Source organism: Schistocerca gregaria, chromosome 5, assembly GCF_023897955.1.
Source record: "Schistocerca gregaria isolate iqSchGreg1 chromosome 5, iqSchGreg1.2, whole genome shotgun sequence".
Taxonomy (NCBI): domain Eukaryota; kingdom Metazoa; phylum Arthropoda; class Insecta; order Orthoptera; family Acrididae; genus Schistocerca; species Schistocerca gregaria.
Window position 1 is genome coordinate 159,521,042 of NC_064924.1, and position 72,089 is coordinate 159,593,130.

Below are 72,089 nucleotides of genomic sequence, written 5' to 3' on the forward strand. Positions count from 1 at the left end.
AGAGGGCTATTCATAAATGCCTCTGGGATTTCTGAAGAACTTTAAAACGTGTACACACAGAAAATGAGTGGATAAAACAATTCTAAAATCTTTTATATCGCATTACATGTGCTTAACATGGGCACTATTTGAGATGTGGTAAACGCGAAAACGCGCGTGTAATTTATTGAAGTTGCTGACACGAAATGCCTAGGAGGACGCAGCATTAGTTAGCATGGTCCTTAGTGCAATGACGTCACAGCGCGTATTAAGAATCGAAACTTGGAGAGATGCTCCACCCACTGCAATGTGTCTTTTTCTGTATCTTGTAGTTTTCACGCAGACATCTTTTGAAACCCCAGAGGTACTAACAAATAACCCTATAGCAATAAGAAAAGCAGATTTTAGAAGAGGTTGGTCCTTGCAGAAAAAGTGAGCACTGGAACGTAATGATGCAGAATTTCCGACGGCACCATCACTCCAATGAAATTTCATCACATGGGGAGATAAAAAATGAAAACAAAAGTCAACTAACAATAACGTATCTTAACTGTGTTCGGGCACGCGAATGGTCGACATCGGTATATTGGGAGAATTTTAGGATAGAGTGGTTCAATTGTAAAGGAGACCGCATATAGGTCGCTCGTGCAATCTATTGCTGAGTACTGCTCGAGTCTTTGGGATCCGTAACCAGTCGGATGGAAGGAAGACACTGAAGCAATTCAGAGACAGGCTGCTAGATTTGTTACCGATAGGTTCGAACAACACGTAAGTGTTATGGAGATGCTTCGAGAACTCAAATGAGAATCCCTGGGGGAAGATGACGCTCTTTTCGAGAAACCTATTGACAAAATTTAGAGAATCGGCATTTTAAGCTGACTTCCATGCGATTCGACTGCCGCCAACATACACTGCCCATGAGGACCACAAAAATGAGATACGAGAAATTAAGGCTCAACGAAGAATATAGACAGTCGTTTTTCCCTCACTCGATTTGCGAGTGTAACAGGAGGGGAAATGACTAACAGTGGTACAGGGTACTCTCCGCCACGCACCGTGCGGTGGCTTGTGGAGTATCTATGTAGATGTAGATGTAAATGTAGATGAACGTGTACGAGCTGTCTAATGATGAAAATGTTGGTTGGAAACCGGAAACGGCACTATTTATACAAATAAATAGCGTAACGAAAAGGGGCTGGCTGCTGTTATTTTTCCTGCAAGTATCATCCAGTATTTTTTACTCAGTCACGGTCTCAAAATGTCAGTTTTCGACAAAACAGCAGATATCGATTTTCCAGAATACTACTAAGGAAGTTATATTCACTCAAGATTCAAACGATTCTTGAATATTGCCTGACACCCTTGCTAGCATTGTCTAATAGAGCAGACAGGCAAGATTTAAAGGAGAGTAACACACGTTTTGACGGGTCCCTTAGCGGCGAGAGAATTACGGAAGTGTTCATCAAATTCAGGTAGCAAATGCTGCGGGCAATCCTCCTTCCGGAACACCAATCACGAATGGAGCACGAAAGGACGATATGATGAACTGATAGTACACGAAGTTCTCTGCACCAAACGCCGTAAATTGGCGCCGTAAATTGGCTTGCAGGTTATATATGTAGAAATGGTTCAGTGAAACCACAGAAAAATCAGTGCTAGATGACTGGAGTAAGAGCGAAACTCGATCCTCATCCTCCACTCCCCCTCCTCCACCACTCCAAACCAACCAGTATTGTTTTAAAAACAAGGCCACCTTGCTGGATTCTCCATGGAAATGCGAAGATCCCCAGTAGTTGCACCAAGGACCTGATCTAAGTCTGAAACGTCTCTCTATGGAAAGTATGTCTCTCTTTGAATCTCTGATCGCTGTGGTGCACTCCCACAATAAATTAATCGACCTATGCTCATTGTCTCGTTTAATGATGCCACATGGGACAGCCGATGATGATCCGTCCGTTTGATGAGGCATACGACACTGTTGATCCGTCTGTTCGATGAAGAAAGTGGTACTGGTGATGGTGATCCATTCATTCGATGAGACATATGACACTGCTGATAGTGATCCATTTGTTAGATGTGGCATGTCAGTGTTAATGATGATCCATTCGTCTGCTGACGACACTAGTATTTTATTTCGTAAGATATTCATTTTCGGCAACTATAGCTTTCATTGACACAGTTCTTCCCAATTGACATATCCCGGTCCGTCTTCGAAGCCTTAACTCTGACAGTAGTTCTTTCCTAGTTTCCAAAGAATATATCAATGCGCTAAATGCTCTGCGAAGACACTTTTAAAAATGTATCGTTTCATCCTAGAAAAAATATTGTTAGTAACATACAAAGGAGGACCAAAAAGTTGCTGCCTGAGAGCTTTACTGCAACATATGTGTCACGCAGCACGACTCCGATGCATATCTACACGGATCAATCAGAACAATATGACCACCGACCTACTATCCATGTAAGCCCGTCCAGGCGATAGCAGCGTTACCTGGCGAGGAATTACAGCTAGTCAGACACACAGTCTGTTCATGTAGGATGAGTGAGCGGCTGTCCGTGTGTAGAATCGGGAAGCGGCGAGATCTATCTGAGTCTGACCGAGGGCAGCTTGTGTTGGCCCGGAGGCTCGGCACGAGCATTTTCTAATCTCCACTACTTGTCTGATGTTCAAGGAATACTGACATCGTGGGTTTGGATGGCCATCCTCATTACAGTCGGGCGTCGTAGGCTGAGCAGGCGCCGAACTATGGCGTAACTAACATCTGGCTTTGATGCTGCGCAGAGTACAAGTGTGTCTGAACACACAGTGGACCGGACACTCCTAACGATGGGCCTCCGCAGCCGACGATCGATGCATGTCCCAATGTTCACACCAAGAGACTGCGGCAGAAATGGGCACGTCATCATCTCCACTGGACGTTGGCGCAGTGACAGAGCGTAGCATGGCCTCATGCAATCCGACACCTTCTTCGTTATGCCGATGGGAAGGCGCGAACCTGTCGTCTTTCAGAGTACCAGCTCCTTGACCCCTGTAGTGCAGGACTGAGACCAACTGGCGGCGGCTCCATTTTTGGGGAATATTCACATGGACATGCCTGGGCCCAATGAAGCTCGTGCATGGCACCATGACGGCCAAGGAGTATCACACATTGGTTGCAGACCACGTACACCCATTCACAACGATCATGTTTCCCGACGGCATTGGTATTTTTCAGCAAAATAATGCTCCATGCAACAAAGTCAGGAGGGCAATGGGGTGGTTCGAGCAGCACAATAGCGATATCCAGTTGATGTGTTGCCCCCCCCAAATCACCAGATCTGAACCCGATCGAAAACATCTGGGATGTTATTGAATGTGCGTCAGAGCTCATCGCCCTCTTCCCGGAATCTATGGAAATTAGGTAAGTTGAGTGTGTCGATGCTGTTCCAACTGCCTGCAGCGACCCACCGAGGTCTCACTGCTTCAATGCCACGACTCGTCGCCGCTGTTATTCGTGCCAAAGTGGACGTACCGGCTATTACGAATGCTCTGGCTGATCAGCGTACAGTGAGGTGACGAGTCATGAAATAGCGATATGCACATATACAGATGCGGTGGTATCACGCAATATATTTAAGGGCAGTGCATTGGTGAAGTAGTCATTTATACTCAGATGATTAGTGTCAAAAGGTTTCCGACGTGATTATGGCCACACGAGACGAATTAACAGACTTTTAACGCTGAATAATAGTTGGAGTTAGACACATGGGACATTCGAAAATTGTTAGAGAATTGAATATTCCGAGATTCACAGTATTAAGCGTATGCCAAAAATACCTCATTTCAGACATTACCTCTCACCATGGACAACGCAGTGGCCGACGGCCACCACTTAATGATCGAGAGCAGCGGCGTTTGCTTAGAGTTGTCAGTGCTAAGTCAAGCAACACTTCGTGAAATAACTGCAGAAATCAATGTGCAGCATATGACCGACGTGAGTGCCTTTGCTAACAGCACGACGTCACCTGCAGTGCCTCTCCTGGGCTCTTGACCATATTCGGACCCTAGACGTGACCGCAGCCTGATCAGATAAAGTCCGTTTTCGACTGGTAAGAGGTGATGGTAAAGTTCGAGTGTGACGCAGACCCCTCGGAGCCATGAACCTAAGGTGCCAACAAGGCACTGTGCAAACTAGTGTTGTCTCTACTATGGTGTGGGCTGAGTATACATTGAGTAGACTCGGTCCTATGGTCCAACTCAAGCGATCATTGACTGTAAATGGTTACGTTCGGCTACTTAGAAACCATTTGCAGCCATTCATGAATTTCATGTTCCCAGACAACGACAGAATCTTTATGGATGACAATGCACCATATTACTACAAAAGTTCACGATTGGTTTGAAGAACATTATGGACAGTTCGAGCGAATGATTTGGCCTCCGAGATCACTCGACATGAAACCTATGAAACATCTATGGGACATAATCGAGAGGCAACACTTTTGCAATTATGGGCGGCTATAGAGGCAGCATGGCTCAGTATTTCTGCAGGGGCTTCTAACAAGTTTTTGAGTCCATTCCAAATCGAGATGCTGCACTGTGCGGGAAAAAGGCGGTTCGTTGCGATAATGAGAGGTATCTCACAACTTTTGTCATCTCAGTGCATAACCATCGCCACCTAGGCAAGGAGTTAGTATGGCCTTCGAACGTAAATAGACTTCTTGATCGATCTTTACATATATAGAAGCTAAAATTTTTTTTCGCCCTACAGTCGAACATAGATCACTGACTTGAGCATGATACCATTTTGAATGCAGTTAACGTAAATGTCATGAGAGTTTATGCTTCAACCTGTTTGCCTGCGTGGCTCCACGTTATATCATATTTTTCATTTCTACCTGGTCAGTAGAGGTGCATTCACATATTTGTGTCGGCAGCTACTTTCTGCTGTTCTAGAGGGATAGACTATAGAACGGCGGTTCACCCTAGACTCGGTAGTCACCGTTACTTTCACTAAACAGTTACACTTAAGAGGGTTGGGTAGTTTTGGGAAGAGATCAAACAGCAAGGTCATTGGTCTCATTAGATTAGGAAAGAATGGGGAAGGAAGTAGGCCGTGCCTTTTCAAAGGCACCATCCCGGCATTTGCCTGAAGTGATGTAGGGAAATCACGGAAAACCTAAAGCAGGATGGCCGGAAGCGGGATTGAACCGTCGTCCTCCCGCATGCGAGTCCAGTGTGCTAACCACTGCGCCACTTCGCTCGGTACACTTAAGAGGCCACATTACAAAAATGCTAGAGGGTACGATAAAAGAAAATCTGACAGTTTTGTGGTAGTCTGCCACACTAAATCTGTCAGTCATTACCAGTACTAACTCTTTATCTGACTATACCAGATAGGCAGATTTTATTGTAACTTAGAGAGGATGACAACAAAGGATAACGCTGGGAGAATGTGATGCTAGTAAGGTAGAACTGATCCTTTAGAAGTTCTCGTTAACCTGCGAACTGCAGCTCCCCGTAGATTGCCTCTATGTAGACGTGGCCCAGCCGTCAACAGCAGGTATGGGCGCAAGCTGCTAATCGTAGCTTTTGTACGAAAAAATAAGAAATGAATATTCAAGGGCTCTTGTATACGACCTAGTTAAGGTTCCTGCGATAATCGTATTTTACGTGATACCGTCGTCACACTCTTTAATATTCATCAGCAAAGAGGGCCAGGTCGAACGCAGTCCAGAAACTCCGCAGAGATAATTTGGGAAAGAAAAAAGTGACGTTCCTATGGGACTGCTCTGTTCCCTACAGCTTAGCGGGCAGGATTTCGCATGTTCCTCTGCGCTGCGGAAAAGATATTTTCTTTACAAAAATTATCACTAAGTTATACGTCTCTTTTTTTTCTCGCGTCCCCAGCCGTTCCATGAGTTCACCGTTACCTTTGTACTCTAGTGACCATTCTGCATGTTTAGAGGTGAGAAGATTTTAAACAATCATCCGGCAGAGATAGACTAGTACAAGAATGCAAAGGCAACACACTGTGCAGGCACACCAATCAAGGAACAAACTTTCAAATTAATTCTCAATCGTGCTGTAGTACCCTCATTTCAGTAATCCTACGGCAATACAGCAAAATACGTTGGTTAACAACTCTGCTTTAAAATGGGCTGTTGAGATTAATAAGTAACTGTGTGTACACAAAACATCTGAAAATGACAAAAATTAACTTGAAGTACGTTTCATAAATATAAAAATATAGTATCGATAGGGTACTGGAAACGGTAAAGACAATAAATAAATTGCTTTATACAAAGTAATTCAAAACGAATACAGCGATGGCAGACGCTATAGCTATTTAAAGCATAACGATTCATAGATGAGAATGACAGAAAATGTAGAAGAAAGTTCCTTTTTTACATAATTTATAAGCGTTCTGTGTGACTGCTCTTGGTCACACGGACAATATTTAAGCGATAATACGAGTACATTTCACGCCATACATTCTCAAGCATATGTAAAGTTCCCTACTCAAGCGCATTAGAAATACCCATTTTGACTCCTCGAACACAAGGCGTTTCACACGTACCAATACAAAAAAAATCCGAGGGTGCCAATTCCGGTAATCAGTGTGATTAAGAGCACAACATAGCTTCGGCAAGTCCAGTACGACGGTGTGAAAGACTTGACTTTAAAATGTGTGAACCTCAGTATCCCCAAGGTGAACGCTCCACCTTCCTGAAAGATGTCATCCGTAGAGATCCCTGCACTCTGATGATAGAACTACAGTAGTTACATTCTAAAACGCATAATGCCTTCTGTTCGGAATCCACTATTTCATTAATGGCGCAGAAATTTTCACTGATACATTATTGCGCAAGCGCCGACTTCTGATTCACTATGCTTGCGCAATGACGACACAATACACTTTCTCATATATTTTCTGTCATTCTTATCGAAGTATTGCTATGTACTGAATAGTAATAGCAGTTTTTCTTCACTGTACGCATTTTTATTTGTCTTATATATTACAGTAACCTCTGTCAGTATTCCAAGTCAACGTTTAGTTAGTCGTCTTCTTTTATGAAATACAGGACGTTGGCAAAAAACGCGACAAACAGTAAAGACTACCCGAAACGCGTCAATCTCGAGCGATGTGAATCCTGGAACATAAGTGTATCAGCAGTAAGTGAAAATGTTGCAGACAGATGCTGTAACCATAAAAATCACTAATGAGCCGTTAAACGAGGTGGAAACATGAAAGCCGACCGGTGTGGCCGAGCGGTTCTACGCGCTACAGTCTGGAACCGCGCGAGCGCTACGGTAGCAGGTTCGAATCCTGCCTCGGGCATGGATGTGAGTAATGTCCTTAGGTTAGTGAGGTTGAAGTAGTTCTGAGGTCTAGGGGACTAATGACCTCATAAGTTAAGTCCAATAGTGCTCAGAGCCATTTGAACCATTTGGAAACATCAAAGAACGTGCATCTCTCGTTGTTGAGCGCCGTAGGTAACAATAGCAGGAATTATGGCTAAGGGCAACACTGGATGAAACTTCCCAAGTATACAAGCTTTGATCAGAAAAGCATTCGCATATGAGCTTCACAGTAGAGCCAGATTATTGACCGTTTCAGTTGTAAATAGTTTAATTGATTAAATTTTGATCCGACAAAACTATTTACAACTGAGGCGGTTAATCATCTGACTCTAATTTCGTAGGTATAAAGACCAGGAACTGGTATTTCAGGAAGATTATATAGCCAGAGATATTGCCCCTCATTCAGTTAACCAGGAAAGAAGGCGCTGCTGTATCCCTGGTCTATAGGTTCGTTCCGCATATCTGTGATACGTTTGGTTGACAACTTGTTCGTTCGAGTTCTCCTGCTGGTACTTTTGTTTCTTTGTGGAGCCGGATGCAAATCGCGTCACTTTACTGGCCTCTGTAGGACACAAGTTGCATCTTGTAATCACAGAGGATAGTGGATACAGACTTGGTTAGTGTCCTTCTTTAGGCCATATGCCCACATGGGTCATTCGGTCCACTATAGTGGATGACGGAGCTATCTAAATATTTAGTGTTTGAAGTTTTGGAAACAAACTGTCACGAGAAACCTCCAGTGATGCATGCGAAAATCACTTAATGCTTAGGAATGTTTCTTGCACTGCCGTCTCTTACACTGATATGCACTTTACTGGATGTAACTTGCAACTTCACTTGCTGAATTATATCTAGATGTGACATTTGGTCAACTGGTGGTGGCAGAAACTGTGTCGGAGTCGGTGGTGATCTCCTTCCACTGCATTGTCAGCCAGAAGACCGCCGTTTCTTTGTCAAGCCGACATGATGGCGAGAGAACTGTAGGCTACAATCACCATATACTCATACCTTGGTAGTTTGCAATCCATACTTTCACGGGTTTCTGGTCGCAAAAAATCAAAGTGTCAGCGCAGTGCCTAGGAAAGGATTCTCTCAGCCTGCATCTTCTGGCGATGTGCGGATGTGTTATAGATAAGCAATTATCTGTACCACACCAGCACATTGCCAGAAGATGCAGGCAGAGAGAATCCTCTACGAAGCATTGCGCTTACACTGTAATGTCAGAGAAAATCGTCGGATAACAAGGACGCAGTTGTCAGGTAAGTTTTGGAAATTTGTGGTAAGTTCTATGGGACCAAACTGCTGAAGTCATTGGTCCCCAGGCTTACACATTACTTAATCTAACTTAAACTAACTAACGCTAAGGACAACACACACACTCATGTCCAAGAGAGAATCGAACCTCGAACCTTGGATGCAGGGAACCGAGCGAACCGTGGCAAGGCGCCTAAGACCTCACGGCTACCCCGCGCAGTGGTCAGGTAAGTGTGGCATATGATGAGAGCGTGTACGGGCCATCATTGCAGAACTGCGGTACAGAAAAGTGTAAGGACGGTGGTTGCCTCAATTTTCCCTGATGTGTTCATTAACCCGATTCCGATGAGTCTCGTCGGATGCAGTACGCTACCATTCACCCTGAGTTCTGTCACACTCGTTGAAGATCGCACTACCGATTCCTTCATTACGAGCACAAATAAGCTAACGTCGCACTTTACTGATTCGATACAATCATCACGGAACACAGCTTTCATTGTTATATGGATTTCAATTGGAGGCGCATTTTCTGCGGTCATAAAATCTATTACAGCATGTTGTTTCTCAGGCACCGACATAGTTACGTAACCCAACGCCATGTTACACGCTACATTTCGGAGCCCTCTAGCGGCAGAGGATTGCAACGTGCGTCAGCGAAGCGGGCAAGTCGATCGAGTAGCGTTTATGACATGTAATACCTCAACCGGTATTGAGTATAGAACAAAAATTCGGAGGCCCTACTTTTCAGCGCGCCCTTGTACATACTCTACAAACCACCACACGATGAATGGCTGAGGGTATCTTGTACGACGACTTGTCTTTCCCTTTCCTTTTCCACTCGCACCTTGGAGTGAGGCAAAAGTAATTCTATATGCTTCCGTACGAGCCGTAATTTGACTTATTGTTTCTTTGCGTTCCTTACACGAAATGTAGGCTGCGGGTAGCAAAGTCGTTTTTCTGTCAGTCACAAATGCTGATTCTATAAATGTTTTCAAAAGAGTTTCGTGAAAAGAACGTCTTCCATTAATGGTGGTGGTGGTTTAGTGTTTAACGTCCCGTCGACAACGAGGTCATTAGAGACGGAGCGCAAGCTCGGGTTACGGAAGGATTGGAAAGGAAATCGGCCGTGCCCTTTCAAAGGATCCATCCCGGCATTTGCCTGAAGTGACTTAGGGAAATCACGGAAAACCTAAATCAGGATGGCCGGAGACGAGAGTGAACCGTCATCCTCCCGAATGCGAGTACAGTGTGGTAACCACTGCGCCACCTCGCTCGGTTTCCCATTAATGGATTTCCATTCAAGTTCACGGAGCATTTCCGTAATACTCGCCTGCTGATCGAACTTACTAGCACCAAATCTAGCGCCATTTCTCTGATTTGCTACAGTGTGTCCCCTTAGTCTGCCCTGGTGTAAATCCCAAACTCTCAAGCAATACTCGAGAATCGGTCGCACTGGGGTTCTGTATGCGGTCTCCTTCTTAGATGAGCTACACTTTCCTAGAATTCTACCAATAAACCGTAGTCGACCATTCACCATCACTGCTACCGATCTTAAGCCTAGATTACAAAACCCTCGTAAAATTCTCTATTGCAAATGGTTCCTGCCATCTGGTATTGTCAGTATAGGTAGTAAAACAAGACTTTTGTGTTTATTTTGTATGTGACACATACCACTGGAGACGTTACAATTGTAATTAACTTGTGCAAAACTACACTCCTGGAAATTGAAATAAGAACACCGTGAATTCATTGTCCCAGGAAGGGGAAACTTTATTGACACATTCCTGGGGTCAGATACATCACATGATCACACTGACAGAACCACAGGCACATAGACGCAGGCAACAGAGCATGCACAATGTCGGCACTAGTAAAGTGTATATCCACCTTTCGCAGCAATGCAGGCTGCTATTCTCCCATGGAGACGATCGTAGAGATGCTGGATGTAGTCCTGTGGAACGGCTTGCCATGCCATTTCCACCTGGCGCCTCAGTTGGACCAGCGTTCGTGCTGGACGTGCTGACCGCGTGAGACGACGCTTCATCCAGTCCCAAACATGCTCAATGGGGGACAGATCCGGAGATCTTGCTGGCCAGGGTAGTTGACTTACACCTTCTAGAGCACGTTGGGTGGCACGGGATACATGCGGACGTGCATTGTCCTGTTGGAACAGCAAGTTCCCTTGCCGGTCTAGGAATGGTAGAACGATGGGTTCGATGACGGTTTGGATGTACCGTGCACTATTCAGTATCCCCTCAACGATCACCAGAGGTGTACGGCCAGTGTAGGAGATCGCTCCCCACACCATGATGCCGGGTGTTTTCCCTGTGTGCCTCGGTCGTATGCAGTCCTGATTGTGGCGCTCACCTGCACGGCGCCAAACACGCATACGACCATCATTGGCACCAAGGCAGAAGCGACTCTCATCGCTGAAGACGACACGTCTCCATTCGTCCCTCCATTCACGCCTGTCGCGGCACCACTGGAGGCGGGCTGCACGATGTTGGGGCGTGAGCGGAAGACGGCCTAACGGTGTGCGGGACCGTAGCCCAGCCTCATGGAGACGGTTGCGAATGGTCCTCGCCGATACCACAGGAGCAACAGTGTCCCTAATTTGCTGGGAAGTGGCGGTGCGGTCCCCTACGGCACTGCGTAGGATCCTGCGGTCTTGGCGTGCATCCGTGCGTCGCTGCGGTCCGGTCCCAGGTCGACGGGCACGTGTACCTTCCACCGACCACTGGCGACAACATCGATGTACTGTGGAGACCTCACGCCCCACGTGTTGAGCAATTCGGCGGTACGTCCACCCGGCCTCCCGCATGCCCACTATACGCCCTCGCTCAAAGTCCGTCAACTGCACATACGGTTCACGTCCACGCTGTCGCGGCATGCTACCAGTGTTAAAGACTGCGATGGAGCTCCGTATGCCACGGCAAACTGGCTGACACTGACGGCGGCGGTGCACAAATGCCGCGCCGCTAGCGCCATTCGACGGCCAACACCGCGGTTCCTGGTGTGTCCGCTGTGCGGTGCGTGTGATCATTGCTTGTACAGCCCTCTCGCAGTGTCCGGAGCAAGTATGGTGGGTCTGACACACCGGTGTCAATGTGTTCTTTTTTCCATTTCCAGGAGTGTATAAATGATGACTTCCTTCGAATAAAACATGGAATAATAAAAGTTAGGATGATTACTAACAATGTATTCCCTCCCCCTTTACTGTTGTAGGGTTACCGTTTTGAAACGTCATGCTTAATTTAATTCGACGTGGCTGTGCCAAGCCGCCGATCGGGGCGCCAAGCGTAGGGGGTCGCCTACACGCAACATTTGTATATAGTGCGTATCACAATTAGGAGCGAGAACTGAAATCAGGAAAGTGTACGACGGATTACTGTGGGAAGGCGGCGCCAGATTTTGTGTGGAAAAATAGTTTCGAACCGGTTCTGCTGACAGCACACCACTAGTACTGTATTCGTATGTAAAGAGACGGACTGGGATACACCTGAGCATCGCCAGATGTGGACAGAGAGTAGCCTAAAAGAGATTTTCACTCTGCAGCGGAGTGTGCGCTGATATGAAACTTCCTCGCAGATTAAAACTGTGTGCCGGACCGAGACTTGAATTCGGGACTTCTGCCTCTGACGGGCAAGTACTCTACCAACTGAGCTATCCAAGCACGACTCATGCCCCGTCCTCACAGCTTTACTTCTGCCAGTATCTCGTCTCCTACCTTCCAAACTTTACAGAGCTCTCCTGTGAACCTTGCAGAACTAGCACTCCTGAAAAAAAGCATATTGCGGAGACATGGCTTAGCCACAGCCTGGGGGATGTTTCCAGAATGGTAGAGAGAGAATTGGTAGAGCACTAGCCCGCAAGAGGCAAATGTCCCGATCTCGAATCTCTGTCCGGCACACAGTTTGATCTACCAGGAAGTTTCAGAGAGTAGCCTTTTCTAAACGTCGCGATTACACTGCGATCTTAGCGGCTAGAAAGTCCTGACGATTTATTTGCGTTGACACGCTGCGAAAACTTTCGTAGACCCTCCTTGGGAGACTGTCAGGGGAAATCTGTCATACACTTTAGGCATATATTGTTATTTGCTAATTAGCGTCAAGCATGAAATTAGCTGTACGATAAAAAAATAGTGGTGCGATACATAGCAGCCGAGATGACATTTTTGGCAAGATGTTTCCTGTTTCACCATTAAACAGGTGAGGTCCGAAACACAAACAAACTTGTAGTATTAGAAATATGGGCGAAGCGCCATTGTGGGAAAGGGAATTTACTTTGAAGCTAAAAAAGGATATTTGGTTTGAGCGTCCGTTACCTTTGTCTAACGATAGCATTTCCTAACACTTTTAGGCGAGTCTGTAATTGCCTATAGACGCGTCACTGACGGAATAGCATTTTGTTCATAAATAAACAGCAACAAAATTCTTCGCCATACACTAAAACCTAGTCATCGCTAGTTAAGAGTCGTCCATCTCTTTGTGTCAGTGCTTACAGCACAGATAAAGCAGAACGCAAGGACACCCTACGACTTTGGCTACCAAGTCTTTCGTGGCCGAGTGCGCGACAAAAACCTCTCGGTTAACTTTCCGCATCAAAGTCGGATAAATTCCCGAGCTTTCAATCTGTGCGTCCCTCATCGTCGTCAGGGGATAAGTCCGACTTAGTCAAGAAATTCATCCAAGGTTTGGGATTTTAAGCGAATGCGACGAGACTAGTTAACCGCGAACTTTACAACCCTAGTGTTGTAATTGGAATTAGGTTAGTGGAGCTTGCATATTTTACAAGAGAAGCACACAGTCAACATGTCACAGCTGCTGCAGTACAATACTCTTCTCAAACATTTGGTAGAACTAGAAGTTTTTTGAGCCTTTTCAATATTACACTCGTAGTAGCGCTCTAGCCGTCGTGCAGCAGCGTTAATGGCAACCGGCTAAGCCGCTAAGGAGGCATCCATTAATTACGTGAACTCAAAGTGGAAGGGGAGGGCTCTGGGAAAATCTTACCATAACTCATTTACGGGAATAGTGGAAAACAAGAAACGCCGTCCAAACAGTCCCGCACGTTCTAACAGTTTCCTTTGATGTGCCAACACTGCTCGGAACTTCATTGTTGTGTAAGGCAGCTGCAGCCACAGCCAATGAAACATGTCAAACATTTGAGAAAAAGGCCTCGTTGTGTGAAGCTGGATTAGAGTGAGTGTGTGACAATGCCGTATTTGTTACCCCAGTGTGTTGCCATTGTTGAAGAGTTCATTCGCACTGCATCTTTGTGAAAACAAAGACTTTTGTTTCAGGAAAAATTTCCAGGACGTTCTGCGCCAGCAAAAAGCGCCTTACAGGAACAGACTGAAAAATGGCGACCTACGGGATCGGTTCAAAGTGCTCACAGGATCTGCACACGTGAACTGAAGAGGCAGGTGCAGAAGAAAATGACAAGAAATCCTCGTAAGTCAAGCCAGGAGAGTGAGTCAACAGGTTTATGCGAGTGAGGGAAGTGGCAGACGTGTTTTAAGGGAACTGAAGTTAAGACCGTACCAGATAAGTGTTGTTCAAGAACTGGAGTCTGACCTGCAGAAGAGGGTGCATTTCTGTTCATGGCTGTTGAGAAATGTTGCCAGTGGTGTCTTGGACCCACTAAGGCTCATCATGAGTGACGAGACGTGGTTCCACCTGCCTGGGTACGAAAATTCCCAAAACAACTGGTATTGGTCGACAGAAAATCCACACGCGGTCTGCCAGGTAGCCTTTCACAACGAGGAGATTGGTGTTCGTTGCGCCATTTCCGCAACGCGCGTTATGCAGCCCATATTCTTTGAGATGACAGTGAACAGTGACGAGTATTTGGGAATCCTCGAGGAGTTTTATTCAAACTTGACAGAAGAGGAGCGTCAGTTTTGTACTTTCGGTAACATGCCATAACGTCAGCTGCATCATTGTCCCGTGTGCACGACATGTTTACACCAGAGAGGACAATCAGCAAAGACTTGTGGCCACCTCGGTCACCAGACTTGTCCAGTCGTGACTTTTACTTGTGGGGAATCTGACATGTACATTTGATTTTTGATAGCTGTACAGAAAAAATAGCTCAAGAACATGTAATAAGGATGGTTCTTCTGAATAATTTTATACGCATACAAGCTAGGAATACAGTACCAATCAAGTGATGCAGCAACTGGGTATGAAGAATACTGAAATCTTTATGAGATGGTGTTTCTCTCTGAACCTGCAACAATGTAATAGCGTCGTGCAATCAGTTCAGGTAATTTAATTTTTCACCAGTTGAGGTAACGCCACTGCAGAACCGTTGGGCGTCCGGTATGGTAATCAACCATTGTGTTCCAAGCAAGAGGTACGCAACAAATACCGCCAGATTGCGTCACCATACATTCAAAGCCACTCGCGTGGCGTGTCTCAGCCTCCACACTGCAAAGACGAACCTCCTCCTCCTGCGCCCCTCCCTTCAGTGTGTCGTACATATCCACCGATAGTGTGGACAGACGCCGTAGAAAGTGCTGTCAACTGCAGACTACGTTGCTTCGTCCTTATACTGACGGAAATGGGATTCCTTCAGCAGACGTGCCTCAAAGACCAGCAGACAGACATTTCAGTTGGGTGCCGGCACACAGCTCAGTACAATACTGTGAACACTATGTTCTGATTCCACAGTCCGTATTTACGGAGAGCTATGACTGGTCACAGTGTGTCTGGAAACTTTACAGCAGTTATACTGACAATACCATAGGCTTCCAAGAGGTAGCAAATTAACGTAGATATTATTGTGATAGGTTTAGGACATAGAACTATACCAAAGATTTTTCTCACCTATATATCGACATCGAAACAGCAATATCAAGTGCCGATATGTTTATTTTACATTATATTTTTTCGCAATTTTTGATGAATGTATGAAATTGTTCTTTTGATATAGTGTCAGAATATAATTTAATGTTCGCTGTGTGAAGGAGTCTTACTACTTTTTGAGCTCCAGTCTTTCTCTTTGACTGTATCAAGCAAGTTTAGGCGGCACAAATAAGAAGTCTTATTGCACTGGGGGGGGGGGATGCGCTAGGAATGGAATAACAAGATTTCCAGTGTAGAGAAACAGTACTCCAGTTGAATTAAAAAACAGTTTTTAACGCAGCTAGTGTGCTATTTCTTCACATCGGCATTATTCAAAAACAAAGCAAAGTAGTTATCGCCAAGCAAGAGCGTGCATCGTTTACCTTTCAGTTCTTGCTCTGAAGAGGATAAGCAGGCAGCTAACTTGTTGATGTACAGAATATCTAATAATAAATCAATGCTTAAATATTGTTGTTGTTGTTGTTGTGGTCATCAGTCCTGAGACTGGTTTGATACAGCTCTCCATGCTACTCTATCCTGTGAAAGCTTCTTCATCTCCCAGTACCTACTGCAACCTACATCCTTCTGAATCTGCTTAATGTATTCATGTCTTGGTCTTCCTCTACGATTTTTACCCTCCACGCTACCCTCCAATACTAAATTGGTGATCCCTTGATGCCACAGAACATGTCCTACCAACCTATCTCTTCTTCTAGTCAGGTTGTGCCACAAATTTCTCTTCTCCCCAACTCTATTCAATACCTCCTCATTAGTTATGTGATATACCCATCTAATCTTCAGCATTCTTCAGTAGTACCACATGTCTAAACTATTTATCGTGCAAGTTTCACTTCCATACATGGCTGCACTCCATACAAATACTTTCAGAAACGACTTCCTGGCACTTAAATCTATTCTCGATGTTAACAACTTTCTCTTCTTCAGAAACGCTTTCCTTGCCATCGCCAGTCTACATTTTATATCCTCTCTACTTCAACCAACATCAGTTATTTTGCTCCCCAAATAGCAAAACTCATTTACTACTTTAAGCGTCTCATTTCCTAATCTAATGTCCCCAGCATCGACCAATTTAATTCGACTATATTCCATTATCCTCGTTTTGCTTTTGCTGATGTTCATCTTATATCCTCCTTTCAAGACACTGTCCATACCATTCAGCTGCTCTTCCAGGTCCTTTGCTGTCTCTAACAGAATTACAATATGATCGGCGAAACTCAAAGTTTTAATTTCTTCTCCATGCATTTTAATTCCTACTCCGAATTTTTCTTTTGTTTCCTTTACTGCTTGCCCAATATATAGATTCAATATAAGCGGAGATAGGCTACAACTCTGTCTCACTCCCTTCCCAACCACTGCATCCCTTTCATGACCCTCGACTCTGTAACTGCCGTCTGGTTTCTGTACAAGTTGTAAATAGCCTTTCGCTCCCTGGATTTTACCCGTGCCACCTTCAGAATTTGGGCTCCAAATATAATTTGGAAAAACAAACTACGTGTCTAGGAACGTCCCAGCACCAAAGTTCTAAAAAGTAAACGCGGGAAAATTGAGAGAGTTTCTCATTCAAATATTTAGGCAAAACCAATCAAGCGCGTGGCCTGGAAAAGTTTCGTTGCAACATTCGTTGGCACTGAACATAACTGACTTCAGGCTTTCAAAAAGACAGCTTTAACAAAGAAAGCATATCAAAATACACCAAACCGTGACACTACAACGCAGTCATCAAACCAGAGTATCATTATCGTACTGAAAAGCACATTTTAAAGCGAAAGAGGGACACTGAAGAAACCCAAAATAGAGAACTAAATGCTATCAGGAATATTTTAGATCCTAACTGCTCTGAAGGAGAAACATATCGACTAAGACCAAAAAGATTGAAGCCGACTAGGTTAACTAGACGCGTTGTGGAAGTCTATAAAACCTGGAATTAAAGCAAAAATTTAAATTATGTTATTGGACGATGCATTAAAATAACACCTGAAGCAAGTAGGAGTAACATAACTAGATATACCAGAAGGAGAAAATTTTAGGCAGAAAATTCATGACAGGAGGGATGAGAGATGGTGCGCGGTGGAGAAGCCGGAAAACGTGTGCAGTGCCTGGCGTCGTTGACGGGGCCCTCCTGTGCGGCCCTCTTGCCCGCGGCGATCGACATCAGACGACTGAGCGGACCGTGGCACAACACCGAAATGGCGGGAAATACGGAAGCAGACCGTAGAGGAAAACAAGTTCACACCATCACCATTGATATATAAATCGCCCTATGTTTTTTAGATCGTATAAAATGATAATTTTACTGTTTTTTTGTTATTAATGCTGACAAGTACAGGTTTTAACCTTGACATCTACATATTTTAACTAAGTATTAATAATTAATAAAAAATATAAAAAAAGATCTACTGAATATAGTATGTGCAAATGGAATGTAACAAATGTACCAGACGCCACCTGTCGGTAATAGTGTTATAATTAATATAAATGTGCACTCTGCCAACCAATTTTATGTGACGTAGCATGTGAAAACTGCTGGATTTTGACGGGTTACTCCTGTAACTGAAATATCAGGTACGCTCTGGTACATTTGATGTTGATTAGATAGGATGAAAAAGATCTGCTTCCGTGAAATAGTAAATTAGTACCATTATTTTTACAGATCTGAAGATGGTTCTGAATGAACTGAAACCGGTCATATGAATAAAAAAAATTGCAATCAAGACGGTTTTTAAGTAAAATTAATGTAAATAAAGTTGCGAATTTGATAAATTTACTCAACTTCTGTAGTATCGATACAGTCATATTCTTTGTAAGACTCTTTTTGAGACCAGAGATGTTGGTCAGCATAAGGCAGAGAAGAAATGAAATGAAATGTCGTGTGACTATGGCCTCCCGTCGGGTAGACCGTTCGCCAGGTGCAAGTCTTTCGATTTGACGCCACTTCGGCGACCTGCGCGTCGATGGGGAGGAAATGATGATGATTAGAACAACACAACACCCAGTCCCTGAGCGGAGAAAACCTCCGACCCAGCTGGGATTGACATTCTGTCACGCTGACCACTCAGCTAGCGGGGGCGGACGGCAGAGAAGAGCAGTGTGTGTTGGACAGTCTGACAATGTGCTTAGTTTGAAAACTAACACAGCTAAAACAGCTGACTTGCCGTGTAGTGGAGGCACTTTTAAGATAATACAGTTTTTTAATATTTGTAACTATTTACCTTCTTATTGTTACACCATTGCGCATTGTTGAAGTTTTCTGCAGAAATTTTATAATGCAACATGTACTTTTTTTTCCTTATAGCTGAAACAAGTGTCAAGGAAGACAATGGAAAACTTACCACAGAGTTTTACCGAAGCACATTTTATGAAATACGCAAATTAAGAAATATTTTGCTAATCCGCCTACATGTGAGAACTTTATGAAATGTTGTGTTGTTGTCATAGCTTAATGAAGCATAGTTAAACTTGGTGTCTTTGTTCTTGTTGTGGGCGAATGGTTCTAGGCGCTTCAGTCCGGAACCGCGCTGCTGCTACGGTCGCAGGTTAGAATCCTGCCTCGGGGATGGATGTGTGTGATGTCCTTAGGTTAGTTAGGTTTAATTAGTTCTAAGTCTACTGATGACCTCAGATGTTAAGTCCCATAGTGCTTAGAGCGATTTGAGCCATTTGTTCTCGTTCATCAGTCGTTAAAAGTATTTCCTCATTTTCATTTTTACCTTTAGGAATGTTTGCACACTCGCATTGCACATCGCGAGTTGTGTAGTGAGATGCATTTTTTTTTTAAAATTGGTAAGATACCGGCTTGCATTGCACATCGCAAGTACGATACATGATATATGATTTTTGACAATCACATCACATCAATATTCCTATTAGCAACAAATTACAGCGTAGGCGACCGTTCCGTGCGCACTGGTACACCAATAAATATAATTACCACTGAATATTCATGTCCACTGTAAAGCACAGTGATCGTCAAAGTGTTTATGTGAAAATAATATAGTATCAGTTCTGAGGCTTAATACCAGTAAAAGGTTTCATTAAGTGCTGTCTTAAAAATTTTCAAATTCTTTTAGCAGAAAGTCAGATACGTTAATTTTTATGTTCATTTGCTGTGTAATTAAATAACGGTTCTAGTACAGTGATTGTTTGCATGACTAAAGATAAAGATTGGCGGTATTTAGAGCCAACATTTTAATCTGAGTCATTTGTTTTGCAGTCCTTTTTCGCAGACGAATTGTTTGATGTTCCGGCTAGTCTGGATTTCGTATCGTGTAGGACAAGCTGCACATATCTTCCGTTCTGAATCATAAGTTTTACGTAGTTCTGTTGTCCTGACTGAGATTTACGTATTTAGATATCAAAATAAGTTTTACAAGTTTCTCAGATACTTTATTTTCACTTACGAATACTAATTTAAATATATAGAACACTTCCACACTCTACAGACAAAAAGAAAACGAAGAAAAACGACGTGCCAACCAAAAACTGTCGGAATGTGACGGAAATCAGTATATGTGTACAGACAGAAAACCGATTATAATTGTAGAAAAATTGCATGATGTATTCAGGAGAAACAGCTTCACAAATTAGGCTAGTCGGTACCGTATTGGTCCACATCCGGCTCTTACACAACAGTTTTTCGGCTTGGTATGGATTGGTGGAGTTGTTGGCTGTCCTCCTGAGTGATACCTAACCAGTTTCTATCCAAATGGGGCATTAGATCGTCAAAATCCCAAGCTGGTAGGAGGGTCTCGCCCGTAATGCTCCAGACGTTCTCAACTGGGGAGACATCCGGCGACCTCGCTGGCCAAGGCAGGATTTGCCAACCACGAAGAAAGAGGTAGAAACTCACGCCGCACGCGGGTGATCATTGTCTTGCTGAAATGTAAGCCCATGGCTTTCCATGAAGGGAAACAAAGTGGGGCGTAGAATATCGCTGACATACCGCGATCCTGTACTGGTTGCGCCGATGACGACTAGAGGGTTCCTGCTATGAAATGAAGTGACACCCCACAACATAATACCTGGCTGTTGGCCCGTATGTCATGCAACAGTCAGGTTGGTATCCCAACTCTGTCTTCAGGCACGTCTTCGGCCTGGAGTCTCACTGGCTGGAGTAGAATTGTCTTCATTGATGAGTCGTCCTTCGAACTGTTCACGGACACCCATGAAAGACCTGTCTGTAGGCGTCCCATACAGCGGTGGGATACCAACCTGTCACCCCCTATACGGCCCGACAACCAGAAGTGATTGTCGGGGCTGCCATTTGTTTTCATAGCAGTATCCTTTTGGTTACCATCCGCGACACCGTTAAGCACAGCGGTACGTCAACGATATTCTATGCCCTGTTTTGTTGTCCTTCATGGCAATCCATCCTGGGCTTATATTTCAGTGAGATAATACCTGCCCGTTCACGGCGAGACTTTGTGCTGTTCGTCTTAGTGTTTGCCAAACCCTGCCCATTTGAGAACTTTTGAAGTTTTATGGACAGGGCCGTCTAATCAGCACGGAATTTTAACGATCTATTGCTCCAGTTGGGCGGAATCCGGCACGATATCCTTCAGGAGGACATCAATCAATTCTGTCAATTAATTTCAAGCCGAATAACTGCTTGGATAAGGTTCAGGGATGGACCAAAGCATTATTGACTTGCTCAACTTGTCGAGCGTTTCTTTTGAATAAATTAGCCAATTTTTCTGAAGGTTTGATCATTTGTTTGTCTGCATATGTATATCACGTTTTCGGTCCCATTCGGATAATTACTTCATGGTGTATCTTTTATTGAAAGTCTTAGAGTGTGTATGTGCAACCACAATTAGCAGTATTGACTAAGCAGTAAGTTTGTAACATTTGGGCTACAGATTATGGCTACGGGTGTGTGTAGATACTGTGAATGTTTTTGCCTTCAGCCAATGCCGCTTACGTTCATTGTCAGTTTTTTTCCCTTTATTCGACGTTCTTTCCCTTTCCTGCTTACCACTCATAGCGCTATCCCATGCACATGGGCAAGTAGCTGAGAAGTATTTTGTGTTAAACATAGCTGCTAAGTTCTACAATCCCCTGCCATTTTCGATACTTTCAGTTTTATTATACTTTATTCTCCGAAAGTTTGCTGTAAAAAATTAGAAACTGGTGGAAGTTACTTTAAGCGCCACGTGAAAACATAAAAAGCGAGAGAGGAACGCTCATGTTGCTTTCAGTTAACGGGTGACTTCCATAACGGCGGGGATCACCGCAAGGATACATAGTTACTTAGCTCGACGAAATGTAGCGAACGCCGTTGTGGTCTTCTGTCGTAATTTCAAGTATAAGGGCCGTGTTTGCGACGAAACCATAATCAGAGAAAAAAATAATACGAAAGAGATTTACAAGAGAGTCACACTCACTATCTCTTTCTCGAATTCCACTTAATTGCTTAGGCTGTGGCTCGTGTATCTTCATTACCTGACGTCGAGGCCTTGTGCAATCAGACGGCGCCCAAGATGCGGTGCAAGCGCTGCGGATGTTATGAGTTATGGACCGTAATGCGCGCGCCGTCATCGATAAGTGTTGTCGACAGGCGTGGGAGTCGCCGCTTATCGAAACGCGCGCGCAGTGGTCGACCGACCTCGACAGCTCCCGCCCCTTCCCTCCTCCCAGTCGGGCGACAGTTACTCCCACGGCGCGCCACCGCCGTCCGCCATCACTCAGAGCCCTGAACTCACCGCTAGGGGCGCCACCTGTCACGCCCTGCTACCGGTATTTGGCCGGCTCTAACCAACACAGACTCGAAGGAAGGCCTCGGCGCTTGTTGGTGACGTCACGTCAGCTAGGCACGGCGAACGCCAGGTCTGTTGAAGGCAGAAACGCCTGGGCGTGCTTATCACTATAAATCTCGTATTTTTGGACAAAAGTTTGGTATTGTTTTGGATTCTGCAGTTTTATTTAGATGAAAGAGTTTCTTACTATCTAAAGCTACAAATGAAGATCATATCTCTGTATTACTGAATCCTGTCGAAACAAACGTAGATCAATATGAGAAGACGCTTTGCCCCATTGCAAGCTTCGGAAATTTTACAGTCAAGTAACTATATTTACTTGATCCATTTTGTTATCTAAACTTACCCTATCCCCCTTACAATGAAATCGTTTCTTTTATTAATTTATTTATTTTCGTTTGACGTCGCCACTGGAAATGTGAACTAATTTACATGTGTAAATGTCCAACTGTTGCCAGTCATTAGATTACAGTCGTTTTCAACTAAAGGAATTCTAAACAGCAAACAAAATAGCTTCATACATCGAAAATACAGCTGAGCTTAAACTTTTTTAAACATGCACATTAGAAAAGATAAATATTCCCCTCTTGCAACTGAAAGGAGAAACTTTACATAATAAAAAAATTTTATTTTATAAAACAAGTATCTCTCCTTTGCCTCTTCTTCTGCCCCCCACCCCCTCCCCCAACGCGTACAATCGCAAGATATTTCATTAACATTCAGTGCTCCTCACCCCAAGTCAACCAAGATACCTAAAGAAGAGCACCAATATGTTCAGTTTCTTGTAATAGCAACCCAGTACAATCGCAACTTCCTCAGATTTACAAATAAGGTAAAGAAGCACGAAATCTGTTGGTGCTGGACCATGAAGTTGTTTTTGTAAGTCAATCCTTAAACAGGTGGAAATTTAAGTTCAGGAGTACACTATTTGTTAAGAAATGTAATGAAGTGCACAATTAATTGATTGCAGAAATCTCTCAGAACAATGTGTATTGGTCAACTACTGCCAATAGTTTCACATTTTCCTGTGTCAGGGAGGGAGACACCACCATTATAAGTATGCCTGCAACAGACCTGGCGTTCGCCGTGCCTAGCTGACGTGACGTCACGAAAAAGTGCCGAGGCCTTCCTTTGAGTCGGTGTTGCTCAAACCCGAAACATTTCGTTGAGGGCGTCTGCGCTAAGTTCAGACATAAGGATGATTTCATATTACTGCGCTCACACGTTTTGCACTAACGCATAAAAAACCTCATCGGTCTCGAAATGTAATGAAATACAAAAACCTTAAATTTCTATCATCAGTACACTACAAACGAAAAAGTCTATACTACAGATAAATTCTGCCTTTCACTTTACGCTCCATGCTGAAAGTTATTTTTCATTGATTATAATCTTATTAATCATTACACTGGTGAGGTTTCTTCCACTCCTCCTTCATGAATCAGTATATTCCTAACACGTATTTTATTCAGGTTACCTTCCATTCAGAACGCTGTTGCTCCGAGCGAGAAACTAGCCATTCTCAATGCACTATCATTTTTGATCAACATGCATTACATGCATTGATAAAAAATGATAGTGCATTGAGAATGGCTAGTTTCTAGCTGAAATCTAGAACTGCCAATAAAATTTAAAAAGGTTGACTGATAGTTGAAATCTATTACATGCAATACGTATTTTATTATTCTGTGCTCTCAGCGAACAATTAAAATTTCTAATTTCATGTAGTCTGAACGTGAAAGTTTTCACTAAGACATACGACATATTTTCTGTGACTGCAGGTGAGAAAACAAACCCGATATAACTCTCGAATTTAACTGCAGTAAATGAAAAGGGCTTTGAGCCTCCATATGTAGCTGATTTATATTTTTAAAAAAATATTGTGACTGGATGAGATATATTACTATTAAAATTAATTGTTTCGTTTAACTCAACTATCTGTATTTTCATCTGTAGGCTATAAAACAATGGAATATATTTCGAAAGAAGCTTGGATTAAGCACAGTTTGTGTGACTCGTTGCTTAATAGTTGTAACCGTTGTATAACAGCAGCTCCACTAAACATAATTAAATATATTGTGCAGTTCGAAAGCACTATACCGAAAGGGCAAGAGCTCCACACATATTTATTAATTTTTTCCGCGTTCTAGTTTGTCGGAGTATACAGCGTGTTCCGCAATTCCTTTCGCACTCTTCTTAGGGTTGTAGAGGGCACTTAGTAGATAAAGTTTCGACAAGGAACTCATGTCCGGAACTGAATCGTTTGGATATAAACTATATGCGGCGATCAAAACGTTTCCCTTCGAAGGCCATACATCCCAGGATCGGGAATGCGTCAGGCAAAATCGTAGTGAGCATTGAGACAATCTCCCACTGTCGCACCAGGTTGCAGATAAGACACCGCGTCCTGCTACATGAAGAAGTCTGTAACTGCCTGCTGCAGATTCTCATTCGACAACAATCGTCGACCCTTCGTAGCCTTTTTTTTTTTTTTTTTTTTTTTTTTACCGATCCGAAGGCGTGATAATCGCATGGGAAGAGATCAGGACTGTAGGATAGGTGCTCGAGTCTCGTCCGTAGTGGATGATCCTAGCCTCTCACGACTTATTCTGTCGAACCGCGACTAGCATGGCGCACCCATTCTTCAACGATGGTTTCGACAGGCGTGAAGCCCCATGCACATTCTTGATTCTCCGGTCGAAGTCTGCCGATGTTTGTCCTTCGGCAGCCAAGAACAGAATAACAGTATGTTGGTCCTGTTTGGACGTACTCATCGCCATAATTCACGTTTCCGCATTTACAGCACGCACGTCAGAGAGATACGAGTGTCACAATAATACCTCGCTTACACAGTGGTGCGTGCCCATATATGCGCAACGGAGTCGGGTTACATTACATATACACTGGAGTAACGCCCTATAAGGGAAACTGTTTGTTAGCCCCTTATATTTTTTAAGATCGGATTACTTTCAAATACCCAGCATCGCGGTACGCACTAGGGATGAAAAAAAAAAGGCCCGTTAAAACTGATACCGGTATTTTGGTTCTGAATAACCAGTATTTTTCAGTATTTGTTTGGTTCGCTTATAACAGGTGTATCTTTTTTATTTAGCAGTAATGCTAAAATATTTCATGGTATGTACATCTACATGGATACACTGCAAATCACATTTAAGTGCCTGCCAGAGGGTTCATCGAACCAAGTGAATCTTTTTTAAAAGCCGTCCGATGTGGCCGAGCGGTTCTAGGCGCTACAGTCTGGAACCGCGCGACCGCTACGATCGCAGGTTCGAATCCTGCCTCGGGCATGGATGTGTGTGATGTCCTTAGGTTAGTTAGGTTTAAGTAGTTCTACGTTCTAGGGGACTGATGACCTCAGAAGTTAAGTCCCATAATGCTCAGAGCCATTTGAAACATTTTTTTGTAAAAAAAAAAAGGAGAAATTTTTATTCGTAAAATTTGCATTGGTTTGAAATATCGCGTTATCATAGAAAATCGGAAAAGAGATCAGTGCTATTTTAGTAACAATGCCGACAGAAATGAGCAACAAACACATGGCATAAGTATTGGTAGAGCATAGCTGAGACAATAATGTCCCTTTTGCCATGTGTCATGGCTCAAGTTGTGCTAGCGTTAGCTGTCTCCAACACACCGTTCGGCAAAGATGTAGCAAGAAGATCGATAGTAGGCGCTGGAGTAAGTGCGCCTATCAGGAGAGAGGCCTGAGACAGAGTTGCAAGCAATGCGCCGCAAGTATTTAGATCGCCGCCGCGAACCGGAGGGCTCAGTCAGTCAGTCTGTCTCAGTCACTCAGTCTCAGTCACTATTCCAGTTGGCGTCTGTCAGTTCACATCACCGGCTACGGGAGTGTACAGTGACTGGGATAGTGTTCATAGTGGGACCGGTGTTTCACCAGCAGTGAGGCTTATGTGGACTATTATGGAAGAGCTTGTACCACAACACATGGACTTTCTTAAAGATAAGTAGCCTCCTGTTTAAGTAAATAAAGAGCCCTGCTAATATATGTGTGCAGTTGTCTTGTAGAAAGAGAATACTCCCGGCCACCAAACAACATCTTCTCCCTTGATTCCTGTGGTACAAGGCTCAACATGAGGTACACGTGCAAGATACGCCCCCACATGGGCTATACGGTAGTTGCTATTGCGGAATGGCACCAATTTTTACGAGTGACATAGTAATGAAGTACAATGCGTTATTTCCTTTAAATGATTTCTAAGAAATTACAAAAGAGGAAGCTATTATGGTAGCAGTAATAAATTAAATACTTAACAACAGTTCATACATACCACACAATAAAAATAGCGAGCAGCTGTTCTACTGCCTGTGTCTTCATAATACACCCTTACGTGCTTGCACAGACAAATGAACACGAGAAACACAGAGTTAGTCAACCTCAGTTTTCACCCTTTAGCAATGCTTGTTTGTAATGCACAAATAGTGGCATGATCCCCGATTACAACATGATTTTTGAGCAGAGTTTCAAATAATTTAGAATCAATACGAGAATACTTGTGGTTTTTTCTAGTACTTAACCACTTATCACTTTTCGATAAAAGCAGCGAACAGCTGGTAAAGTTTTTTTTTACTATCCTATTTAATTTAATATTTTGATAATATTTCAGAAACCGGTTACTTTCAGTCGTTTTAACAGTACTGTTAAACATGTTTGGGGGAGGGAGGGGGGAGGGGACCGGTATAACAGAAAACCGGTTGTTTCAACGATAACCACTATCTCCAGAGCGCACACAAACTGAGAAGTGGGCACCGCCGTCAGTCCATGTTGTTGTCACATCACATACGATTTTCCTCCATCCACAACGGCTGCGGGGAACTGGTACGTTCACAACAAAGATGGCGGTCCACTTTCGATTCTGAAGAGTACGCCCTTCGTCACGCAGAAGAGAACCCAAAACATTGCCCGTTTCATGATCTACTGTAGACCACACAGTCAGAGCTTACTGTCTCCGGTGTGCGTATGAAGCGGGTGATCTGAAACTGATGCAGTCAAACTTACTTTATATCCACACGGTACACTTTCTGATGGGGCTTCCATGTTAAGACTTTGCCTGCTAAGTCCCTTCTATGAGCTGCATAAGTCTGTAAAATGTATTACGGAGCACACTGCATAGAAGATTTATGCTACTGGAAGAGATTTACGGTATCGATTGCAGGCCCGTACGCCTGATAAAAGAGTTATCTTTTCAGTTTCATCACAAAGCAATAGCATATCTTTATACAGAGTTATAATTTTCCGACAGTAGGCAGCTATGTTATCTGGATGAGGCACACGACGGCGTGGCCTTCATATAATGGAAGGAGTACCGGCGCGAGGTCGTAAGCAAACGCTGGCGTTATAACTGCGTGCAAGTTATTGTAATTAAGAGCGATAAGACGTGCAGCGTCTGATCAACGCCTCAGACGACAGCGTTATGCGAATTTCGGCCATAAAAGAAAAAAAGGATACCATTAAAGTTTTCCACAAATGCCGTTAGGTAAGACACGATGAAAAAGGCTCGGGAAGACGCGGAAAATGGTGCGGTCGTTGTCGTAATGCGGAAACGGTGCGATATACCTAACGTCCAAAAGCGCAAGGAAGTTGGCTTTCGAGCAAATCGTGGGAGCATTTCCCAAACGTCGAAGTTTTTTAATTTTTTTACGTGCCGTGGCGGTTAAAATATACTGCGTATGGCAAAATGGTGCTACCCAAAACCAGCCCCCAGGCAGCTGTGGAGACAGGGGTGACCGACAGCAGCGGATACGTCTACCGGCGAAAAGACGTGAAACTTTTGAGCAACTGACCGCCCAGATTAACCAAGAAGCTACTAACAGTGTCTCCTCAACGACCGTTCAACAAAAGTTGCTGTGCATGGGCCTCCGTACCAGGCGACTGTTTCATGCTCCTACGATGATTGCTGAAATTTGGATTTTTCGGATGAATCACGTTTTATGTTCCATCGGACAGATGGCGTGTACGGCGTGAAACGTTCGGAAGCAAACACCCTGAAGTCAGGAGGGAGAGTTATGATGTGAAGAATATTTCCGGGGCATTCTCTGGGTTATCTCGTCATTATGGAAATCCCAATGGGTCAATATAAGTATGCATTTATCCTTAGGGACCATATCCACCACTAAATGCAATTTGTTTTTCCTCGGGGCGATGGCATCTACCAGCAGGACAATGCAACATGTACACAGCTCACAGTATATGCGCGTGGTTCGAAGAGCACCGCGATAAGTTTACCGTACTCACCTGGCCGCCAAACTCCCCGTATTTAAATCCAATGACGAATCTGTGGGATCACCTCGATCAAGCTGTTCTCGTCGTGGATCCTAAACTGAGAAACCTCGCGCAGTTGGACACAGCGCTGGAGTCGGCATGGATCCACATCCCTGTCGGTACGTCCCAGAACCTTACTGATTCTCTTCCTGCAAGCCTCGCATTGCAAAAGGTAGTTAGTCAGGCTTTTGGCAGGTACTTACATTAATGTGAGTGGACAGTGTAATAACCACTAAGAGTATGGGCCGAGAGAAAACTCGCGCAGGCGCTCTTGGCATTAAATTTCCTTCTGCTTCTTCGAGTGGCCCCTATCGCGACGCCACGGAATCTTTCACTCAGTGATTAAAGAAGCAAGATATTTCGAACACTCGTAACTTGGCGGTATGAGCAGGTACACACTTGAATAACATTTTCACTCTGCAGGGGAGTGTGCGCTGATATGAAACTTCCTGGCAGATTAAAACTGTGTGCCGGACCGAGACTCCAACTCGGGACGTTTGCGTTTCGCGGGCAAGTGCTCCTTTCTTCCAGGAGTGCTAGTTCTATAAGGTTCGCAGCAGAGCTTCTGTGAAGTTTGGAAGGTAGGAGTCGAGGTACTGGCGGAATTAAAGCTGTGAGGACGGCTCGTGAGTCGTGCTTGGGTAGCTCAGTTGACAGGGCACTTGCTCGCGAAAGGCCAAGGTCCCGAGTTCGAGTCTGGTCCGGCACACAGTTTTAACCTGCCTGGAAGTTTCAGGTTCACACTTCATTGTTCTTGTCAGCAGTTTGATTGTATGAGTCGTTGAGCTCATTGAACGATAGTCCTCACACTTCCCAGCCCATACTATCATCTAGACTGGGTGGATGATTAGTTTGCTGAAACTCTAAGTCTCCGCACTCACAGAATCTACACACCAACTTGAATAGGTGCTTGATTGCCAATTCTTCTCCCCCCCCCCCCCCACTTCCGGCGGTTCCCCCCCCCCCCTCCTCTCCCAGTGATTTTAGAAATTCCGAACGAATCTTGTCCATCCTTCTGCTTTATTTGTTCGCAAGACTTCCAAAGCTCTGTTAAACTCCTACTCTAATGTCGGATCCTTCGTAAGTTCCATATCGACTTCCACCTTTATCATACAAGAACTCAGTTATTCTTTCTCTCCTCTTATTCTTACTACCAAGCCCATATTCACCCGAAACTTTTTAATCTTCTTCTCCCATACTACCACGTTTCACTTCGTCGTGGTTTTAAGGTTATCATCTTTTACATGCTGAATTACCCGATTACCAACTTCTTTTATTTTCTCTCTCTCTTTATCTATTGCAATAAATTTCAATTACTTATAGCAAATACACTGTTCAAAAATCGCAGCAGGAGCAAGTATACCCGGAAAATGTCTGACGATACGGGAAGTTTCTTCCGTATCTCACGTCGACATGTAATCTGAACTATTGTTGTTGGCCTCGGTTTGCTGTCGATTCTGATGGAAACAACACCGTAATCCATGTGCTCTCAGTTAATAAGTCTCTGTCCTACTGCTCTATTCACAGCAAATTCTAATTCTGTTGTTGCTCTTTCTGATGCTGTTGCTATTACCCTATATTCGTCTGAACAGATGTCCTTATCGTCTTCCCTTTTCGATTCTATGAACCCTACTGTACCTAGCCTTTGCATTTCTCTTTTCTGATTTTCTATCTTCCCACCACTTTCATACTGCTGACCTTCCAAATTCCGAGCAGTAACCTTTGTTTTGTTATTCTGTTTTTTTCTCATGGGCACCTCCACTTTTGCAGTCCCTTCCCGACGAGAGGAATGGGTGACTATTCCGAAATCTTTTGCCATAGGAGAGAGCATGATGATATTCTTCAGTTCCAGACTTTAATACAGCGGTTTCCATTGCCATCTGCACCCTCATGCCGTTGACAGTTGCTAATTCTACAGGCATCTAGTTAACACGCGTCCTGACATATCCTTTAGCTCTTCTTTGCAGTGAATCACACATTCTTTCAGGTGCACTTGGCTCTATTCGAACTGCGTCACACCCATTGGTGACAGCCTCCTGTGCCGTCCGCGCAATGTCGATAGGTTGGGCATACACCAGTGCGTCTGCGATGGATTACTAACACTAGCGGATAACTTTATCCTTGCAGAAACACCAAGACTACGATTTTGCGCGAGAAGGCTTCGTTTCATCTGCGCACAAGGATGATCTGCCCGTTCTCCAGACCTCAATTCGTTGGATTTCTGGCTGTGGAGAGATATAACGGCATCGGCGTACGCGCAACCCATCGTCATAGTGCAGACGTTACAGGAGCGTGTGACCAATGCATGCTATGCAATACGAATGGAGCCAGGTGTGAAAGACTACGCTGTTCACTGAGAAGAATGACTGAAGGATTTGTAGGATGTATGTTAATCACACGTAACGCTATCTATAGTGTCTATTTCTACGTAACAGACAGACGGAAATGGTCTATATCTCAACTGATACTGGTTTACGGACATAAAATTGTAGAAACCATTGTTCTCGTTTTGACCAATACTGTCTCCTATAGAAACATGTGACACATTTTTAAAAAGGCCCCGCATATCGAGTGTCTCTTTTAAAATTTGTCAATAATATTATCTGATGTCCCGGCTGATACTTCCAATTTCGTTATAGCAATGTGTAGGCGCAATCAACGCAAATAAATGTTTCTGATCATTTGCTCATAAGACTCCAGTGTCAACGAATAACGTCGATTTGATCTCCTTACAGACGATTTTTAGGTAAGATTTTTATATACCATTCCTTGTAGCGGTCTCAAAATAATCTACTTTCCGCTTATTGATTGACACTAGGAGCATGTAACAGGCATTGTGATCGTGTTTTGGTTCAGACACTTGACGAGATCCTTAATAGGATTATGTGAATTATTACAGCAATGTTAATTCTTATTGATCCAATCGTTTAATAGTCCATTCTAAAACAGCTATCAAAAAAAGTTTTGCATATATGAGGAAACGGTTTCCTTTCTTGAAACACGTAAAGAAAATAAACCCGAATCTCATTTTTATCTTTCGCGCTATTATTGATGTTCCTTGCAAAGCTGGCCCCGAAGGCTACCCACATTGAGTTGTTGGCTTATACGGCCACGTGACGTCATATGTTGTCTATGTTTTCAGGCTGCCTTCCTCACATATTTGATAACCACATGGATAACTAAGGTTATTAGTGCTGTAGTTCTGGTGCCTCTGATGATTCGTGGAGAAATGTTTTTTCAACAGTATGGCGTATCGGCACATTTTGTAGAGTCTGTCCGAGACGAACTTGATACAAAATTTACGAAAGCTTGGACTGACCGAGGTGGACCACTTGCCTGGCCTACAAGGTCCACAGGTTTGACACGTTTAGCCACTTTCTTGCTAGGATACTTGAGAAGTTTTGTTCACGAGACCTCTGTGCTGTTGAAGGTAAACAAGTATGTACTGATTGTGGGTGCAGCAAAATGATTCGCGGTGTATCAAGTATTTGTGGATTATGTGTATCAGAACTGCGATGACACAATTAGTTGGTTATCGTCACATTGTGCAGATTTTCTACTCAATTTAGCACGGGAGTGAAACAGGTGAGCAATTTTCCACTGTTTACGTGCCACACGTTACATGCTCCGTCCATCTTCCATCCTACAGAAGAGTGTTACGGAAATTGTGCAACACCGGAATGTGCACTGGCCTGAAACTTCCTGGCTGGTTAAAACTATGCACCGAACCGGCAGTCGAATCCAGTACCTTTGCTTTTCGCGGACGAATGTTCTACAGGCTAAGCCGTCCAGGCAAGACTCACGACCCTCTTTAACAGTTTCACTTCAGCCAGTATCCCTCTACCCTATTCTAAACTTCATAGAAGTTCATCTGGACATCCAGCGGGATTATCAATCTTAGGAGAAACGACATTAACCTGTCAGGAAGTTTCGAATCATCCACACCTCACCGCATAGTGAAAGTACATTCTGGAAATAGTAGAAGTGGGTATGGTTAAGTCATTTCTTCACAATATTCTTCCTTCCAGAAGTGCCAGTCTCTCAAGGCATGCAGGAGAACTTCTTTGAAGTTCGTAAGATAGGTCAGAGGTCCTCGCGGAAACACGTCTGTGAGAGAGGGCCTAAGATATCACATTTGGTAAACCATCGTCCGCGAAAAGCGAAGTTTCGGCATTCGAGAACCGATCCGGTACACAGTTTGAATCTATCCCCCTCCTCCCTCCAATGGAGAAAGAGAATATGAAGAGAAACGAAAAGAAAGCAACACAAAATGGGAAAACTTGGTTTTCCTTCATAACAGTTCAGCGCTGTCGTGTAGCCATTGGACACCGTACCTATTGCTCCGTACCTCTCGGAGTCAGTTCAGAGTGGTCTCTTCCGTCTACTTATTTTGAGAATGATCTGCAGCTAATGAACTCAGTAAACACATGTACCACTGAAACACTTCTAGCAGGCTGAGAGTCGTGTGACATCTCGTATTTCTTTGTCCTACAGATGGAACCAGTTATGCAAAGCAGACGAAACGCATAGCTTCTGAAAGGCCCGTTAAGGGTGTTGTAAGGGGTTCATTAGGGGTTCATTACTATTCGCTAGCACTCTTGAACAAATGTAATTTCGATGGATTGCTCACGCGCTGCCTGCGATATGGAATATCTATGCTACAATAGAATCGCAGGTCAGAGCAGTGTTGGCAGTTAAGTCGAGTTTAGTAGCTCGCAGAGAGCAGTCGTGTTTTGTAGCTCGCAGAGAGCACTTGAGTTCTGGTGTTCGGACAGGGCAGTCCAGCGGTTGACTTGTATTAGGCCGGTCGTGCAGAATGATGGCATTGCGTGAGCGATCTAGTGTAAGATAACAAAAAAAATTATTCGTCTTAGTTGCCGCGAGCATATGTTAATTGCCACAACTGATTTAACCACAATTGTAGTCCCATGTAATTCCTTCCAGAAATGTTTCAATAATACACTCCTGGAAATTGAAATAAGAACACCGTTAATTCATTGTCCCAGGAAGGTGAAACTTTATTGACACATTCCTGGGGTCAGATACATCACATGATCACACTGACAGAACCACAGGCACATAGACACAGGCAACAGAGCATGCACAATGTCGGCACTAGTACAGTGTATATCCACCTTTCGCAGCAATGCAGGCTGCTATTCTCCCATGGAGACGATCGTAGAGATGCTGGATGTAGTCCTGTGGATCGGCTTGCCATGCCATTTCCACCTGGCGCCTCAGTTGGACCAGCGTTCGTGCTGGACGTGCAGACCGCGTGAGACGACGCTTCATCCAGTCCCAAACATGCTCAATGGGGTACAGATCCGGAGATCTTGCTGGCCAGGGTAGTTGACTTACACCTTCTAGAGCACGTTGGGTGGCACGGGATACATGCGGACGTGCATTGTCCTGTTGGAACAGCAAGTTCCCTTGCCGGTCTAGGAATGGTAGAACGATGGGTTCGATGATGGTGTGGATGTACCGTGCACTATTCAGTGTCCCCTCGACGATCACCAGAGGTGTACGGCCAGTGTAGGAGATCGCTCCCCACACCATGATGCCGGGTGTTGGCCCTGTGTGCCTCGGTTGTATGCAGTCCTGATTGTGGCGCTCACCTGCACGGCGCCAAACACGCATACGACCATCATTGGCACCAAGGCAGAAGCGACTCTCATCGCTGAAGACGACACGTCTCCATTCGTCCCTCCATTCACGCCTGTCGCGACACCACTGGAGGCAGGCTGCACGATGTTGGGGCGTGAGCGGAAGACGGCCTAACGGTGTGCGGGACCGTAGCCCAGCTTCATGAAGACGGTTGCGAATGGTCCTCGCCGATACCCCAGGAGCAACATTGTCCCTAATTTTCTGGGAAGTGGCGGTGCGGTCCCCTACGGCACTGCGTAGGATCCTACGGTCTTGGCGTGCATTCGTGCGCCGCTGCGGTCCGGTCCCAGGTCGACGGGCACGTGCACCTTCCGCCGACCACTGGCGACAACATCGATGTACTGTGGAGACCTCACGCCCCACGTGTTGAGCAATTCGGCGGTACGTCCACCCGGCCTCCCGCATGCCCACTATACGCCCTCGCTCAAAGTCCGTCAACTGCACATACGGTTCACGTCCACGCTGTCGCGGCATGCTACCAGTGTTGAAGACTGCGATGGAGCTCCGTATGCCACGGCAAACTGGCTGACAGTGACGGCGGCGGTGCACAAATGCTGCGCAGCTAGCGCCATTCGACGGCCAACACCGCGGTTCCTGGTGTGTCCGCTGTGCCGTGCGTGTGATCATTGCTTGTACAGCCCTCTCGCAGTGTCCGGAGCAAGTATGGTGGGTCTGACACACCGGTGTCAATGTGTTCTTTTTTCCATTTCCAGGAGTGTAACTTTTGTTCTGAAGAAAACTTTTGCCAGTCATTTATCCGGGTTTAAAGATTTTACGAATGTTTCCTGTGCATACTCATGTTGATTAAGCAAAAGAAAACCAGTTATGTCGGCCGAGGCGTCCGAGCGGTTCTAGGCCCTACAGTCTGGAACAGCGCGACCGATACGGTAGCAGGTTCTAATCCTGCCTCGGGCATAGATGTGTGTGATGTCCTTAGGTTGGTTAGGTTTAAGTAGTTCTAGGGGACTGATGACCTCAGAAGTTAAGTCCCATATGAACCATTTGAACCAAAACCAGTTGTTTTCCTTCAAATGAAAATCTAGTGGACAGCATTGCACTGGTCTGTGCCAAAAATTTCATATAGGAGCAGATATATAGATAGCGTTATCAGGCGACATCATTGTGAGGTAAGAATTTTTCATTTTATTGAGGATGATTTCAGACGGCCATGACGCAGTGCTGCTGACGTCAAAACTTATTAATTCCGATATGTAGTCAGTCTTTAATGGAAGGTCACATTAAAACTTGAAATTTTGTTATTGTAAAGAAATTTTTCTATTGGGAGCTTAAACGAGATTTTTCTGTTGGGAGGTTACACTGTAGTATGAAAGTTCGGTCAGTCTGGAGAATATTTTTGTTCTGCGTAAATGAACTCGTGTATGAAAAGCTTTAGCTGCAATGTATTAGCACCATTTAATCTATATACTGATGGTCATGCGCATAGGATTTGCACAGCAGTAGACTGTTAACGGACAGATTAAACAAGAAAACCAAGAGGGTGGTCATCTGTCGCACGAATGATTTATTTAGGACCGTAAGGCTTCTCATCTAACAGTACATTTTTTGCACAGTTACATTTCATCTACATCTACATGTCTACATCTACATGACTACTCTGCAATTCACATTTAAGTGCTTGGCAGAGGGTTCATCGAACCACAATCATACTATCTCTCTACTATTCCACTCCCGAACAGCGAGCGGGAAAAACGAACACCTAAACCTTTCTGTTCGAGCTCTGATTTCTCTTATTTTATTTTGATGATCATTCCTACCTATGTAGGTTGGACTCAACGAAATATTTTCGCATTCGGAAGAGAAAGTTGGTGACTGAAATTTCGTAAAAAGGTCTCGCCGCGACGAAAAATGTCTTTGCTGTAATGACTTCCATCCCAACTCGTGTATCATATCTGCCACACTCTCTCCCCTACCACGTGATACTACAAAACGAGCTGCCCTTTTTTGCACCCTTTCGATGTCCTCCGTCAATCCCACCTGGTAAGGATCCCATACCGCGCAGCAATGTTCTAACAGAGGACGAACGAGTGTAGTGTAAGCTGTCTCTTTAGTGGACTTGTTGCATCTTCTAAGTGTCCTGCCAATGAAACGCAACCTTTGGCTCGCCTTCCCGACAATATTATCTATGTGGTCCTTCCAAGTGAAGTTGTTCGTAATTTTAACACCCAGGTACTTAGTTGAATTGACAGCCTTGAGAATTGTACTATTTATCGAGTAATCGAATTCCAACGGATTTCTTTTGGAACTCATGTGGATCATCTCACACTTTTCGTTATTTAGCGTCAACTGCCACCTGACACATCATACAGCAATCTTTTCTAAATCGCTTTGCAACTGATACTGGTCTTCGGATGACCTTACTAGACGGTAAATTACAGCATCATCTGCGAACAATCTAACAGAACTGCTCAGATTGTCACCCAGGTCATTTATATAGATCAGGAACAGCAGAGGTCCCAGGACGCTTCCCTGGGGAACACCTGATAGCATTTCAGTTTTACTCGATGATTTGCCGTCTATTACTACGAACTGCGACCTTCCTGACAGGAAATCACGAATACAGTCGCACAACTGAGACGATACCCCATAGGCTTGATTAGAAGTCGCTTGTGAGGAACGGTGTCAAAAGCTTTCCGGAAATCTAGAAATACGGAGTCAACTTGAGATCCCCTGTCGATAGCGGCCATTACTTCGTGCGAATAAAGAGCTAGCTGCGTTGCACAAGAGCGATGTATTCTGAAGCCATGCTGATTACGTGTCAATAGATCGTTCCCTTCGAGGTGATTCATAATGTTTGAATACAGTATATGCTCCAAAACCCTACTGCAAACCGACGTCAATGATATAGGCCTGTAGTTAAATGGATTACCCCTACTACCCTTCTTGAACACTGGTGCGACCTGCGCAATTTTCCAATCTGTAGGTACAGATCTATCGGTGAAAGAGCGGTTGTATATGAGTGCTAAGTAGGGAGCTATAGGATCAGCGTAATCTGAAAGGAACCTAATCGGTATACAATCTGGACCTGAAGACTTGCCCGTATCAAGCGATTTGAGTTTATTATGATACCTGTGACACCATAGGTCTTTTTTTTAATATCGAGCCTAAAATGTAGAAAATGAGGTCATGGTAAGAGTAATGACGGTAATAGCTACAACAATTTCCGTTTCTTCTGAGAAGAAGAATATAACAAAGCTATAGGAGGGAACAGTTAGAGAACAGTTGGGGAGAAGGGAAGATAAAGTGGTGCAGGAAAACAATGAAATTGAACGGAGCTGAAATAGTTATTATAAATGACTGACTGAGGAAAGAAAGTAAGAGTTCGGGAACTAGAAGTGAACAATTTCTTTAATGTTGAACAATAGCAATAATCATTTTGTTGATTTTTGACGGAGAGACTACTAGGGTGAAAGTAAAGACTTCTCAAGATTTTTCTTAATTGCAAAGGTTTTATTTGAGTGTGTGAATACTGTTCCGTGGTATGTTCCAGTTGCGGACAGCTTCAGTGGTCAAGAAAGTTTCAAATTTATGGACGGGTACAACCAATATATCAGATGTCAGATCCTGTGATACGATTACGATGACATGAAAGGCACCTGAAATGCAGGCCGTGCACTCAGACAAAAGATTAAATAGTTACAGTGTCTTGTAGCCGTGCAATCTTTTTTTGGTCGCAATCATCCTGACTAGGCACAGAAGATAATGACAGCTGAATACTGCAGCTGCTACGCAGGCAAGCGTTTGCATTCAACTATAACCGTCCAGAATTTTCACAAGTCTCGCGGTGCGCAGTTACGTAGCAGTAGAGGAGATTCGGGAAAAAAGACTGTCTGCACATACCTCTCTTTCATATAGTTTCATAGTCTTTCAATATATTTTGGAAACTACGGAGACGAACGGAATTCCTGATGAACGTGGTGAAATAACTGACTAATCGGCCGCTCATGCACAGTGTGTACTCGATTCTTCCCTGGCTATATTTATTCCACCATCAGGATTCGAACCGCCTGCCCTCGTGACTAGAACCGTGATAGTGTTGTTCGTTAGTGGTCACAGCTTTGGAGACGTGTGACGAGATGTATTTTTCTCCTCGTTATTAAATCTTGTCTCGACATTTAGAACTTAGCGGTTGTAGTTGAGCAATGCAATGGCAAGGTTGGGTTGTGTTAGAACACCACAACAGAAAAAAGGAGAAAGATAGGGATTTACCATTCGCAGTGTGAGTTTTACCATTCAGATGTGAGATACTGCTCACAAGCTCCGACTCGAGATGCACCAGCAGTTGTCTTTACAGTCAACCATTCCAACACGCCCTTCAACCAATCTACGAAAACCAACAAAGATATGAAGTATTTTGGTTGCATCATGACTTGCCCGCTGTCAGAAGAATGAAATACACGATGAAAGTGCCCTGTGGACATATGGGAGTAACGAAGTCTTAACAGCAAACATCAGCAATCTAACTGTTAGTAGCAGCAGTGTGATAAGTGGGAAAATGTTGGAAATTCGGCAGCAGCGCCAAATGGTTCAAAAGTTCTAAGCACTATGGGACTTAACATCGGAGGTCATCAGGCCCCTAGACTTAGAACTACTTAAACCTAACTAACCTAAGCGCATCACACACAGCCATGCCAGAGGCAGGATTCGAGCCTGCGACCGTAGCAGCAGCGTGGTTCCGGACTGAAGCATCTAGAACCGCTCGGCCACAACTGCCGGCTGCTGTAGCGCTATACCCACTTGGCAAGCGTAGAAAGTATTCTGACTTCTGCTGGAGCGTGTATGATAGTCTAGCAGAAACGGGACCAACGACAAACTGTTCAGAATTGAGGAATATATAGTTGACGAAACAACGAAATTTGTATGCCTGAGAAACAAAATAGTTCATGACGGACATAAGAAGCAGACTATTACAGACGAAGAGGTAATTCATCGCCAAAAGAAGTTAATTTGTGTTCAAAAAAATGGTTCAAATGGCTCTGAGCACTATGGGACTCAACTGCTGTGGTCATTAGTCCCCTAGAACTTAGAACTACTTAAACCTAACTAACCTAAGGACATCACACACATCCATGCCCGAGGCAGGATTCGAACCTGGGACCGTAGCAGTCGCACGGTTCCGGACTGCGCGCCTAGAACCGCGAGACCACCGAATTTGTGTTCAACGAACACCTTAACTTAAGACAGAAATATCTTGCAATTACATCTGGAACACAGCACTGCACAAAGGTGCATCATGTATTGTGAGAAAGTAGTAAAAGAAGAGAATCGAAGTGTTTAAAATGAATGCTGAAAATTCACACTCGACGAGGAAGGGAATACTTGCAAAATTCTAATTAGATGAAGTGACAAGCGTATAGGTAGTGTGTTCGGAAGTCAAGGAGTAATTTCTGTGTCCGCAGCTCGTGGTCGTGCGGTAGCGTTCTCGCTTCCCGCGCCCGGGTTCGATTCCTGCCTCGTGATGACTGGGTGTTGTGTGATGTCCTTAGGTTAGTTAGGTTTAAGTAGTTCAGAGTTCTAGGGGACTGATGACCATAGATGTTAAGTCCCATAGTGCTCAGAGCCATTTGAACCACTAGTAACTTCTGTGGTGCTAGCGAGAGTCGTAGGGGTACACAGAAATTTGAATACATTCAGCAAACAGCTGAGAATTTTTGCTGTAAGTGCTAATCTGGGATGGAGAGAGCGAAGAACAAAAACGTTATCATTGTAGCTCTGTGCTTGGTAGCACCTGGATTGTTGTCATTACTTTGGGGAAACTACCTTACTGTCTGCCTCAAACTCTTTCGGCGGACTGACGACTTACGTAATATTGTCTGAGGCTTTGTAAGCGTACATTTGTAGCGGTGATCAGTCCTTACGGTTTGGTGCTTATACTTTCTTTTTTCCAATGTATGAAGTGCCCATCTTTTGTCAATCGTTCATTGGAGTCGGAGATGTGTTGAATACTGGTGAACACACCGGCAATGCCTGGTCATCGTTATTAGAAGAGACGACTAAATCCTTCATCGGCTGTGTATGATCCCAAACTGATCTGCCTGCCTAGAAACTTTCACCACGGGTGAGAAAGCGACAGCGTTCTCTCATTCTCATTAAGTATTCGTGAAGATTCGTTGCGGCTTGCGTAAACTCGCAAATGTCGCGACAGGCTGACCTACAGCGTTCGGGGTATGTAGAGGAGTGGCTGATGTTTGCTCTCTGACGAATATCAAGAGCTGTCCTACGTACGAAAGGGGTAACAAAGTTAGAACTGATATCCTACGACTTACCTTTGGAATATTCACTCCGGGAGTTCACCATAGACAATAATTCAGCATCTAATGTCTGAAATTAATGCTATACTTTTTAAATAGCTTGCATTACCCGTATGGTGAATTACGTTTATTAGATTAAAGACTCAGCTGGTAACTGGCACAATAAAAATTCAATTTGGTCCACTCCTAAATAGTTTTCTAGTACTTAATCCAATTTTTTCCTTCACCATTGTTCTATGCAAGTGAAAGTTACTTCAGGTTGTAGTGATAAGATTGACGCACACGTGTCTGTAGACAACATGTTGAAAGATCATAGCAAGCACTGGCTCTCGAGTCCCATACCGCGCCAACCCCTGAAATCGTGATGTGGGGAACTATTGGAATCGAGAATAAATCTGATTTGACAATTGTTGAAGAGAGGCAGAATGCTCGCAAGTATACTACTGCCCATTAAAATTGCTACACTAAGAAGAAATGAAGATGATAAACGGGTATTCATTGGACAAATATATTATACTAGAACTGACATGTGATTGCATTATCACGCAATTTGGGTGCATAGATCCTGAGAAATCAGTACCCAGAATAACCACCTCTCACCGTAATACCGGCCTTGGTATGCCTGGGCATTGAGTCAAACAGAGCTTGGATGGCGTGTACAGGTACAGCTGCCCATACAGATTCAACACGATACCACAGTTCATCAAGAGTAGGGACTGGCGTATTGTGACGAGCCAGTTGCTCGGCCACCATTGACCAGACGTTTTCAATTGGTGAGAGATCTGGGAAATGCGCTGGCCAGGGCAGCAGTCGAACATTTTCTGTACCCAGAAAGGCTCGTAGAGGACCTTCAACATGCGGTCGTGCATTATCCTGCTGAAATGTAGGGTTTCGCAGTGATCGAATGAAGGGTAGAGCCACGGGTCGTAACACATCTGAAATGTAACGTCTACTGTTCAAAGTGCCGTCAATGCGAACAAGAGGTGATTGAGACGTGTAACCAATGGCACCGCATACCATCACGCAGGGTAATACGCCAGTATGGCGATGACGAATACACGCTTCCAATATGCGTTCACAGCGATGTCACCAAACACGGATGTGACCATCATGATGCTGTAAATAGAACCTGGATTCATCCGAAAAAAATGACGCTTTGCCATTCGTGCACCCAGGTTCGTCGTTGAGTACACCATAGCAGGCGCCCCTGTCTGTGATGCGGCGTCAAGGGTAACCGCAGCCATGGTCTCCGAGGTGATAGTCCATGCTGCTGCAAACGACGTCGAACTGTTCGTGCAGATGGTCGTTGTGTTGAAAACGTCCCCATCTGTTGACTCAGGGATGGAGCCGTGGCTGCACGATCCGTTACAGCCATGAGGGTAAGATGCCTGTCATCTCGAGTGCTGGTGATACGAGGCCGCTGGGATCCAGCACGACGTTCCGCATTACCCTCCAGAATCCACTGATTCCATATTCTGCTAACAGTCATGTGATCTCGACCAGCGCGAGCAGCAATGTCGATAAACCGCAATCGCGATAGCCTACAATCCGACCTTTATCGAAGTCGGAATCGTGATGGTACTCATTTCTCCTCCTTACAAGAGGCATCACAACAACGTTTCACCAGGCAACGCCGGTGAGCTGATGTTTATGTACGAGAAATCGGTTGGAAACTTTCCTCATGTCAGCACGTTGTAGTTGTCGCCACCGGCAGCAGTGAATGCTCTGAAAAGCTAATGATCAGCGTATCACAGCGTCTTCTTCCTCTCGGTTAAATTTCGCTTCTGTAGCACGTCATCATCGTGGTGTAGCAATTTTAATGGCTAGTAATGTATGTGGCAAGAACGGCAGACCCTACGGTGATACCATTCTTGACCAAGGTAAAAAATGGTATATTGTAGTAGGATACGTCAAGGCTATACACTGAGTTCATGCAAGGAATTCCTAGAGTAAAGTACAGATGCTTGACTGACTTGCCCCATTCGCTGATTCATCACCCACAGAGCATGTCTAGGTTACCCAGGTAAGACGTACAGTTTTCATACCATCGTCTAGCCTTCGTGAACTGACACAGCATGTGATTCAGGTATGGCACGAAATTCCTCAACATGACATTCGTTCCCGCAAGCTCAAACCTCATATTAAGGTTTAATGAAGGACATCTGTTCCGAATGGAATGGAAGTTCAATCATTTCATAATAGTCGTTATGTGACGAACATCTCGAGGAGATCTGATAAATATCACACTGGTGTTTCGCGGTGTAACGCTTTCCATTTACGAAGTGCGTGCTGAAAACAACACAAGTCCTCTCATGTTCCCTTAGACACACCTGATGTCTCACAAGCTTACTCGTTAAAGGTCGAGACCGTTCTTGACGACCTACGATTGAGGTCGACGTCTTAAGTAAGTCTAGTTTGATCTTACGCATCCCCTGTAACTTCAATGACAACTACTGGCGCAAGCAACGTGCAGAAAGAAGCACCACGTGACAACTATCACGATCACGTGCGCCAGTCGTGTTAATAGCGTGCTCGTGGTAGCTTTCCCAATCGTTTTACATTGTTTCTAACGTAATACCATGTTGGTGGCAGTTGCAACAAAGGAATGCAGCAAAGCAAGATATCCCCACGCTTCAAGGGCGAGGTCAAGGTAAAGGATTCACAGAATGTAGCGAACAAACGGAAATCGCCGTTCGTTACAAACAATGTACTAATAGTGCTTTCTCAAAAGACGCACAGCATAAGCGTTTTTCTGAAATACCTACTTCCTAGACTGAAGTGATTATTGTGCGATTTCTTCACTCACTGCACAATAAGAAGGACAGAAATAAGCAGCATATATACGTCGAGGTTAGTAAGCACAAGTTCGCGTTGGTAAGCGATGAGAAACGAATCTTTGCGGACATCTTCAAAGGAACCGTTCCGGAATGCACTTGAAGCGGCTCAGGAAAAGAGGGGGATAATGTAAATATGAACAGACCTAATCTCTTTTGTTCACTCCAAAATGTAAGGTCCCTTCGAAATTTGTGCTTCAATATTCAAAAGATTCCTTTTTTCTGAAGGAATGAAACTGGCTAAGATTTACTCGGGAATGCTGAAACATTATAACGAGAAGTGTTTTAGTCACGGAAACGTCTATGAGGGGATTCGAAAGTGTAAATTTGTTCGGAAAAGTATCACCGACTATTACACAGCTCAACCAGTTGAAGCTTCGAGCGAAGCGTCATGAAATCTCACAAACGACCTTATTCACTTAAGCAGAGGTATGAAAACCGTTACATCTGCTGATGATACCAATAGCGTTGGAACTGTGCGTTCAGTCATCCGAGAAAACTTACCTGTAGCAAAAGGTTTTTAAAATGGCATGGGCGACAGTAGACTTTACTTCCGAACGACAGTTGTTTAGCTAACAGAAACATCTATAAGTGGATCCAGCAGTGAAAATATGTAAAAGTGTCAGAAGCACTCGGATATCAGTTCAAGTATTACACGAAGTGCTACGAAATCTCCCTAACGACATTAACGAAGACACAAGTAGAATAAATGGTAGATATGCTGCATCTTGAAATGTTGGTGTTGGGGCTACGTACTCAATTATTCGTGAAAAAATTGTAGCAAAACATACTAGAAAAGGGCTCCAAGACCACAACCTTAGTTTCCAACGGCACTTATGTTGATATTTATTATTAACTCAAACAACAGCTTTTAACCCAGTGGCTGTCTAAATCGTGTTATATGCACATAGTGGAAACGTCCCTGGAGTGAGCATTCGGATGCACAGAAACAGGACTTTGTCCACTACCCAAGTTGTTTTACCCGTAAAGCAGTGTGCACAGTTATGTGTAAATACATCGCTACAAAAAAGAACAGTACAGACATATCCTGTCGAAAAGTACCGTCGACTTTGCATACGGGTCTCGCATGTATCTAACAAATTGCATTCGATATCTGGAATGAATTTGGCCCTACGTCAAACCGAGTTAACCTTGTTGAAAGCTTGCATAAGCCAAGTTAGGGTAATAAAACATAGCGAGTTAGCATGCATGTTGTCATTTTCCCTTTTTTTTACGAGATAGGAAGGGAAAACTGTAGCCGAGCATAATGTTCTTAATTGCAGTGTCGTATCCTTGTTCTATTAAATTACCTGCTGCAACGTTGTGCAATTGGTTCCAACACACCACACCCACCGAATGCAGCAAATGAAGAGTTACACCTCATGCTTTTCTATCTTTTGATTTCTCTTCATTCGGTATTGTTTCACATAATAGGCAAACACACAGTTGCAATCTGTATCTTTAAGTTGTCAGTTTGTTAAATACTAACAACTGCTGTGCATTCAGCAGTTTAACCATTGGTAAATGACTTAAAAGTCGAAACTGCAATTGTGAAATGTATAATAATGGTGCAATCGAAGGCGAACACGTTCTCATTTAAAAAATTCAAAAAGCTTGTAATCCCACAGCAAATACAATTGTATAAACATACGAAACTAATTAATATTTTAAAATATTGATTTGGCAGGTCTCATGTTTTAGGATCCACTACAATACGGGATAAAAATCACTTTATAAAATAAAAAAAGTTTGAGTGTAACAATGTCAACAGGTGATAAAAAATGCACTTCACTGTCCTGCAAAGACACAGTCACATAGAAATAAAGTTTCCACGAATTTCATGCAACATATTTATACCTTCAGAAACCAATTTTAGTCCTCCAGTGCCATCTGTCAAGTGAAAAGTCAATATTTAAGTAACAGTAGAGGGAACAGAATAACTTTCAAGTACGGCTTATATCCTACGTGGGGACTTCAAAAAGTATTTATTTATTTTTTAAATGTGTTCTGCCTTACGGCAGGTCTTGGCATGGGGAGAGCCTGGTCAGAGAGGTCCACCGCATGAGCGTCTAGGGAAGTGATTCCAGTGGTGGTTTCCCGTTGCCTTCCACTGATGATGATGAAATGATAGTGACTACACAACACCCGGTCCCTGAGGGGAGAAAATCTCCGACCCAGCCGGAAATCGAACTCGGGCCGCTTGGCGTGACAGACCGCCGCGCTGACCACTCAGCTATCGGGGCGGACTCAAAGAAATGTTTAAATGTGTGTGAAATCTTATGGGACTTAACTGCTAAGGTCATCAGTCCCTAAGCTTACACAGTACTTAACCTAAATTGTTCTAAGGACAAACACGCACACCCATGCCCGAGGCAGGACTCGAATCTCCGCCGGAACCAGCCGCACAGTCCATGACTGCAGCGCCCTAGACCGCTCGGCTAATGGGGCGGACTCAAAAAATAAGTTATACGTTATTACGGCGGGACAAGTAACTTTTGTTGAATGCCACACTACACTTCAAACTAACGCAGAGACGTGTCCAGATTTCTCAAAATAGTCACCAAGTCTCTGAATACAACACCCGGAACGTTCTGTTTGCTTTCAAGTCATCGATGATAGAAACCCTACCTTTGGTCAGCGAATTATTCGACAACCACCGTGTGAATATCCTCATCTGTAGAAAAGCTGATTATCCTTCAGCTTGCAGGAGAGAGTCTCGTGGTGCAAGATCTGGACTGTTTGGCGCATGTTTTCAAACGTCCCACGATAAACATAAAGTAAAGCTTGCGGCGCGCACGCTGCGCGGGAGGTTACGTTGTCGTGCTTAATTTTCCTTGCCTCGCGCCTTTGCAGGCTACACGTATGGCAAAACTCAACGTCAGCACAACTTCTGATGCTAGAGACGATCTCGGACGATGAAACGATCGCTGCATATTGAGCAGGGCATCTGCTGAGCGGTGGCCGTTACTGTGGTACTGGTGCGAATCAATTCCTCGGTTGGCTGTGCATTGTAGTCTGTATCGATGTGTAGGGCCTTCCCTCGCGATCAGCCTCACTCGCGCCTGTGAGGCCTTGGCCAGACTGTTGACGGACAGACACGATATTGCATTTGGTCCATACACCGCCAGAATTTCGCCGTGAAAATATGTGCAGTTTACACGTTTCCCCAACTAATAAAAGTACTGCCCCGCCTGTTTCAGCTTTGGAGTACATTTCCATCTACTGCGCCATTTCACCCACACACTTGAAATACGTGCTACACATACAGCAGAAGAACTGTGTCTGCAGGAAACCTGGAACGTCTACTCTCTTCTGTAAAGGCCCCAGTCACGTTGAGCAGTGACATTGGCGGCGAACGACATGCGTAACTTACTTTATAAAGTCGCTACGTATTTCATCAATTAAGATTTTAAGCTTGTGAATCTGCTAAGTAAGAGAGTAATCTGAAGTAAAAATAAAACAAAGCTTTCAAAACGATGCTTGTTTTTGTTGATATCTGGTGCTCATTATTAGGATACTAATTCAGTATTTTCTCATTCTCTGTGTGTGTCTCACTCATTCTCTCACACACATTGTGGGCGCGCGCCCGCACTCACAAACACGTGTTCTTCGTTCAAATAGAAATACACATACGTGCGCGAACACGTGCTCGCTCAAATATAAACACACGCAGTCGGCCGCGGTGGCCGAGCGGTTCTAGGCGCTTCAGTCCGGAACCGCGCGTCTGCTACGGTTTCAGTTTCGAATCTTGCTTCGGACATGGTTGTGTGTAATGCCTTAGGTTAGTTAGGTTTAGGTAGTTCTAAGTTCTAGGGGAGTGATGACCTCAGATGTTATGTCCCATAGTGCTCAGAGCCATTTTACCATTTAAACACACACACACACACACACACACACACACACACACACACACACACACACACACACACACACTTGCGTACACTTCTTTACATCTCATTTCAGATGTCTGGTGGTTGTCTGGACACCCTATCGAATCAGCGCTCATTACGGCAACCGCCCAGATCACCTGGATCTGAAAGTGACTAGTTTTGTATGAGTAGCGTTATATTTGTCAGTACTCGTAGACGCTGACTTAAGCGACTATCAGCTGAAATGCAAGATATATTTTATTTCAACGTTATTTTAGGCTTATTACGCAACCCGTCTACAACCTGCCCGGCGATCACATATGGCCGCGAGATCAATGGCTGTCGTCTTCTTGAATACTGACAAAGGATTTTCATGCGGTATTAAAGAGTCTTGCAGCAAACAACGAAGAGTGGAGTGACCGTATCTTGAGGAATATCCATAACAGTGTTTTTTCCTCGTCGGTAGTGGTCATCAGAGATTAGGGTATCGTAGGAGTGCCGCAGGGTAGTGTGGCAGCACCGTTCTGTTTCTCTACACGTACGAGAGTGGTTTGATAAGCCTGGTAAAAAAAGCAAGTAAAACTGTTTGTTTAGTAACCAACTCACGTAGCTGCTCGACATAGCCTCCACTGAGGGATACATACTTGCTCCAGCGATCCTCCAGTTGTTTCATCCTATCGGAAAAACAGATTTTGTCAGTTTCCGCAAAATACTCTTTGACTGCAACTATAACTTCCACATTTGAATAAAATTTCTTCCCAACATGCCAAAATTCCAATTTAGATAACCGGAAGAGGTCACTTGGGTATAATTCTGGTGAATAGGGTTCAGGAGGAATCAGTTCAAAGCTCAGTTCATATATTTTCGACACTGTTGTCAGTGATGTGTGGTATGGTGACTATTCTGATGAAAAATCAGTTTTTTGCTTGCCAACTTTGGTCTTTTTTCAGCTAACGCAAGTTTCAAACGGTCCAATAATCAATCATAAGAGGGTTCAGTTATGGTTCTACCTTTTTCCAGGTAATCTATGAGGCTTAATCCTTGGAAATCCCAAAAAAGAAACAGTGGCCATGACCTTACCAGCTGACAAAATAGTCGTTACCTTCTTCAGTTCGCTTCCACCATCCTTTGTGCATTGTTTGGACCGCCAGCTTTGGCTGTGGTGTGTAATGATGCATCCAGGTTTCATCAACAGTCACAAATCAGTGCAAAAGATCTTGCGGATCGTGGTTAAACATTGCCAGGCATTATGTTGAAATATGCTACATGCACTTTTTGTCTACTGTGAGCAATCGCACACAGCTTCTTAACAGCCCTTGCAGGATAATATGCACTCGCTCGATTGAGATGCCTACATTTTCAGCAATCTCAAGAATTTTTATGCGGCGGTCTTGCATTACCAAATCACAGATTTTGTCAGCGGCCTCCTTTGTGGTAACCTTAGTTGAATATCCGGACTGAGCTTATTTATTAAAAGACGTTAGAAACAAAACTACGCGCTTCTGGGTCTGAAGTTCCGTTCTGTCAATAATTAGTAGCATTGTCCGCAGTGTAGATTTCCCTATAGTTTGTGTTGTACACTTGTGAGTCCTCCTTCAATGGTGTTGGTGGTTTTTCAATTTTTCAATTTTTCAATTGCTGAGTTATTTATCGCGGGTAATGAAAACCCACCAATGACTCTTGCCGTCTGGGTTCAGAGGTCATCCTCAGTTCGTACAGGCGGTTGGCGGAGTTGGTGAAGGTGGAAAGCCTCGCTCGCGGGGTGGAATCAGAGCTAACTATTTGTAGTATCGTTCCGAGAACCGATCGCGGTCCTCTGGTTTGGAGCCGAGTGGAAGGCTTAAACCAGAGGCTCAGACGATTCTGCGGAGAGCTGGGGTGCAAATTTCTCGACCTCCGCTATCGGGTGGAGAAATGTAGGGTCCCCCTGAATAGGTCAGGCGTGCACTACACGCCGGAAGCGGCTACGAGGGTAGCGGAGTACGTGTGGAGTGCACATGGGTTTTTTTTAGGTTAGAGAATTCCCTCCCTAGGCCCGACAAGACGCCTCCTGAGACGCGGCAAGGCAGGAGTAGGCAAAATGCAACAAGGAATAACAATATTAATGTGCTAATAGTAAACTGCAGGAGCGTCTATAGAAAGGTCCCAGAACTGCTCTCATTAATAAACGGTCACAACGCCCATATAGTACTAGGAACAGAAAGTTGGCTGAAACCAGACGTAAACAGTAATGAAATCCTAAACTCTGATTGGAATGTATACCGCAGAGATAGGCTGGACAGTGAAGGGGGAGGCGTGTTTATAGCGATAAGAAGTGCAATAGTATCGAAGGAAATTGACGGAGATTCGAATTGTGAAATGATTTGGGTGAAGGTCACGGTTAAAGCAGGCTCAGACATGGTAATTGGATGTCTCTATAGGCCCCCGGGCTCAGCAGCTGTTGTGGCTCAGCACCTGAAGAATAATTTGGAAAATATTTCGAGTAGATTTCCCCACCATGTTATAGTTCTGGGTGGAGATTTTAATTTGCCGGATATAGACTGGGAGACTCAAACGTTCATAACGGGTGGCAGGGACAAAGAATCCAGTGAAATATTTTTAAGTGCTTTATCTGAAAACTACCTTGAGCAATTAAACAGAGAACCGACTCGTGGCGATAACATATTAGACCTTCTGGTGACAAACAGACCCGAACTATTTGAATCAGTTAATGCAGAACAGGGAATCAGCGATCATAAAGCGGTTATTGCATCGATGATTTCAGCCGTAAATAGAAATATTAAAAAAGGTAGGAAGATTTTTCTGTTTAGCAAAAGTGACAAAAAGCAGATTTCAGAGTACTTGATGGCTCAACACACAAGTTTTGTCTCAAGTACAGATAGTGTTGAGCATCAGTGGACGAAGTTCAAAACCATGGTACAATATGCGTTAGATGAGTATGTGCCAAGCAAGATCGTAAGAGATGGAAAAGAGCCACCGTGGTACAACAACCGAGTTAGAAAACTGCTGCGGAAGCAAAGGGAACTTCACAGCAAACATAAACATAGCCAAAGCCTTGCAGACAAACAAAAATTACGCGAAGCGAAATGTAGTGTGAGGAGGGCTATGCGAGAGGCTTTCAATGAATTCGAAAGTAAAGTTCTATGTACTGACTTGGCAGAAAATCCTAAGAAATTTTGGTCCTATGTCAAAGCGGTAGGTGGATCAAAACAAAATGTCCAGACACTCTGTGACCAAAATGGTACTGAAACAGAGGATGACAGACTAAAGGCCGAATTACTAAATGTCTTCTTCCAAAGCTGTTTCACAGAGGAAGACTGCACTGTGCTTCCTTCTCTAGATTGTCGCACAGTTGACAAAATGGTAGATATCGAAGTAGACGACAGAGGGATAGAGAAACAATTAAAATCGCTCAAAAGAGGAAAGGCCGCTGGTCCTGATGGGATACCAGTTCGATTTTACACAGAGTACGCGAAGGAACTTGCCCCCCTTCTTGCAGCGGTGTACCGTAGGTCTCTAGAAGAGCGAAGCGTTCCAAAGGATTGGAAAAGGGCACAGGTCATCCCCGTTCTCAAGAAGGGACGTCGAACAGATGTGCAGAACTATAGACCTATATCTCTAACGTCGATCAGTTGTAGAATTTTGGAACACGTATTATGTTCGAGTATAATGTCTTTTCTGGAGACTAGAAATCTACTCTGTAGGAATCAGCATGGGTTTCGAAAAAGACGATCGTGTGAAACCCAGCTCGCGCTATTCGTCCACGAGACTCAGAGGGCCTTAGACACGGGTTCACAGGTAGATGCCGTGTTTCTTGACTTCCGCAAGGCGTTTGACACAGTTCCCCACAGTCGTTTAATGAACAAAGTAAGAGCATACGGACTATCAGATCAATTGTGTGATTGGATTGAGGAGTTCCTAGATAACAGAACGCAGCACGTCATTCTCAATGGAGAGAAGTCTTCCGAAGTAAGAGTGATTTCAGGTGTGCCGCAGGGGAGTGTCATAGGACCGTTGCTATTCACAATATACATAAATGACCTGGTGGATGACATCGGAAGTTCACTGAGGCTTTTTGCAGATGATGCTGTGGTGTATCGAAAGGTTGCAACAATGGAAAATTGTACTGAAATGCAGGAGGATCTGCAGCGAATTGACGCATGGTGCACGGAATGGCAATTGAATCTCAATGTAGCGAAGTGTAATGTGATGCGAATACATAGAAAGATAGGTCCCTTATCATTTAGCTACAAAATAGCAGGTCAAGAACTGGAAGCAGTTAATTCCATAAATTATCTGGGAGTACGCATTAGGAGTGATTTAAAATGGAATGATCATATGAAGTTGATCGTCGGTAAAGCAGATGCCAGACTGAGATTCATTGGAAAAATCCTAAGGAAATGCAATCCGACAACAAAGGAAGTAGGTTACAGTACGCTTGTTCGCCCAATGCTTGAATACTGCTCAGCAGTGTGGGATCCGCACCAGGTAGGGTTGATAGAAGAGATAGAGAAGATCCAACGGAGAGCAGCGCGCTTCGTTACAGGATCATTTAGCAATTGCGAAAGCGTTACGGAGATGATAGATAAACTCCAGTGGAAGACTCTGCAGGAGAGACGCTCAGTAGCTCGGTACGGGCTTTTGTTAAAGTTTCGAGAACATACCTTCACCGAAGAGTCAAGCAGTATATTGCTCCCTCCTACGTATATCTCGCGAAGAGACCATGAGGATAAAATCAGAGAGATTAGAGCCCACACAGAAGCATACCGACAATCCTTCTTTGCACGTACAATACGAGACTGGAATAGAAGGGAGAACCGATAGAGGTACTCAGGGTACCCTCCGTCACACACCGTCAGGTGGCTTGCGGAGTACGGATGTAGATGTAGATGTAGATGTAGACATACGCTGTGGTCGTCTCCGAGCAAAAGGACCGGTATTCGGTTTGAATCGTACGACAGCTGACAGGTATTTATGTGCTCCCACCCCGTTTAAATGATGCCCCTTATGTGTTGGATTGGAAGAGGAAGTCCTGACGCATTGCCTGCGTGATCACTGGAGTTCATTTGAGTATATTTTGTGTCCCAGAGGACGTACATAAAGGCGATGCTGTATGTGACCACATTGCAAAACCCAGGAGGAACTAGTTGATGGTGTCCAAGCTCTCGTCTCGTTACACAAGAAGCAAAAACTTTGTGAACTGTTGTATTGCATATTTTGAATTGGTTGAGGCTGAGACTTCGAACAGCTGTTATGAGTGTGACCGGACTACGTTAAAGAATAAGTATTAGTTTTCGATCATTAGTTTCTTACATCTTCCTTTATCAGCTAAAGAATTCTAAACCCACATTTTTACGACATCCTGTACAAGTGAGTACAAAGAGAATGATGAACCTCTAAAGTGTTTTGATATCACTGTAAATACTCCCTACTGCTTCCATTAATAAAGATTTAACAACCTGGTTAATCAATCTTAACTTTGGTTTTTAGAAACGTTCGGCCTTGAGCATATACTTGTGTGTAAATAAAAATCTGTGAGAGGGAATCTATGGAAATTTTTTTCTGGTTTTTCTTCCACGTAAAATAAAGAGTGTTAACCATAACCTCCCAGTCTTAAATTTACGATTTAGATACTTTTCTACATTAATTTATCTGTGAGTTTAGACAGCAAACTGAAAGAAAAACAACTGTAACGCAAAATGCAGGAAACTACAAGAACCAAATCATCTGGTAACAGAGAGCCTATATATAGAAAAAAAAGTTGTCTTTTTTCAAATTTGTGAATACTTCTCCTAAAAGCAGAAATTTCAGATATGTACAGTTACTAAAGGGTAATTTTCTTCTTGTTTAGTAGAAAAAGATGAATAACCTTAACTGATCTAATGAAGCAATTCTTCCTGAAGGAGTAATAACATATAACAAAATTTAAATGTAGGTGAGTAAAGGGAGGAGTCTGCTGGATGGCAAACAATTAGCATCGGTCTTGCAGTACTTCCTGTTAACATCGGATGAGTCTGTCTATAAAATTTGTGTATGGTAAGGATGACACTCAGTCACCACTGCCAGACAAGAAATTCAGCAGACAAACACTACCGAAGAATGAGCTGAATACATCGCCTTTTACCTATTATGTTCTCGAAGCACGTCGCTTGAGTTTTTGTGTTGGAAAAGACGTAATTGAAATTCAAGTAGAGATGTAAGCATTCGTGATTGCTATAAGTTATGTTGAACACGGAAAAGATTGTGTGTTCTTATAACTCGATACAGAAAAAGTCCTCACTTGTAACAGGATATTCGCAACAACTTACAGGGGAAGCATAGCAAGTGAATTATTCATTTTGCATTGTTAATTGTTTACTAAAGTGAGTATTATTTTCAGCCTACTACATTTAACAAAAATGGCACTTAGTCACTTCATCTATCACTCCTACGACCGAAACGTTGGTAGCCTTCAACCTGTCTAATCGTCACAGGATGTAATGTTCGCCGGCCGCTGTGGCCAAGCGGTTCTAGGCGCTTCAGTCCGGAACCACGCGACCGCTACGGTCGCCGGTTCGAATCCTGCCTCGGGCATGGATGTGTGTGATGTCCTTAGGTTGGTTAGGTTTAAGTAGTTCTAAGTTCTAGGGGACTGATGACCTCAGATGTTAAGTCTCATAGTGCTCAGAGCCATTTTTTTGATGTAATGTTCCAGATTCACAACCACTTCGCATCTTCCCCGACCATGTCTGAAGAATATTTGGAAATATAAACATGACATCCAACTTTACGCTTGCTTCAGTTCAGCTTAATTTACTAATATTTTAATGCCCTCGGTGTTACGAGGGGGGTTGTATAAGTAAAGTAACACTTTTTTGTGTGTTAATAGTTTGATGAAGTTGCGATGGTAGCGGCACTATACATAGTGTTCAAAATGGCGTCTGTGCCGAAGGTACGTTCTAGTCAGAGAAATGCAACGAGTTTCATTTGGCGGATAGCCAGAGCATCGCAGATATTCATGGACGCTCGAGAATGCCTAGGGGAACTTAGCACCCAACAAAAGAACGATGAGTCGTTGGGTGATGCGCCTGTCTTCATCGCACCAAGTTCCTGCAAACCTGTCCGATCTCTCGTCGGCCGCACAGAGCTGTGCCTCCTGCAATGATGAAACGTGCGGACACTCTAATTCGGGACAATCGACCAGTGCAAATGAACTTCTCCTTCTCCATGGCAACGCAAGGCCTCTCACTAGTCTGTGCGTCCAAGAGAAGACCACAAAACTTCATTAGACTGTTCTTCTTCATTCGCCCTACAACCCGGATCTCACACCTTCCGAGTTCCATCTGCTTGGTCCAATGGAAGATGCACTTCGCAGGAAGCAATACATTGATGGTGGTGAAGTTATTGATGCAGCAAGAGGTTGGCTCGACGTCGACCAGCGTAAGATCGCCACGTTGAACGGAGATTATGTTGAGAAACAGGGTTTCGTAGCCAAAAGAGTGTGGAATAATACGGTGTAGTGAAATCCATAACAAAACCAACCTGCTTTTAGAAAAGAAAATCGTTTCATTAGCTACTGAACGCCCCTCGTATTTAGACTTATTCCCTCACTTTTGTTATTGAAACCAGAACCTAAAATATAGTCTTGGTTTCATACAAGTAGGCTAACTGGAGTTACCCTACACGAAGTTGTCCTACATTCAACAATACTGCAGTTTCCTCCATACCCTGCAGCTCTCTTCATTGTTCTATGCATTTCACGTGTTGTTTTCTGTTGTGTATTTGATATTCTACGCACAATGCGAAGTTCTGTGACAGAATAATACGCAAAAGAATAACATGGTAGGCGTGAAGGCGGAGGTAAAACAGTGTGTAAATCTCTTTCACCTGAAAAGGTTTATCATGAATATTACTTCAACAATGAAAAACGAAGACAAAACAGGTGTTTGATATGTTAATTCGGAATTCGAAAGAGGACACTTATAAGGTGAAAGGTACGTTGATCTTTCGCTTAATCATATTACTTTTCTGTATTTATGAAAATCATCCGAAGGTTGTAAAAAGTGAAACACTGATATTAAAAAACACACTTTAGTTTTCTGTTGTCAACATCTGGCAGACGTAGAACTTATACTAGCAGATTTGTCAAGGATATCGATAATTAGTTTTGTTTTGGCTCTTAGTAAATGCAGTCATCACCACAGATAATTTCATAACACTGTTAGCAAACACCACTTTTTGTAAGATGGGCGAACTTGGTAGACAGACATTAATTTTTTAGAAATGGCCCGTGAGATTTCAGATGGTGTCGACGTTTCTCTTGCGTGAACCATCCAACTTTTGACGGAATGCCATCGTATCATGACTTTAGCCGGCCGTTGTGATAGAGCGGTTCTAGGCGCTTCAGTCTGGAACCGCGCGACCGATACGGTCGCAGGTTCGAATCCTGCCTCGGGCATGGATGTGTGTGATGTCCTTAGGTTAGGTAGGTTTAAGGAGTTCTAAGTTTTATGGGACTGATGACCTCAGATGTTGAGTCCCTTAGTGCTCGGAGCCATTTGAACCATTTTGAACCATGACGTTACAAAGGAAATCGATCTGTCTCTCCCTTGAGACACATACAAACCTTGCAGACCTTCCGATTCGATAATTTCTGTACTTATCAGTTGAATGTTTTAGTACAATCTGAGCAGTTCTCTTAGACTGCTCGCAGATGATGCTATAATTTACCGTCTAGTAAGGTCATCCGAAGACCAGTATCAGTTGCAGAGCGATTTAGAACGGATTGCTGTATGGCGTGGCAGGTGGCAGTTGACGCTAAATAACGAAAAGTGTGAGGTGATCCACATGAGTTCCAAAAGGAATCCGTTGGAATTCGTTTACTTGATAAATAGTACAATTCTCAAGGCTGTCAATTCAACTAAGTACCTGAGTGTTAAAATTACGAACAACTTCAGTTGGAAAGACGACATAGATAATATTGTGGTGAAGGCGAGCCAAAGGTTGCATTTCATTGCCAGGACACTTAGAAGATGCAACAAGTCCACTAAAGAGACAGCTTACACTACACTCGTTCGTCCTCTGTTAGAATATTATTGCGCGGTGTGGGATCCTTACCAGGTGGGATTGACGGAGGACATCGGAAGGGTGCAAAAAAGGGCAGCTCGTTTTGTAGTATCACGTGGTAGGGGAGAGAGTGTGGCAGATACGATACGCGAGTTGTGATGGAAGTCGTTAAAGGAAAGACGTTTTTCGTCGCGGCAAGATCTATTTAAGAAATTTCAGTCAGCAACTTTCTCTTCCGAATGCGAAAATATTTTGTTGAGCCCAACCTACATAGGTACGAATGATCATCAAAATAAAACAAGAGAAATCAGAGTCGAACAGAAAGGTTTAGGTGTTCGTTGTTCCCGCACGCTGTTCGGAAGTGGAATGGTAGGGAGAATTGCAGAGTAATCATGTAGACGTAGATGTACTTTTTAAATTGATATCCCTCTCGCCATGACATTTGTTTCTGAATTCGTGGAGGAATACTCCATCAAATCAGACTTAATACACCTGTTAAGCAATGTGTTTCACAACAAGGAAGAATAAGGTCAACAAGAATATGAAGCGTATTCCGACTGAGGCATCGTGTATGTAATCGACGTTTCTTGAAGGTCAACCGAAGGTGAATTATCGTTGCTGGCAGGAAATTTCCTTCGCAGGTAATAATCGTTGCCAACGCATTATGTGCGTAATTTGCGGCTAGTTAGTGCGAAGCACGTAAGAAGGAAAAGCACCGAAGTGGGCAGCAAGAGCAGTGCGTAGCCAGGAAAGAAACCAGAGGAGTCTGTGAGGACGCCCTGCTTAATTAAAATGCGCAGTAATATTCCAGGACTAACGACAGGAACCCTACGTGCTGAGAATGGTAGCAATGCCGGGAGTCCCGGCACCTAGTGCTGGGAGTTTCCATCTGGACCGTATAGTTCACAGACATGCCAATTTACGCAAGTTTTTATGACTGCAATCATCTCATGACTCAAAATCATTTAGACACAAACATGGAAGTGGGCGCATGCGAGGGTACACAAGCGCCCACAGACACACAAGGTCGTCCTCGCTCACATCCAGCACACATGCATGCATGTAGGTACCGTCTTCCGCCCATAGTATAGGAGCCAATCTGAATACCTAGTTTTCCAACCTAAAACTTTATTTTCTTATTTAAAGGAAAAAGTTTATGATATACTAGCAGCTTCCTACGCGACTTGTAGCTCCCTAACTACGATGAATATCATAAAGAAACACATAAGTCAGCCACATGGCAATTCTGCGCTGCGTGTCAGAAAAACAAAAAGTGTTTGTGCTATGTGTATAATAGCGGAATAAGTAGCTTTAAGTCACAGGAGGAAACGCATCTTCAGACTCCAAAATGCAGCTGATACAGACGTATTAACGGAGATACGAATGCGTTACACCAAATGAAGATTGGCGAAAGCCTGAAACGTGATTGGCACAATTAAAGTTTTATAAAAAAGTGGCTGGATGCCACCTCTTCAAGTAATTCAAGTAATAAAAGAACATCAGATACTTCTGGCAATAAATGCACTACGTTTAGATGTACAGAAGGATGACTATCGACAATTGTTTCGTCTTATTCATTTTCGTCTTACTTTTGATTGACGATATCGAACTGGTGCATAACTAGCTCGTCATTATTGACGTCAAAACACTATTAAAAACTCTCTCTTTCATCATGCTAAACATACTCGTATACTAAATTTACTTCTGTGAATCAGGGAAGACAAATGCAGAGTGGAAAAGGCCGAAATTTGTGATTCTGTTGCCGCGTGGGATAGGCCGAACGGTCTGAGGCGCTGCAGTCGTGGACTGTGAGGCTGGTCACGGCGGTGGTTCGAGTCCACCCTCAGGCATGGGTGTGTGTGTTTGTCCTTAGGATAATTTAGGTTACGTAGTGTGAAAGATTAGGGACTGATGACCTTAGCAGTTAAGTCCCATAAGATTTCACACACATTTGAACATTTTTTTATTATTCTGTTCTTGTGTTTTGCGAAGACGAACTATGAGCTACGTTCTCTGAGATACGCAGTAAAACTATTCCCTTCTTCTTCACACTCTCTGCATATCTATAGTATACGAAAGAAGAGTTTCCTGATGATCCATTTTTCTTGTTGTCGCGGCGAAAGTGAATAATGTGAATAATGAGTACTGAGGCCATTTAGCCCATAAAGTGTTGTCCCTGTAAATTACAATATTGATGTCCTAGCGGCTCACTGCTAGACTTGCCTTTCTTAATGCGTTGAGCGTTTTTCAAAAAAATGGTTCAAATGGCTCTGAGCACTATGGGACTTCACATCTGTGGTCATCAGTCCCCTAGAACTTAGAACTACTTAAACCTAACTAACCTAAGGACATCACACACATCCATGTCCGAGGCAGGATTCGAACTTGCTACTGTAGTAGATGCTCGGTTCCAAACTGAAGCACCTAGAACCGCTCGGTCTCACCGGCCGGCTCCTGTTATGAATTCTTGTTAGAGGTAATAAATATGTTCTCCTACAACTGATTATTAAATGATGATTTCCGAACTGTTTTCATTCCTAGCGCCTATTTTAGAAACGCGAACAGGTTTCCGTAAGCTCATTTATTTTTGTATTTATTTATTTATTTATTTTTTAAATTGAGTCGGTTGGAAGTCTTCATGTTTCTTCAAAATCTCCACCCCTTGCTGCTTTAATTTCTCTCTTGCACGTGATGGAGTGCATGACAATAGGAATCATAAACAATGCCTGGACAATAAACTCTACTCGTAGGAAACTTCCTGGCACATTAAAACTATGTGCCGGACCGAGACTCGAACTCGGGACCTTAGCCTTTCGCGGGCAAGTGCTCCACCAACTGAGCTACCCGAGCACATATATATTAGACGAAAAGAGTACACAATAAACGTTTCCACATACTACAATAATGAGATTTGCTTACAAATGCGAAAAACATTTTCACAAATTGATCTAACTTTTATTCATATTTTGTAGATGTTTTCGTATCTTTCAATAATCTAATATTTTTTTACATATTCAAATATTTTTTTCTTTACATGACTGATTAAAATTCGCCATAGGTTGGAGCTCTGGTTCGAACAGCTCTGTAGTACACCTATTTCTTGTCTTATTCCATTTGTTACTCATTAATGCCCCCCCCCCCCCCCCCCCCCCCCCATGAACCATGGACCTTGCCGTTTGTGGGGAGGCTTGCGTGCCTCAGCGATACAGATGGCCGTACCGTAGGTGCAACCACAACGGAGGGGTATCTGTTGAGAGGCCAGACAAACGTGTGGTTCCTGAAGAGGGGCAGCAGCCTTTTCAGTAGTTGCAGGGGCAACAGTCTGGATGATTGACTGATCTGGCCTTGCAACATTAACCAAAACGGCCTTGCTGTGCTGGTACTGCGAACGGCTGAAAGCAAGGGGAAACTACAGCCGTAATTTTTCCCGAGGACATGCAGCTTTACGGTATGATTAAATGATGATGGCATCCTCTTGGGTAAAATATTCCGGAGGTAAAATAGTCCCCCATTCGGATCTCCGGGCGGGGACTACTCAGGAGGATGTCGTTATCAGGAGAAAGAAAACTGGCGTTCTACGGATCGGAGCGTGGAATGTCAGATCCCTTAATCGGGCAGGTAGGTTAGAAAATTTAAAAAGGGAAATGGATAGGTTAAAGTTAGATATAGTGGGAATTAGTGAAGTTCGGTGGCAGGAGGAACAAGACTTCTGGTCAGGTGACTACAGGGTTATAAACACAAAATCAAATAGGGATAATGCAGGAGTAGGTTTAATAATGAATAGGAAAATAGGAATGCGGGTAAGCTACTACAAACAGCATAGTGAACGCATTATTGTGGCCAAGATAGATACGAAGCCCACACCTACTACAGTAGTACAAGTTTATATGCCAACTAGCTCTGCAGATGATGAAGAAATTGAAGAAATATACGATGAAATAAAAGAAATTGTTCAGATAGTGAAGGGAGACGAAAATTTAATAGTAATGGGTGACTGGAATTCGGCAGTAGGAAAAGGGAGAGAAGGAAACATAGTAGGTGAATATGGATTGGGGCTAAGAAATGAAAGAGGAAGCCGCCTAGTAGAATTTTGCACAGAGCACAACTTAATCATAGCTAACACTTGGTTTAAGAATCATGAAAGAAGGTTGTATACGTGGAAGAACCCTGGAGATACTAAAAGGTATCAAATAGATTATATAATGGTAAGACAGAGATTTAGGAACCAGGTTTTAAGTTGTAAGACATTTCCAGGGGCAGATGTGGACTCGGACCACAATCTATTGGTTATGACCTGTAGATTAAAACTGAAGAAACTGCAAAAATGTGGGAAATTAAGGAGATGGGACCTGGATAAACTGAAAGAACCAGAGGTTGTACAGAGTTTCAGGGAGAGCATAAGGGGTCACTTGACAGGAATAGGGGAAAGAAATACCGTAGAAGAAGAATGGGTAGCTCTGAGGGATGAAGTAGTGAAGGCAGCAGAGGATAAAGTAGGTAAAAAGACGAGGGCTGCTAGAAATCCTTGGGTAACAGAAAAAATATTGAATTTAATTGATGAAAGGAGAAAATATAAAAATGCAGTAAATGAAGCAGGCAAAAAGGAATACAAACGTCTCAAAAATGAGATCGACAGGAAGTGCAAAATGGCTAAACAGGGATGGCTAGAGGACAAATGTAAGGATGTAGAAGCTTATCTCACTAGGGGTAAGATAGATACTGCCTACAGGAAAATTAAAGAGACCTTTGGAGAGAAGAGAACCACGTGTATGAATATCAAGAGCTCAGATGGCAACCCAGTTCTAAGCAAAGAAGGGAAGGCAGAAAGGTGGAAGGAGTATATAGAAGGTTTATACAAGGGTGATGTACTTGAGGACAATATTATGGAAATGGAAGAGGATGTAGATGAAGACGAAATGGGAGATACGATACTGCGTGAAGAGTTTGACAGAGCACTGAAAGACCTGAGTCGAAACAAGGCCCCCGGAGTAGACAACATTCCATTAGAACTACTGACGGCCTTGGGAGAGCCAGTCATGACAAAACTCTACCAGCTGGTGAGCAAGATGTATGAGACAGGCGAAATACCCTCAGACTTCAAGAAGAATATAATAATTCCAATCCCAAAGAAAGCAGGTGCTGACAGATGTGAGAATTACCGAACTATCAGTTTAATAAGTCACAGCTGCAAAATACTAACGCGAATTCTTTACAGACGAATGGAAAAACTGGTAGATGCGGACCTCGGGGAGGATCAGTTTGGATTCCGTCGAAATGTTGGAACACGTGAGGCAATACTGACCTTACGACTTATCTTAGAAGAAAGATTAAGGAAAGGCAAACCTACGTTTCTAGCATTTGTAGACTTAGAGAAAGCTTTTGACAATGTTGACTGGAATACTCTTTTTCAAATTCTAAAGGTGGCAGGGGTAAAATACAGGGAGCGAAAGGCTATTTTCAATTTGTACAGAAACCAGATGGCAGTTATAAGTGTCGAGGGACATGAAAGAGAAGCAGTGGTTGGGAAGGGAGTAAGGCAGGGTTGTTAACTTCTCCCCGATGTTATTCAATCTGTATATTGAGCAAGCAGTAAAGGAAACAAAAGAAAAATTTGGAGTAGGTATTAAAATCCATGGAGAAGAAATAAAAAACTTTGAGGTTCGCCGATGACATTGTAATTCTGTCAGAGACGGCAAAGGACTTGGAAGAGCAGTTGAACGGAATGGACAGTGTCTTGAAAGGAGGATATAAGATGAACATCAACAAAAGCAAAACGAGGATAATGGAATGTAGTCAAATTAAATCGGGTGATGCTGAGGGAATTAGATTAGGAAATGAGACACTTAAAGTAGTAAAGGAGTTTTGCTATTTAGGAAGTAAAATAACTGATGATGGTCGAAGTAGAGAGGATATAAAATGTAGACTAGCAATGGCAAGGAAAGCGTTTCTGAAGAAGAGAAATTTGTTAACATCGAATATAGATTTATGTATCAGGAAGTCGTTTCTGAAAGTATTTGTTTGGAGTGTAGCCATGTATGGAAGTGAAACATGGACAATAACTAGTTTGGACAAGAAGAGAATAGAAGCTTTCGAAATGTGGTGCTACAGAAGAATACTGAAGACAAGGTGGATAGATCACGTAACTAATGAGGAGGTATTGAATAGGATTGGGGAGAAGAGAAGTTTGTGGCACAACTTGACTAGAAGAAGGGATCGGTTGGTAGGACATGTTTTGAGGCATCAAGGGATCACAAATTTAGCGTTGGAGGTCAGCGTGGAGGGTAAAAATCGTAGAGGGAGACCGAGAGATAAGTACACTAAGCAGATTCAGAAGGATGTAGGTTGCAGTAGGTACTGGGAGATGAAGCAGCTTGCACAGGATAGAGTAGCATGGAGAGCTGCATCAAACCAGTCTCAGGACTGAAGACAACAACAACAACAACTCATTAATGAGAACACTCTTTCCACAAAAGTATTAGATGCTGGTATACTGGACAATGGCTTGCACTGGATTTTACTTTAGTATCTGGAAAAAGGATATGGCATTACCGCCAATAATCGATATGCATGCTTAGCCGGTTTTTCCTCGGAGAATGAAATTGAATTTAAAGAATTTGAGATAGTAGCGGAAAATCCTAACCTGAGACATCACCCTCTTATAAGTATTTGGTACTTTATATTCTGGTACAGCTGAGAAGAGACGTAACCACTTCGATATATCACTACCATCCTTGTTCACACTTTCACATAAGTTAGTATTGAATTCAGAGAATTCTTCATACAAGCTGTCAATACAAACCTGATCTCTCAGGTTAAGATTTTCCACTACTGTACCGAAGTCTTTAAATTCAATTTCATTGTCCAAGGAAAAACGGGCTAAGCATACATATCGATTATTGGCGGTAATACTATATCCTTTTTTCCAGATACTAAAGTAAAATCCAGTGCAAGCCATTGAAATCTGCTGAAACTTTTCTTACTAGTAAGAAGATAAGCTATCAGATAGTTTTATGGCTGTCTTGCAGCCGTAAAAACCATCCTTCCGGCTCTGTATAAGCTTATCAATTAGAAGATGCATTTGTTTGGAGATCTCCAAGGACACACAGATCACAACCTTTTCTAATGTTCTTTTAACTGTATCCAGCAGACTTTCAACATTGCTCACAAAATGGAGTTATATTTCTAGCATGATGTCTTGCACAGGATTTTCATTAAGAAAAACTAACCTCAGAAATATTGGAAACCCTTCAGTACTTTGGAAGTAGCTCTTGATGGCATCCCACTTCAGAAGGATCCTGTTTACAGCCATAGTCAAAGAAAGCCATCTTGTGGTACATCTTTCAGTATCCCTGATTATTACAAAAGATTTCAGTTCCTCTCTTACTTTTACTGAAACCTGAAATGATTATAAATTTTTATAATTATGCTTTCTTCATTGGTATCTAATTTGTCAATTGCTCTCATAATATCATTATGGAGTATAGGACTAGTGCACCTCGCCTTTGTAATATTTTTATTCTTATTGAGAAGTGACTGAGAAGCTGATGTATTCGTTCCAAAATTAGCGCTTGCATTGTCAGCACTATATGAAGCAACCTTATTTACACTCAACTTGTGGATACATAAACTTCGCAGTAGAAATCAGTCACTCCAGAAGAGGTGCCATCGACATTTTCACTGAAGCTCAGAATTCTGTTTTGTACTCCTTTCTGTGGCTCAAAATAGCAAATGCAAATACCAAATATTTTTCTTTTGCTCTTTTTGATACGTCTGTTGCCACTGAAAAAAATGAGGTTATTTTGAGTCTCTTAAAATGTCTAAAAAGTTATTCACACTTTTAGAGTCAGCACGGTCTTCGCCATCATTACCACTTTCGTTCGCCCCCAAGAAATCTTTGAAGCCATAGTAAATTCTTCAAAAACGTTTGAAACGAGCTTGTTTCAGCATCCGAAGTGGAGTAACTGTGGCTGTATTTCACTGCATAATATACTAAGGCCATTTCACTTGAAGCGACATTATGATGTTCTATTGTATTCTTTTTACTTAAGAAATAATTCTGCAGTTTCTTTCATTCAGTGCTACATTTTTCTTTTAATACATGTCCCTTACATTTTGCGTGTTGGCGCAAGTCATTTTGTCCGTCGTTAGAAATTAATAAATAATTTCTGCAGAAAACAAAGAACCCCCGAATTCGTTCGGTCCCGGTTTAACCTAAGGAAAGGTATTTTCCCCAGTCTTCACATACACTTGAGTGTGTTTAGATTTCAGTTTTTTTTGGGGGGAGGGAGTCTTGTGCGAATCTCCGGTTCGACGTTTACTCATTGTAACAAAACTTAAAAGAGCCATTGAACTACAATGGTACGTAAATTGCCTTGTTTAATAGTGAACGTGAAAATACGAAAATGTGTACTTACCAGTTGATCTCGCAAGAAGACCAGTGAATCGGAAATGCGTCTCGCTCTGTCTACAGGTGACTTAAATCTGGTAATACTGATAATAAAGCTCAATAATCATAATAGGCTAAGCAACAATGGTTTGTGGCTACTGCAGTCTGTGCGCCTATCCCCGCACAGGATAGTGGTTGTTGCTGCGAGTCAACGACGATGAAAAGGAGGGAGTATTTCTGTCTTTCTCTCTCTCTCTTTTGCACACTGCTCCCAGTACCTACCCCACGTAACCGATTACCTTCTATGACAGAAATTACAGACGGAGGTAACAACGTTTTCCAAGAGTGCACTATAGGGTCGTTTATGTTCATAAGTGATACCTATGTGTAATAAGGAATATGATTAAATAAAACCTGTTGTAGTACAGAAGTGCTAGATCGCTAAGGATGTCAGCAGTTCAAAACAATACGTTGTAGTCTAGAAGCTCACCAAACTGTACCAGTAAGTCTCTACAAGAATACGGACAAAACGCCCGCTCTAAGTTCACAGACTGTAGTCTAACGGTAGCCGCTGTGCATTTTTTCTTAACAAGTGACTGGTTGAAAGTCCGCCCCGATAGCTGATAGGTCAGCGTGACGGATTGCCGTCCTACAGGCCCAGGTTCGATTCCCAGCTGGGTCCAGATTTTCTCCGTTCAAGAACTTCATCATCATTTCATCCGGAGCGCAGGTCGCCCAATGTGGCGTCCAATGTAATAAGACCGGCACGAAGGCGGCCGGACCTACCCCGCAATGGGCCTCCCGGCCAATGACGCCAAACGCTCATTTCCATTTCCACTGGTTGTAAGTGATAAACCAACTCATATCTGCAGCCACCATGAACATTTACTATACATGTAGCCACGGAAAGAACCACTTTATGGTCCACTATCGTTTAAAATTCAGAAATTTAGGAAAGTATTTGCTTGAACGTGAATAAAAAAAAAGGAAAGAAAAGCATAAATCCGGGAAAACGGAGAAGATGGCAAACCTATGGTGAGTAGAAGGTGAACCCTGGTGTGATCTATGGGACTGACTGCTGACTACTCTACAGATAATACATGTGCAATTATTTTTCCTTCTGATTTCATTGAACATTCACAGTAGGCTGAAAAGTTGGGAACTCTCTCATATTTCTGCAGCGTGCTACAAGGCCAGATTTTAATCTAATGGGAAGAAAATTATATAGTAGCAGAGTTCTGACTCCATGTTTGAAAGGCCATAAACTCAACCTGCTGGAAGCCCTGGAAATTAATAAGAATCTAGCTCACAGTCTAGATCTAATATTAAATGACCAGACACAGCTTAGCATTTCCCCTCTTCTGAACTTCACATAATCCTCTCTGTTTTTCATTATTTCCCACATTGTCTGTTCCCACATATTCTCCCATTTTCCTGTATTCATTGAGTTCTTTTTTTATTTCAATTGTCTACGTAATCCGTATAGACCTTCTTTTAACTGGTACTTGTATTATTTTCCATGTTTAATACCTTTCGTAGTTGTCTCATCAAGTATTGTTTTCATTTTACTTGGTTCATTTATTTAATGCAAACTGTTACACAGACACAGTTTTGAGTATAGTGTTAATGTTTTTCCAGTTTGCTTCTTTTGTATTTGAGTACTGTTCAGCTTTTAAAATGCAGTACCACTACACCCTCGAAGATTGTTTCCTCACACTCCTCAGTTTTCTTGCATCTATTCATTTCTGTTTATATTCTTGTTATTGCTTAAGTGCCTTACATGTTCTGTAGTTACACTGACAATTCTTTCCTCTTTTAATTGCTTTGTGTATCAATCTGCATATTTTATACCTCCTGAAGTAGCGTTGTCAAGTAATTATTTTATTTTATTTTATGGGTTTTGTTTATTAATATAAACTGTTATGTAGGCTTACTTTTTCTATTTTGTGAAGTTTTTTCCTGTTTACTCTGTTTTTATTTATTTACTACTCAACGTTTTACGTTTTACATTGCATTACCACCACACTGTCAAAGATGTTATTTATTGTACATTTTTGCTTCAATCTAGGTGTTTAACCTCTCTTCCAATGTTGTTTACAAACATTGTAACTTCTTTGGTGACAATAGCCAGTAAATAGCTGAAGAAGGCCTTGTAAGCCAAAAACCGGTCGACACCATAAAAGTAAAACTGTAGAATAAAAGCAAGCTAGCACTTTTCACTTATTATCTCTTTATGATTGAAGTAAAAATTTGCAAATATGAATATGTGATACTTATTTTCAGTCTGCAGCGTACTGGAATACCTGCAAACCGCAACGTAGAGCATTTGTCTAGCCAACTTCGGCACATTGCGTGTTATTCGGAAATTTGTTGCATCCATCTCGAATTGAGAATGCAACACCTCGACAGGTGTTAGGGGGAGATAACTGTTTTAACTTTGTTTTTTACCGTATTTTACTCTTAATGATCTGGTCAAGCGATCTGGAGTATTATATTGCCTACTGGATGTAATAAAATGAAATAGTATACTGTAAATGTTGTTTTATCATACTTTAACCAAATTTCTTCCTTTGTGATCAGAATGTAAAGCAGAAAACTTTATACTCAAATAGTCTATTTAACAGATATAAGACAACCTTCATACCACCGAGCGAGGTGGCGCAGTGGTTAGACACTGGACACGCATTCGGGAGGACGACGGTTCAATTCCGCGTCCGGCCATCCTGATTTAGGTTTTCCGTGATTTCCTCTGAAAGGGCACGGCCGACTTCCTTCCCCATCCTTCCCTAATCCGATGAGACCGATGACCACGCTGTCTGGTCTCCTTCCCCAAACCAACCAACCAACCTTCATATCATTACCATTGATATTACTGCTATTGCCTATTTACTCTCTTGAACGTTTAAAAAACTACTTACGTACGAGATATTTATGTTCTCTGAGAAGCCTTCGAACTATGAATATTTTTCTCAAAAGGACGGCATTATGAAGACTGTGACTGTTGATAAAAACAAATACAACCGTTTTCTACGTCAGTCAGTTGATTGTTTTGCTACTATGTGTTTCGATGGTTCACGCCATCATCTTTAGGCGGAGAACTGTTTAATTTGCTTAGTTGCTGTTGGTGAAGAGTAAAGGCGTCTGTTCACAGTAGCAAACCGACCGCAGTGTAGGTTATGTTGCTTCGTTTGAGTCGTATGCAGACTTTTTACGGCTCTGCCGTGGTATGGGCTCTTCATGGTACGTCTGTGGTAATGCCGGTCTCTGACATTACCACACGGACGATGTGTACAGACTTCTGTTTGTACTGCTGCACCTCATTTGCCGGATTTCTGTACTTAGTTATCTCCTTATTTCTACTGATACGCAAATTACGGACAGTCTCTAACAGCAATGTGACTTTCTCAGATGTGTCATTGTCGTGACTGGGCTATTGCTACGGATTACTTTGTACATTATTATTATACGGTTCCAAAAAGGGGAATTGAGTTATTGATTTTCTACAATGGTGAGAGGATTTTATCTGTAATATGGGGGAAGGTTTTTCATTAACTGTTTCTACTCTCTGAACTCGGCAACCTTTTCAAGCCTTTTCAGGTGTTCCTTCGGTGGCAGTGTTTTTTTTTTAAGGTGTGATAACATCTCGCTGTGGTCTCTACACATCATGCAGTTATCATCCGTTCCTTGTTTCTTCTGGATATATTTCCGGTAGCTGCTCGTCGTAGTGGCTTCATTTTATATCGCTGTCAGAGACTCCTCCTTGCTTGTGCCAGCTAATTGTTCTATGTTTGCAAACTGGTATGATCCTGGTCGAGATCGTTCACAAATTGCCGACGTAATTAAAATGAAATGAATACCCTCAGCTGCATACATGCGTTGATATTGAAACGTCCCCTTGGAAAAATTATACACGACTGGTCTATGAGAAACGTCCTCTTTGAACAATTATACACGAATGTGCTTAAACTGACACACAATATTTTTAGCGCAACGCAATCTGACTTCCAAAAATCCCTACGAAAGAATGGCCCTGACTAACATTAACCTATATGTTTCACAAATAACTTACCTCACAAAAATCTTCGTTACTCGAACTACTGCTATACAGCGAGCGCCACTACCGCCAGCTAACTAAAAGATTCAAACTACGGAAGTCACTAACTACTGAGGCACAGTTAGCAAATGAAAGATTTTAATAGAGAACAAACAATGTATTTACCTTAATAGTCATAATATATATATATCAGTTCATGACACCAATTCTTACAAATTTCAAAACTTCACCATCTCTCTCCCCACGTCCACCACTGCTGGCGGCTCACCTCCAACTGCGCAACGCTACGCGCTGTTAGCATCCAGCTGCCGCTGCCCAACACTACAATGGCAGACAACAATGTAAACCAGCCACAGACTGCACACGGCACAGCCAGTGATTTTCATACAGAGCACTACGTGGCGGCGGCGTTACCAATAAAAAAAACCTAAACAGCCTACTTACAATATAAGTCAACGGGGACAGTTGAAAATGTGCGCCCAGACCGGGACTCGAACCCGGGAGTCCTGTTTACATGGCAGACGCTCTATCCATCTGAGTCACCGAGGACACAGAGGATAATAAGATTGCAGGGACTTATCTGTGGCACGCCTCCCGTGAGACCCACATTTCCAACTTATTGTCCCGCAACGCACTATAGTCATATGGCCCCTGGCCATTATGCTCAGTACTCGCGGCTTTTTGCCGATTCCCGTAAGAGTTTGAGCACTGTTTGTGCATCCGCACAGAAGGTATATATGGTATCTGTCCTTTCAGACATGTCTGAAAGCACAGATACCATCGGTGACCATGCAGCTCTTTAGAATGAAATTACAATGATGTGAATGCCCCTACCTGCATACAGGCGTTGATATAAGTCAACAGGGACAGTTGGAAATGTGTGCCCCTACCGGCACTCGAACCCGGGATCTCCTCCCTCATGTCCGAAAGAACAGATACCATCTTAATATGTATAATTCCCGATGTACTTCTACTCTTATTCAACCTACACTGTCGAGATACATTAATGTGACAGCAACCTATGCTCAAAGTCAACGTGCAATAACCATTTACGCATAGCTGGTAACACACCAGCAGTGGAGGGTGTATAAAGCTAGTTGGGTACGAGGGGGGAGGGGGAGAGGGAGGGCAGAAAGTGCAGCCCCTGTCGTATTGCGGAAACGCAGCAATTTATCTGGCGTTCAGAAAGACATGATCATTGACTTTCGGGCTAAGAGCGGAAACTCTTCAGAAGCAGCTTAGTTGGTAAACTTCTCGCGTGCCGCCTTGATTAAAGTATACCGTGCATGTCAAAATGATGCTATCCAAAACCTGTGCCGAGGTAGCTGTGGTGAACCATGGGCTATAGATGACAGCGTGATCAAGATATGTATGGGCAAATAGACGTGCATCTGTTGAGCAACTGACCACCCAGGTCAACCACGGGGCAACCCACAGTCTCTCCTCAACAACAGTTCAGCAAACGTTGCTGCCTAGGCCCTCCGCAGCAGGCGTCTGATTCATGCACCCATGTTGAGTGCTGTTCATGGGCGAGAAATACTGGAATTCGCACACGCCAATACTGCAATGGGACGTCCAGTCTGTGGCGACAGGTGGCCTTTTCGGATAAAGTACGTTTTATGCTCCATCACACGGGTGGCTGTTGGAGTGTACGGCGTGAAACGCCTGAAAGAAAACCTCCTGCAACAATTGGCGGAAGGGTCCCGGCCGGAGGGCATTCCCTGTGTGATTTCGTCATTCTGGAAGGCACGATGGATGAACACAAATATTTATCTAACCTTGAGGACCATGTCCAACCCTGGATGCCATTCGTTTTTCCCAGCACGATAGCTTTTACGACCACGTCAAAGCAAAGGGCCGACACAGCGCTCATTGTACGTGCGTGGATTCGAAGAGTACAAGAATGAATTTACCCTTCTCCACTGGTCCCCAAAGTCCCCGGATTTAAACCCATAGGAGATTCCGTGGGATCATTTCGACTGGACTTTTCGCACTAAGGATCGTCAACTGAGAAATATAGCGCACATGGCCGCGATACTGGAATCGGCATGGCTTCACATTCCTCTCGGTGCTTTCCAGTACCTCACTGACACTCTTCCTGCACATCTCGCAGCGGCCCGCGATGCAAAAGGTGGCTATTCAGGTTATTGACGGGTAGGCACATTAACGTGACTGGACAGTGTATTCCTGCCATTTATTTCAGTGTGAGGCCTTGCGAAAGCTACGGATGTTTATTCCATATACAGTGGTGTTAGGGCTTGCTGTTACTTAATGGTCTCTGGAGTGATTATTTGGTGTTGTGAGAATACTTTCTCTTGTTCCAAACTTCTTAATAAACTATTAGTAATTTTATCTCTAATATTACGCAATGTGTCTTTTTTCACGTCATCAAGTTAAACATACTTTTGCAATGAAGTTCCTAACGTACATCTTGATGTTATAAACCTCCACCAGTGTTTGACATTACGCAGATATTTCTCTGTTTGAGTACATGCAGATGGGTCTCCACATTCAGCAATGAGCTTCACGAGTCGGCAAGTGATTTCTAACGTTTCGAAAATACTTACCTGATGAAGACGTTCTCTGGTCCAAATGGCGACGTACAGCAGCGTTTTTTGAGCCTTCTTCCAGCAGCAATGTGAGTTACTGGGTGTATGGCGAACGTTTGCTGTTACTGAGATCTTTCTTACCTCTGTTTGCGGGATTCGTTATTGTCTGTGTAGTGTTTTCGGTGAAATAAACAGATGTATGACGAAATAAAAAAAGTGTTTTGTATGTTTACTGGAGCAAAACATCATGGATTCAGATTCAAGTCGTGTTTTACGTATTTATAATTTGTGTAATTATTTCGAAAGCACTGAAGGCACCATAAAAACCTTCGATGACATTTTGAACGCCAATGAACTTTGACGAAAAAAGTGGATGACACGATGATTAAAATTTCGTTTTCAATTCTGTGCATGAAAGAATCGTTTACTGAGTATCACTTTCATTAGGAGCAGAAATGAAGAAATTGATGTTACCCTTTCAACACCTAGGGCTAGCCCACAGATAGATTTGTAACCATCGAAGACCTAAATCTGCTTAACAATAGTTGATTAATTTATTTTTCAGTATTTCGCGAGTTCAATAAGGCGTTTATTTTCTAATGGATGCCTGGTGTTCTAAATTTTCTTCCTTACTGATCTTACAAAACTGTTATCTTACCATGGATGACTTAGCACCTGAGCCACTAACCTGTCTATTCTTCTCGTAAGGGTTTCCCATTGATATCTTTATTCTCCTTTATTTCTATTACCTCTTTGTTCCACGTTTTCTTTACCCACTTTATTAATTTTTAGCAACTTTCTCCTCTTCTCGTAGGATACACGTTTCTCTTGTATGTAGTGCTGCGCTGCATACACCTGCGTCGCAAACGAAGTCATAAATAATACTGTAATATGTGATACCAGAAATTGTATTGCTGTAGAA